The sequence below is a fragment of the Oryza glaberrima genome, chromosome 6 (genome assembly GCF_000147395.1).
Source record: "Oryza glaberrima chromosome 6, OglaRS2, whole genome shotgun sequence".
NCBI classification, from domain to species: Eukaryota; Viridiplantae; Streptophyta; class Magnoliopsida; order Poales; family Poaceae; genus Oryza; species Oryza glaberrima.
The window spans coordinates 2,406,935-2,469,653 of record NC_068331.1 but is presented as its reverse complement, the minus strand read 5'-3'; the positions used below and the strand labels follow the sequence as shown (position 1 = coordinate 2,469,653).

The window sequence follows — 62,719 nt, the reverse complement described above, 5'->3', positions numbered from 1 at the left end:
CATGAACGGGAGCAGATGCAATCTTTAATCCGCAGCCATTTGTTACGCGCTCAGACCAGAATGAAATCACAAGAGGACAAGTGTCGCTCTGAGCGCTCTTTTGCTGTTGGCGACTGGGTTTATCTGAAACTTCAACCGTTTGTCCAACAATCAGTGGTCACCCGCGCTAATCGCAAGTTATCTTTCAGGTTTTATGGTCCGTTTCAGGTGTTGGATCGTGTGGGCGAAGTGGCGTACAAACTGGCTCTTCCTGCTACCAGTTTGATCCATCCAGTTATACATGTCTCTCAACTCAAGAAGGCATTGGCCCCTGGTGAACAAGTTCATGCGCCTCTGCCTGTGCTTCGTCCGACGACAGCTGATCCGTCCCAACCTGTTCATGTGCTGGAGCGTCATTTCATCCGCAAAGGTGCCAAGATGGTGGAACAAGTCCTGGTGCAGTGGTCGGGTGATGATGCTGCCGTTCGTACCTGGGAGAATCCTCATGAGCTTCGCCGTCGTTTTCCATCTGCAGAAGCTTGGGGACAAGCTTCAACTCAAGGGGGGAAGAATGTCACGGCGTCGTCATCACCGTGCGATCCAGAAGCTCAAGACATCCAAATCAGGCGATCCACTCGGGCGAGGAGGCCCACAAGTAAATTCCCTCAGAGTGAGTGCACCGGTGATGTTTGCCGGGCCACGGGTCAGAGAGTGAGATCTAATAGCTCATTGCTATATAAGATCGGCAGGGTCGAGAGAAAAGGGACATGAAAGAAATTGTACAAACTATTCCCCAATATTTCAAACTCTCCCCTTCTTCCTTCTCCTTCTTCTTCCTCTAGCTCTGCTCTTCTTCTTCCTCACGAAACTTCTATCCGCTGATTTCTTCGCTACTTGAGTAAATCGAATTGGAGAGAAGTGAGTTCGTGACAGCCGAGCTAGCCTGCGCACGACTGCGCCGTTGGTGTGCCGACGGGGTCTGCTGCGCCCATCCCGCAAAATTCCAGCGTTTTCATTGGGAGAGGCGAAAACCGGAATAACCCTAGAGTGTGTTTAATCCCTTTCAAACTTCTAATTTTTCTGTCACATAGTTCAAATTACAATTTTAGACTTACGGCATCGTCGGTTACTCATATATTCCCTAATAAACCAAAACAACTTATTAGAGAATAAAAAAATAATTTATAAGTAAAACTTTTATATATGTGTTTTTAGTGATTTAAAAGTTAATATAAAAAAACTACGTTGAATATATCTTAAGATTAACTTCAAATTTTAGTTTGAAAATTTATTTTTTTTGTTTTGGCTTTAATTTGTAATTCCATATATACTACAAATGCATGCAGGATGACACCCAGTTGGTGTGGTGGGTGGCGGTGATGGATCAGGAGATTGGCTACTACACGGACGACGCGTTCGACACGGGGTTCCCAGAGGGGTCGTACGTGGAGATGGGGGGGGGGGGGGAGGGGGGTGGACACGAGGGCCGGGGGGAACCACACGACGACGCACGCCGATGGGCAGCGGCATTGCCGGCGTGCGGCGGCGCTCGCTTCGCCGCCACCATCATGAAGTACCTCGGGATCAGCGCCGTCGGGCAGCTCTTCCAGGACTCGGTGGATCGGACCGTCGTCACCACGCCTGGCTGCTACGGCGCCCAGCCGCTGGGCTTCGGCGCCGACAAGCCAGGGTACAACGTCGCCTATGGAGGTCCTGGAGGGCTCTACTGCGACATACCTTAATTACTACTCTACAAACCCAAATTACCAAATTACCTACTATTGTAGGGGCGAACCAAAAGAAGATTTGTCCCATGAAGAGTTGGATCGATCTTGTATGAATCTATGAAAGTATAAAGTTATATCCCACTCTAAAGCTTAACATGCAACCATGCCATATTATCACCCACTAGGAATAATTACACATTTAACCTCATGCAAGCATGCAATATCATCTACAATTTATTTAATTCTGCAAATCAACATGCAAACATATCCAATCATCATCCTTCACATCATTTACACAATATTTTAACAAATTTATCTATCATTTTTATAATATTTAACATATACTTATCAATATCTTTCACATCAAAAAACGGATATCATTTGTTTGTTTCATGGTAAATACTGATGAAACCATGATGTTTCATATTTTTTTTCCTTTTTACTCCTTACTTGATTGTTGAAAAAAAATATATTGAGAATTGCTCAGTATTTCCCACGGCAAATCGCTGTGTAGACTAATGTTCATCCTAATGGATCTCAAATCCTATCTTCCTATATAATTGGTACCCACTAAGAGGCATTTACTCCTATAAAACAAGGCATGTAAGAAGCCACATCATCAATAATTTTAAGTCATCGGATCGCATTAGTAAAGAGTTATCAGTCATTGGATCAAGAAGCTACTCATCCATCTAATATAATCATTGATTACTCATTCAGTCACCTCCTTTTAACTCATGATCATGCATGACATTGTTATCCATTCTGCACATAATACTATGTTTTTTTTCCTCCAAGTCCTAAAAGATAATGCAAACTTAACTCATTTTTTCAAATACAAATTAAATTATTTCATAAGGTGTAAGTTTTGTTTTTTATAAACAATTGGATAACATACAGTAACCCAAACCTATTTTCGAAACAAGCTTGAGATAAAGCAAAGAGGTGCAGACTACCTAATTGTGACGATATTCAAATTGTGCATGATAATAACTCTCATATATCACAAGAATACACAATGACGTTTAAAAAAAATAAAACATGAATTATATTATAATAGCAGAGGCTATATATGAAGTCACATTAATATATATATATATATAGAGAGAGAGAGAGTTATATGTAATTATTTAAAACATTTATTTTATATTTTATTTGACGATAAAACTAGCAAATCCCGCGGTAAGGCGCGGGGTGCCAACTAGTTAATTCAGATATCGGGCCATACATGGCCCCTAGTACCTACTATTGGTTGGACTTTTTCTTTTTCAAAAATAAATATAAGCTATTCTTGCATTATTAAGTCGAAAAGTTATGTTGGAGTACTTTCTTTTCGCACGTGTAGACTAGAGCTAGGACTCTAAGCCATCGGTTTACAAGCTACAAACACCGAAAATTCACCTTAACAGCCTAAACCTAAACAAATGATGCCATAAAATTTGGTAGTAAACATTGTGCTAGATCTTTTTGAACCATTGGATCGAAGGCAACATATCCTATGCACACAGGCCCTCACATGTACACACGTGCACACCAACTAAAAAATGTCACCAAAAAATCTAGAAAAAATCATACACATACTTTCAATTGTATTACACCTAGGGTTAAAATCTTAACGTCAAATTCATTATATTTTAGCCGTAACAAAAAAAAACAAAAAATCTGACAGTTTTAATGTTGCAATTTTGTCAGAATTTTATCTTTTTTGTTATTCTCTATGTAGAATGAATTTGAAGATGCGACTTTGCACGTAGATGTAATACTATTGAAAGTATATGTATGAATTTTCCTAGAATTTTTTGTGATAATTTTTAGTTGGTGTACACGGTGTGTACATGTGAGGGCCTGTGTGCATAGGATACGCTCCCCGGATCGAAAGGTCCATATATATTGCATCCACATCATGTATCCACTGGCCTCTCCCACTGACCTAGACGTCATCTGCCATTATTCCCCACCCCACGTGCCGCCGCACACTTTTGCTCAGGGCAGTAGCAGTGCAACTGTGCAAGCCATGTACTATTTGTTAGATTTAGGCTGTGTTTAGTTGTTAAAATTGGAGAGGAATTTAGGGAAATTTGGTAGTTTAAAAAAAGTTGGGAGTTTATGTGTGTAGGAAATTTTTGGATGTGCTACCCAACCATATATTGCAGACCAAGAACAACAACTCAATCTTGGAGGTACGATGCAGAGTAAGTAAAAAGAGAAAAAAATAAATAAGATGTTGGGATAAATTCCCAACTTCCACTAATAAAAGATTAACTGAAATAAACCCTTCTAATAAAATCACATAGGTTTTAGCACAAAATTCAGGAGGTAGTACTATGTTACCCAAACTATAATAAAAGACAATCCAGGGGTAAGGATTAGTGTTTATGGATCAGTACAGTTTAGAAAAAAAACACATTATTATTGGTTGCCGTATGTAGAAAAGTTCCTTAATTTTCCAATATATACACACGTAGGGAGAGTATCCAAATCTCTCCTCAGTTCACTGCTAGTGATATTGTGATACTCCTACATCACTGCTCTGCTCTTCCTCCCTCAAAAGCTCAAAGGCAGCTAGGATGCGTGGTGTTAATCTTGCAGCTCTTCTTGTCATCTTCCTTGGGGTGCTTTCCGCGGCGGCCACGACGGCGGCGGGTCGTCTCCCCGGCGTCGCGACGACCCCAACGCCGGCTGCTTCGCTCCCCATCAACAGGGAGCCGCGCGGCTTGCACCACGCGCCTTCGCTTCGCTGCCCATCAACAGAGAGCCGCGTGACTTCCACGTCGCCGCCGCGACGGCCGGCAGCGGCAGCATCAGCAAAGCGGCGTTGCTTCTTCTGCCGGTGATGGTAGCTCTGTGATGTAAGCTAGGCACATGCATGTTGTATTTCCTCCTCCTCCCCTATAATCTCTTCGATCGGTAGAATCCGGCCGGCGAGCGGGAGAAGAAGGGTCCTACTCACCTCGTACTCGTAGTTGCTATCTAGCTTAGCTTCAGTTGTTGGATCACTGGATGATGTTGTATTTCATCGATAGTACGTTGGATCGATCTGTTGTTTAATCATTGCCTGTATTCTTTATCTCGATCCTTCTTTCTTCTTAACTGATCAGAATATGACTAGCTGTTGTGTGAAGAATGTATTCTTGATCTTGGTCTTAATTTCTTTTTTCTTGACTATCAGACAATCTATAATTCTTTATCTAAAAAATCAGACAATGGCTAGCTCTTGTGTGAAGAATGTGTGTTACTATTCCGTCAAGTGCTGATCGATTTGGTTTCTACCTGAGAGTTTAGTGTGAATGTGTTTCGATCGGGTCAGTTTAATATGGCCTTGTGCTTAATTTCTCTGAGCACCCAGTAGATAAAAGCCAGGCCTTAATTTCAAGGTCTTAATTAATTTGGTCTTTAAAAAATAATCAAGGATTCATGTTGATCAAATAATCCTAGTTAATTCAACCCTGCTAGTAGCTTTTGATCTAACATAGTAATTAATGTAATGTTTCCTGTTAAATAAAGCTAAGCTGTAGTCTTGTTAATTTTGATCTATCGCACATATATGTTGTTGGTTAATTGCAAGCATTGCCTAAGCTACAAGGATTATTTATATCAGTGCATAGTCATCATCTCACTTTATTTAATGCACGCGAGAAGCTGAGAGTAGGACATCAATGTGCACACCTAGTAATCACTAGAGTATACAGTATATCATCAACTCTTGCAGAAGGAACATGCAGGAAATCTGGGGAGCAAATCGGTTGGAGGATTGATGAGTTCAATCAACTTCAATGGAGCAACAGGCAGGTAGTAGTATCAATTCTTGCAGAAGAAACGGGAGATTCTGGGAAGCAAATCCATCGTATTGATGGGTGTGGAGAGAAGATATACACGCAACTACGTATAGTATGCATTGTACAATTAATAGTGATGAGGTAGAGAAGTTAAGGTAGTAGACCTTGTTGAAAGCAAACAAAGGCAAATGCTGACAAGAAGGCCATATTTTTGCCTGCAGAATGTACTGTACAATTTTTCACAGAGTACAATGATGTGTTCTGAGAAGGGAAAAAAAAAGAGTGCATTTGCGTATTCTTAATTCTTGATCTTCTCTGTCTTCTCTTTTTCTCACCGACAATCTTCTCTTCGTCCCTTTCCAGTGGTCCCATAGAAGTATAGAAGTAGAAATAATAAGTAGTACTACTGCTCCGCTACAGTATAAGAGCAGGGATAATAACACAGCCAGCTGCTTATTTATATACTATCTATCAGCTCACTCATATAGTGGTTAACTCTTCACTATAAATATATGGTCCACATGTCTGTCTCACAATTTTCTTGGTTCCTATGCCTAAGCAGGCTATGAACTTACAGCCCGCTTCTCATCTCCCTCCTCTCTTCTTCCATCCACCTCAGCATTTAACTCTAAGCAAACAAGACGCTACTCCCAGTCCATAGCATTGAATTCAAAGCTGTCCCTGTGAAGTGCAAAGCTGCAGAACTTCCAACTTCAGTGAAGTGATGCAGAACAGAAAAGATGTGATGGAGTACAACGGAGTCCCTGTGATCATTACAGTATCTTACATCGAATTCAAAGGAAGATCTACCTACATAAATTTACTCGACAGTTACTCTCTCCAGGCTTTTAAAGGAGTAGTTAAAAAGATGCAGAAATTAAAAAACATAGGAATAAAATAAAATTGCATGTGAAAAAAATATAATATTAAAAAGCACATAAGAAAATAGGACACACATCTTTTGAAATATAGGAATAGGATGAAACACAAGATCATTACTATTTGTGTATAAAATATTTTTTTTTGCTTGATGAGTGTTAAATTTATAATAATTTGAAATCACATGCCTCGATTTGTCTTAGACTTCTCAAGATAAAATGAAAATAAAAAAATACAAATAATTTTCAAATTCTCCTATGTACTTTTCTTCCAATCCAAATGAGTGATTAGTAATCGAATCCATTATTTTTTCTCTCTCTAAAATTCCTGCAATAAAGAAGCCCTCAATCGTTCATTGATACTCCTAATACAATCTCAAATTAAAACTTTCACCCATATACTTTTTTATATTATGTTTTCTTTATTTCGTTAGTTAAAAGTTGTACAATATACTCCTAGAGTCACTTATATTATGCTTTTGCAATAATCCAGAGTACGAACAATTTATTATTTAGAAAATAGTAATCGTTCGCTGATACTAATACCATCTTGTGTTAAAACTTAATTTCACCCATATATTAATTCAAATGATATATGTACAGTGGTTGACAGGTTTGTTAGATGCTTTCTTGTTCATCGATACGACACAAAGATGGCCAAGCTTGGTGGATCATTATACTTCGTTCGTTAGCTTCTGGGCTGCTTCTCCTCTTCTCCGTGTGTGCAGGGGTGTTCAAAGATTCCTGGCTGAGGGTTTAATTGGCTGTACTTATGTGTTTTGCAAATTGGTTATGGTCTTTATGAATACGACAATGGCCGTGTTTAGTTCGTGTGCTAAAATCTTTTTAAGTATATACGGGCACACATTTAAAGTATTAAATATAGACTAATAATAAAATAAATTACAGATTCATCTGTAAACTGCGAGACGAATTTATTAAGCCTAATTAATCCGTCATAATTAGCAAATGTTTACTGTAGCATCACATTGTCAAAATCATGATGTAATTAGGCTCAAAAGATTTGTCTCGCAATTTACATGTAAACTGTACAATTAATTTTTTCTCCACATTTAATGCTCCATGCATGTGTCTAAATATTTGATGTGACTGAATTTTTTGAAGTTTGAAGGGAACTAAACACTGCCTAGGTTCGATCCTTCCAGGTTGCACAATCAGCCTAAATGCATGCTTATGGGGAAAATTATTTTTCCTATCCATGAACAGTTATACATTAACATTATCCCTCAAATATTGAACAAATGTTTGTGGTTGTAGATAACGGAATTTTTTTTTGAAAAGATACAATTCTTTAATCGGTTTATAGGAAATTAGGAATACATACGCTTGAAACGAATTGATAAAAATATACCCGTCTCAGATCAAAGAAGCGGTCTCGTGGTGACGCGCGCTTTCGTGCGGGGAGCTCGCCTGGCTGAGCAGCGAAACTGCTGACTAATAATGATTTAATGATAAATTAATCGCTAACGATGCTAATTAAAAAATATAAACTAATTAATTAAGCGCTAATAACGCTAATTAGTTACTTCCTACTTCCCATTTTAAATGCAGTTGTGGACATCCGTGTCTAACATTTGACCGTCCATATTATTTAAAAAATTTATAAAAAATAAAAAAATCATATATAAAATATTATTTATATATTATTATAATCTGGTAACAATTATAATACTAATTAAAAAAATTTAAATAAGACGAACAAAACAAACGTTGGATATGAAGTGAGTAATTAATTGATTGAAGCCACTGCTGCAGCACGCAATTTGGTTCGTTAGGGCTGCGAACTCGCCGCGCGTGATGAACTCGCTACGAATTCGCTTCCCTATGTGATAACGGATACTCACGCTAATCCTTCGTAACCGTATATATTTCTCTAAAACTGGTGAAGAAAAGATATGTTTTTCAATTTTTTTCGAGATAACGTGTTCTGTGTACACATCAACTAGCTAATAAATGTCATATAAAATATCTAGAACAAATTACGCATATCTTCTAATGGTAATTTATTAGAGTTTAGCCGTAAAAACTTTATTTGTATCACATATCTAAAAAATATGTACGCATTTTTTCATGTGCTCTCCCTGGATATTACGTATGCTTTTTTTTGCTTGTCGTTTTACTCAATTACACATGTAAACAATTTTAAATGTAAATGTGTTCAGAATTGTTTAGGTTGATGTCATTTTAAATCATACTTTTTTTAAGTAAAGCTACTAAATATGTGCATCAATTTAGTTTTTACCGAACTGTGGTAAATACATAATAAATCCAACCAAAACTTGTCAATCGACAAATTGCCAAAATTTTAGCATGTCCAAAATTTGGTAAGATTTATTTTAGATACAATCTGAACAACTTCTTCGTAACTGCATTTTTCCAGCTTGATCATTGTTTTTATTTGTCGTTTTGCACATCTACACAGTTTCAGGTGAGCTTCGTACTCCGTATTTGGGTCTGTTTAGATCCCACCCCTAAAATTTTACACATTGTTACATCGAACGCTTGAACACCTGCATGAAGTTTTAAATATAGGCTAAAAAATAACTAATTGCATAGATTATGACTAATTTACGAGACAAATCTTTAAGCCTAATTGCTCCATGATTTGACAATGTGGTGCTACAGTAAACGTTTGCTAACGATGGATTAATTAGGTTTAATAAATTCGTCTCACGGTTTACCGATAGATTTTGGAATTAGTTTTTTTTATTAGTGTCCGAATACCCCATGCAATATCCTATATAATATCTGATGTGACACGCTAAAACTTAACACCCCTGAATGTAGACACCCCATTTATCACAATCGCCACCCTAGCAAGTATCCTGGACACAAATTAACTGGTTGAGCTAGTAGCTGTTACCCGGCCACCTCTTTCCATGCTACTATCTCCTCTCACTACTCGGTACTCATGCCTGCTCTGCCATTGTGGCTATTTAAACACAACTGGTCCATCAGTGAGAGCGTCTCATCTCTCAAGCACAAGTCACAAGAGCTCAAGCAAGCAGAGGGAGAGTGAACACAGCACAGAGAGCAGGTGGTTTGGTTAATTAGTTAGCTCTCGTTCTTCAGCTCCGTTCTCTTCCCTGTCTGCATTGTCGTTGCTCACCTGATCGAGTTCCTTTTTTATCTTGTCTGTCTTCCAAAAGGTAGCAATCCTTCAGCACTTCATGGTGGTCGCGATGTTTATCTCTGCGATATTCATCTGCCTCGTCCGCTACCGACTCAAAGCCGCCGGAGAGCTGTCGACCCTCAACCTGCGCTTGAGGTTGAAGCTTCGTATCCTCATGTTTGCTGCCGTCGCTATGTCTCTAGTTTCGGTTGTTCTCGCTGCCTTCACTTATTATTATCTGATTGAGGTGAAGGTATCCGTTTTCGCTTGTCTCAACGTGGCGACCAAGATTTTTGTGTATGCTGCATACGTGATATCTGGAGTATGTTGTGCCTTTGTATACCATGATTTATTCACTACTGTAGTTTACTCAGATTAGAGGGTATTAGAGGGTTGTGTCTGTGTGTTTAGAGATCAAGGTAGAGTGTGTGTGCACGGGCATGCTGTGTCTGTACTGTGTACTCCAATGTATGAACGACTGGTTGTGTGTACGTGTCTGAACTTTCTACTATGGCTTATGAATGGAGTATGAATGAAACTGATTCTGGGGCACACCTCCTGATAAATACTAGAGACAGACCATTTGTATTATTGTATATAATCAGCTTAGGAGAACAAACACGACACAGTAGCAGTCAACTTATGTGGTACCGCTTATCAATGAATTTTCAGAAAGTTGAGTTTTCATATTTTTAAGTTTCCTATGAATTTTCAACAAGTCGAGTTTTCATATTTTTCAAGCTTTGTGCGTTGCATGTTGACTATGTTCAGTTCACACACACGCAGACAAGATCCAGTAAACAAACTGAGTTTTCATTAGTGCTATGTTATATACAATTTATATTCTCAAAAAAGGTTTGATTTTTTTTTGGGGGTGTTGGTTGCTATCCACTTGATAATTATAAGTTTTGCATTGATTCATGTCATAGATTTGTAAGCCATCTGACAAATGTGTGGTTGTGGGTAATGCTGCTTGGGCGTGGAGTACATCGTGAGTGTTCCACTGTACTACCTCCATCCCAAAATCTCCATCCCAAAATGTTTGACGCCGTTGACTTTTTTAAAAATGTTTGACCGTTCGTCTTATTCAAAAAATTTAAGTAATTGTTAATTCTTTTTCTATCATTTGATTTATTGTTAAATATACTTTTATGTATACATATAGTTTTACACATATCACAAAAGTTTTTAAATAAAACGAACGGTCAAATATGTTTAAAAAAGTCAACGGTGTCAAACATTTAGGGAACGAGGGAGTATTAATTAAGCTCAAAATGTTGTAGCAGTACAAACTGAAGTTACATTGGACTGAAGAAATTACATCACTATTGGGTCAGCTACAGATTTGTATCGACTCGCAAAATTTTCTAAATCTTATACAGCAATTGGCCGTTTCGGTGAATGTCTGTGAATCGTGAATTTCGATGTTGTTTTTCTCTTGAAGAGAACATACAGTGCGATGATAATGAACAAAACAAATAGATACAGCTCGAGGCGAGCTCCCTGCACATGAAACAACTTGTCGTCGTCACATGGGCAACCTAAGTCATTACGGATCAATCCATTAGCTCCATCTCGATCTAAGACGAAGTCCAAGCTCACAGCCTTCTCCTCCACCACAATACGTGTAGCTTTTGTTCGGAAGCCCTCCATAGATGCCATGACTGACAAGATCATCAAAAAAAAAAAATTAACACCATAGATCATTCATTGATCCAGTTTTAGAAACACCCATCAAAACATGCTATGATATCAATACAGTTAACTATGCGGGTAGCAAATGGTTCACTTCATAGCCAAAGCTCCAACTGGAGGATAAATTTTGCCTTCACTAGCTAATGGTCAGTGGTAAATATGATTGGTTGGTGATGATCAGAAATTTCAGCTGTGTACCCACTTGCCAGGCATTTTCAATAATGTTTTTGAGGAAAAGGCTGTATAATCGTATACATAAGTATTGATGTTGTCCATAGAAGAAACCCTACCTTCATAGTTCTCACCAGGTGCAAGCATTCGATGGTAATCGCCATAAGTCCTGCTAGCCCTTATCTAAAAGCAAGAAAACGGTAAGTATTAGGTCTATCAAATGATAAGCCTGAACGTTATGCAATAAATTTCGTTGTACTCGTTACTTAGGATATTAGGATATTACCAGTTTATCCGTTCTAAAAATATTTTGACCAACAATCAATTTACAGTGCAGATCCAAAGGCCACCAATACTGTTCACATCATTATTGGTTAACGCTGCCAAAATAAACTAACCTCAGAACCGATACCCTTTATCGTCAGGGAGCCTGGTATAGGATGACCTGTATCTGCCGCAAATATCCTTCCATGAACTCCCGTCTGAAACAATAGCCAGATATGATGGACAAGGTAGCAATTTCAGTTATTTCTTATAGACAACGACACAAAGGAGCAAACTTCAAATGATATCTCCCGTTAGTACAGGATAGTGCTGGTTACTCAAAGGTCTTGTTTCATAAGTCTGACAATGACATGGTTACACACTAACACCCCTCTTGGTTTAACTTTTACTCCTTGATAACACATACCAATGGAGCATCTCAATCATATACCTGTATAAAGTTATAAACCTTAGCAGGGTCATAACTCTGACAATCTAAGAATTCTCTGCTCCTCCAACTCAAATTCCCCTTTTGTAAAACCAAATAAAAAATAGAAAAAGATAGGGTACCCTGTACTGTGTTACAGACAAAAGATGGGAACTGCACTGACTGCATGTAATCCTAATTGACTTAACTCTTAATTCTCAACTTTAACAAGTACTAGGAGAAAACCTATCCCAATAACTCCCATCAAATAGACTTGGCAAGCATTAATCTCTTCAAATCTTTGAACCAAGAAATATGTTGACTGAAGCTAGAGATGGCATACATTACTAACAATGTTGTGTCTAACAGCAACAGAAAGGGCCAGCTTGCTAGTGCAGAGTTCAAGTCGTGGTGTGAGGTCACCAAAGTGTGAAAAGATGAAACACCAAGACAACCTGGTTGAACTTGATCATGTGCCAGAATGGCACCAACAAAAACTACACTGAACCACTTTGTTTCAGGAGAAATCCAACATGAAAAAATTTTCAACTTTGGCCATTACCAGTACCCTCCTACGAGAACCTCAAGCCCTCAATCCGAAAACCAACTGGCACCATTTCATTTCGAGAAGTACAGTAATTAACCTTTCCAGTGAAAAAAATGAATCCTGTGGAAATGTCTTACCTTCACAAGGCTTGCAGCAAGATTAAGCATACTCATCCTATTGTGTTCCCATATGACAGGAAGCTATAGAAGAATTTGGAAGAAATAACACAACAAAGTGATTATCAAGTTATCTGGAAATTGATAGGCAGATAACTAGATGCAAAAAAAAAAAAGAAAAATACCTCAGCTGCCTTTGGCCATTTTACGTCACTAATTTCCAGGGTTAACTCAAAGCAACCTCCATGTATATAGTTCCAGTCTTGCATCCCACCATAGATTGGATACCTCAACACAAAAAAGCATAGATTGCTAGTTAGCATGAAAAGTAGCAGCAACAAAATGTTTGATATGAAATAAAAAAAATGATAAGGAGCAATAATACAAAACTAGTTTTATACCAGAATGCTCCATTTGTAATCCCTCCTTTAAATTCTTTGCTCAAAGACATGTTATAGTGCGATTGACTATAAACTGATGCCATGTACCGGAATGTCTTATCATCAGGACATCCATAATACTGTTTGCTGTAAGAATGACAATCCTTGTGAGAACGACAAAGTTTCAAAGTAAGCATGTATCACGGATGTCTTTCTCAACTACCATGATGCTAAGATATCTGAATGATCTTGTAAAGAAGAAAAACCAGTCAACAGCATAAAGAGTCAAGACAATGTCGCATTAGAACAAGCAAAGGTACCCACATGCACTCCAAACTCTATGAAACTATTTGCAAACATCAAATTTGTAATACTAGCATTAGCAATAAGTCGAGAAAAATACATAACCATACAACCTTTGAATCATACACTAATAAATGCGTGGGAAGTCCTTGATCAAAAGATTGTTTCTAGATATTTTTATGATGTACAAAATTTACACAAAACTAATAATTGGAATACTTGAACTGAATGTAAATAATAGAAACAAGGTAACACCTTTGATCTCTAGACCCATCCCATGGATAATTTGCAACAAGAGCACCCTGCAAAATTCAAATCAAAGGGCAATGGATGAATCCCAGGCACTAGTTTGAACTTTGAAATGAACTGCCACCAAATATAATCAATGCAATTAATAAGGGTCATTTGAACATGTGAACAAATCTGTAAACTCCATGCATTGCACCATTAACAATTAGTAGAGTAGTAGATGGGCTGGTAGGATAAATAACTCATGATTTCAAATAAACTAATCTTACAAGCTGTACACGAGATTTCCTTCTTGCAAGTTGCAACCATCATGCTTGCAATTCAGTAGATTTTTTTTTTTAAAAAAAAGAACCTTCTCTCCCCCTGGTCTGTTATTATTTTTATTCTGGTTAAAATTAAAACAAATTATGTTAATATTCGAAGATTATATGAATGCAGCCCAGATAAACTAATAAATCAATAAAATATTTCCTGAACTACAAAGATTTTCTATTATTATTAAACAAGATAATTTTCCCTCCCATATGTTACTGTTTTTTATTTTATGTGTTAAAACTTAAAACAATGATGTTTAATGCTTGAAGACTAAGTGAAGAATGCCTCAGTGAAACTAATAGTTATACCAAAGTAGTTTGTGGACTACAAGGTCTAATTCAAACCCATTTGCTTGCTTTTAGAAAGCAATATTATCCAACAAAGTAAGAATTGTCAAATATATGACATTACCAATATCAATAACTAAAGATAATAACATCCAAACCATAAACAGCAGAGAGAGCATAAACACCCTAGCATTTTCGGTAAGAATACTGGTAAAGATAGCACCTAAAATTAAAAGCAACATAGGTAACTCAATATAGCAGCAAAATAGTTCCCTTGCTTGTAATAACTAACAAAAAGACCAAAAAAAAAAAAGGGAGGGACATTCCCATGAGATGAGCAAGATTATAAACCAGAAAAGGAACCTGATGAGGTGCCTCATCATTTACTGAAATTTGCTTTGATCACAGAAAGATAACTGGGAAGATAATTACATGACTAATTTAATATTTTTGCATAGAAGTGCTAGGGAAAGAATAATTACCCCATGCAAACTAGCGGAGGCAGTGAAGTGTTCTTGTTTTACCCAGTTCATAATAGCTCTAGTTTCAGGTTGTCTGTAGTTAATTTCATCGTTGTTGGGGAAAAACTGCCAGCATTAACAATATAATTAAAAGGCTCAAGTAGGTAAAGAACAAAAGGAATCCAAATATTCCATAAGAAGAAAATAATGCATCACTGACTTGGTCAGGAAAATCTCTGTTGAGGTCAACATTGTTTGCATTACCACGTCTTCTAAGAGCAAATCCATCAGGGTTCATCGTTGGAAGTATATGAAGATGCATGTTTTTCACAATAAGAGTTGCCTACAGATATTAGTTTAACTGGTAAGTTTTTGAGCTTACCATATATTTCTATCAATTTCAGTAAAACAGATGGAAATATATTGCGTAAAACCATAGTTGAGCCAGACAAACATCGAATTTAAGAGCAGATAACAATGTGAGAATCTTGCTTACCAAGGGATCCTTCAAATAGTTATCACACAGCCAATTTGCAAGCTTTATAAGAACCTCCCTTCCAACAGGTTCATCACCATGGACATTACCAACATACTGCAAGTTTGTACAAAAAATACATCAAAATTCACAGATATATAATCAGAACCACTGACGAAATAGATAACCTAGATATTTATTTACAGATTTATAGTGTAGTAAGAATAAATGCTAAAGGTTATTATTTAAAGAAAGTTATATGAATAATTGTTATTACGCATTATACTGTCACACCTCTGCTCTGGTACTCGTACCATCCTACACTTGACCAATGTAGCTCCGAGTGCGTGATTGGGCTGCATTGATTTCCTAGTGCCAACTGTGGGGGAAGATGTCAGGTGAACCTCGTGGTTGAAGGCAAGGAAAGAGGTTGCAGGCAGTTTCAAAAAGTTTTCAGTGTTCTGGTAATTCTGGTGTTCTGGATCTCTGGTTACTATGGAAAGAACGCAACAGATGTATCTTCCTTACTGAATCTTCCTCTCCACCAGAATTGGTCTAGACATGGAGAGTGGCAAGTATCTTGAGGCACAACTAATGGCTCCAATTAGTATGTGTTTTTTTTTTTTCATAGCATGTCACACTGCTGGTACCAGGACACTGATTTCTCCTTTAAAGAACTTTTGTGGTGGTGGTTGTGGGGAACCACTTGTACAGTTCTGCTATAGCTTATCTTTCAGTTGCAATATGGGGATAAGTCCTAAAGAATTAAGAAAGAAATGGCTATAGCCCCACGGGAGTCAAATAAATTAAATGGAGTAAAGACATTACATTGACATTGAAGATATTCCACATGTGTGAATATAATTTTCTGTCAAAGGTGCCTACAAAACACTAGATAAGCCGATGAGGATAATTGTTATCAGAGTGGAGTGGCATAGAATTTCATCCTCAAAGTTCATTGCATATACAAATTGAAAAGGGAACCAATGTAGGAAACTCTTCATGAAACAGAACCACAAACCTTGAATGCTGGTTCAGCTTCCTTTTGCCCAGGCTTGTCTGATATTTCAATCACCCACTATAAGAACCATAAAAGTTCTCTTATACAAATTTAACATTAACTAAAGCATAACGAAAATAAAAAATACTCGAGTTACATACCAATGCGACACCATTCACACTCTTTCCAATGCTGATAACATGATCGTGCAATCCCTCAAAGAGAGAATAAATAATAGGTAAGCAAAGTTTGAATGTATGAGCATACAGAAGGACATAAAAGTGAGAGATAACACTTTTAAGAAAAACTTGAGATGAATTCAATATAAATTTGAAGTTCCATAACAAGCTACAGTCCATCAGTGTAACTGACAGAGTGACAGTATCCAACTAGAAGATTCAGTTCTTTATTATATACTACTCAATTATCTACTCACAGATCTCTCGCATGCCACAAATAGAACACCATAGAATTTTATGAGTGGGCTGATGGTTTTGAACTTAGCACTTTTATGATTGCTTTTCTCTAAAAGATATATTATCTTTACCCTAACTACCTATCAGTGCAGATTGTATGGACCATTGACAGCAAAGAATTGATTATGTAGGAATAAGTCTTGGCTGGTTGGTCTTGGTCTTGTGGTGCCTTTCCCTGCTTTTTAGCTTTCTAGGACAGCATCTCTACTTTCAGTTTGGATGCTCTAGGACAGCAGTTAGGACAGCAGTTTGTTGAGATGCTCTAGGACAGTTTGTTGAGATGCTCTAGGACAGTTTGTTGGGATGCTCTAGGACAGCACCCTCTTAGACTAGCATGGCTGCTACAAGCAGCTATAAATATGTATCCAATCCTCTTTGGGAGGATATGGCTGGACATGGCTTTTTAGGTTTTGTGAATGAAGAAAACCAGAAAATTGTCCCATCTCGAGTGCCATCCTCTTCTCAATGAGAGTAACCATTGAAATTCTAACATCTGGTATCAGAGCCACACTTTCCTGTAGGCTAAACATCTCCTGTTCCACCCCTTCCCAAGCTCGGTTGAGCTCTCAGCCAACAGCAGCAGCAGCAGCACCGGCTGCTCCTTCCCCTCTCCCTTCCCCCTCTCCACGCAGCAGCCTCCCGGAGGCACGCCATGTCCGACGTTCGGTCTCGGCGTTCGGTCGCCTCGAGCACTCGGCGTCAGCAGGACGCCGAGCTCGCCGCAGCAGAAGAGCGCAGGCGAGCAACGGCTCAGACCGCTGCAGCAGCAGCGAGGGCGGCCAGACTGGCGGCAGCGGAGTTGGCAGCAGCCAGGGCGGAGGCGGAAGCAGAGGCGGCGGAAGATGCGGCACGTGCGGCGGAGGTAGAGGTTGAGACCTTGCGCAGCAGCATCAACGGCTCCATCGCCGGCGACATCACCGCCGACAGGGAGCTTGAGGAGCTGGCAAGAGGAAGGGCGCGGGAGCGGGCAGAGCGGTGGGCAGCAGCCCACCCCCACGGCGGCGGCGGCAGTCCAAGGGACCGCACACCCGCCGACGGGAACCTAGACGGGCGCTGGCGTGCCGGCGGCAGCCCGGAGCCCGCGCGCGGCCCTCGTAGGCAGCGCGGTTCTCCCTCCCCTGACCGGCGGCATGGTCACCACGGTGTCCAGACGGTGGTCAGGGACTTTGGTCCCGGTGGTGGGTGGCCTACCCTCACCAAAACCAACTACATCGAGTGGGCCGCGGTGATGAGGGTGAGGCTCCAGGTGCGGCACATGTGGGAGGCAGTCCGGTACGGCGACGTCGACTACGATGAAGATCAGCGGGCACTGGATGCCCTCATCGCTGCAGTCCCACCCGAGATGCAGTTCTCGCTTTCCCAGAAGCGGACTGCCAAGGAGGCCTGGGACGCCATCGCTGCGGCACGCATCGGCAGCGACCGCGCCCGCAAGTCCACACTGCAGGCACTCCGCAAGGAGTGGGAGAACCTGGCCTTCAAGCCGAGTGAGGATGTTGATGACTTTGCCCTCCGTCTCAACACTCTTTTGCAGAAGATGGTGCAGTACGGCGACGACACCTACGACGAGGAGAGAGCTGTCGAGAAGCTCTTTCGCTGCGTCCCAGAGAAGTACAGGCAGATCGCTCGCTCGATCGAGTCTCTGCTGGACCTCTCCACGATGTCGATAGAGGAGGCGTTAGGTCGCCTCAAGGTCGTCGATGGTGATGAGCCACAGCCTCTCTCGGGGCCTATCACCATCGGCGGGAAGCTCCATCTCACTCGAGAACAGTGGGAGGCCTCTCAGAGCGACGGGAGGAAGGGGGAGTCTTCTCCCTCGACAGGCGGCCGCAAGCCGCGCAAGGGGCGCGGAGGTGTCCAGTTGCGGTGGGCGCGAAGACGCGCCGAGGGTGGTGCTCGCAGAGGCGCCCAAGGCAGCGCCGCCGGCAACCACAAGCCGGCACGAGACGACGCCTGCTGCAACTGTGGCAAGCTTGGCCATTGGGCCAAAGACTGTCGCCAGCCACGACGCGGCCAGGCCCACGTTGCACGGGTGGAGGAGGAAGAACCGGCTCTGCTCCTGGCTCACGCAAGCATCGAGCTACCTCCAGCGGCACCGGCCGCAACGGCCTTTCTCCACCTTGATGAGCCGAAGGTACTCGTCTCCCTCTGCGACGGCTCCAGCAACGACAAGGCTGATGGGTGGTACCTCGACACCGGCGCCACCCATCACATGACCGGCCGACGGGAGTTCTTCACCGAGTTCGACTCCAGCGTCCGAGGCTCCGTCAAGTTTGGGGACGCCTCCGGCGTGGAGATCAAGGGCGTTGGCTCCGTCACCTTCACCGCCAAGTCCGGTGAGCACAGGCTGCTCACCGGAGTCTACTACATCCCCGCGTTGAGGAATTCTATCATCAGCGTGGGACAGCTGGATGAGAACGGCTCACGCGTGTTGGTCGAGGACGGACTCATGAGGATTTGGGATCGCCGTCGTCGCCTTCTTGCCAAGGTAACCAGAGGCACTAATCGACTCTACATCCTCAGCGCGCAGGTCGCACAACCAGTTTGCCTCGCTGCTCGTCGGGACGACGAGGCATGGCAGTGGCACGAGCGCTTCGGGCACCTCCACTTCGAGGCCCTGAAGCAGCTCAGTGCCAAGGAGATGGTGCGAGGCATACCGTGCCTTGACCACGTGGAGCAGCTCTGCGACGTCTGCGTGGTGACGAAGCAGCGGCGGCTCCCCTTTCCCCAGCAGACGAGCTTCCGAGCCAAGGAGCGGCTCGAGCTCGTGCACGGGGACTTGTGTGGCCCAGTGACACCGGCCACACCAGGAGGACGACGTTACTTCCTACTGCTCGTCGACGACCTCTCCTGCTACATGTGGGTGATGGTCCTCGGCAGCAAGGGAGAGGCTGCGGACGCCATCAGGCACGCGCAGGCTGCTGCAGAGGCGGAGTGTGGCCGCAAGCTGCGCGTGCTGCGCACCGACAACGGCGGCGAATTCACGGCGGCTGAATTCGCGTCGTACTGCGCTGATGAGGGCATTCAGCGCCACTACACCGCGCCGTACAGCCCGCAGCAGAACGGCGTCGTCGAGCGGCGCAACCAGACAGTTGTGGGGATGGCTCGGGCTCTCCTCAAGCAGAGGGGGATGCCGGCCATCTTCTGGGGAGAGGCGGTGGTGACGGCCGTCTACATCCTTAACCGCTCGCCTACCAAGGCTCTCAATGGCAGGACACCGTACGAGGCTTGGCATGAGCGCAAGCCGGCGGTCTCCCACCTGCGGGCCTTCGGCTGCCTCGCGTTCGCCAAGGAGCTTGGACACATCGGCAAGCTCGATGACAGGAGCACCCCAGGGGTGTTCATCGGCTACGCGGAGGGCTCGAAGGCCTACCGCATTCTCGACCCGGAGACACAGCGTGTGCGCACGGCGCGCGACGTAGTGTTCGACGAAGGGCGAGGGTGGGTATGGGACGAGGCGGTGGACGATGGTTCGACTCCGACGTACGACGACTTCACCATCGAGTACGTCCACTTCGAGGGAGCTAGGGGAGTAGGCAGCTCTTCTTCACCGAGCGTGTCTACCCCAGTCCCCGAGCCTCCACCGACTCCGACACCAACACATTCTCGGACCACGACTTCGACTACGACGAGCTCTTCGCCGACACTGCCCCGGCCGGTGACCCCACGCGCTCCAGCACCAACAGCCACTCCTCCGGGCACGTCTACTCCGACGCCAGCTCGTGTTGAGCGCAGCCCGGTGGAGTTCGCTACTCCGCTCTCCCACGACGGGGAGCGCATCGACGCGTACCACGACGGCGAGCAGCTACGGTACCGTACGATGGAGGATCTTCTCGGCGACCAGCCGGTGCCGGGACAGGTGCCTCGCGACCTGGAGGCGCAGTTGCACCTTGCGTGCGACGACGGTGAGCCTCGGTCTTTCGCAGAGGCCGAGAAACACGCGGCATGGCGTGCCGCGATGCAGTCGGAGATGGACACGGTTCAGGAGAACCGCACCTGGGAGCTGGCTGACCTCCCTCGTGGTCACCGCGCGATTACCCTTAAGTGGGTGTTCAAGCTGAAGAGGGATGAAGCCGGAGCCATCGTCAAGTACAAGGCTCGCTTGGTGGCACGCGGTTTCGTGCAGCAGGAGGGGATCGACTACGACGATGCCTTCGCTCCCGTGGCACGGATGGAGTCTGTGCGACTCCTCCTTGCGCTGGCTGCTCAGGAAGGCTGGGGTGTCCATCACATGGATGTCAAGTCGGCGTTTCTGAACGGCGACTTGAAGGAGGAGGTCTACGTGCACCAGCCTCCGGGATTCGTGCTCCCCGGCAAGGAGGGCAAGGTGCTACGCCTGCACAAGGCCCTCTACGGCTTGCGGCAGGCACCGAGGGCGTGGAATGCCAAGTTGGATTCCACGCTCAAGGGGATGGGCTTCGAGCAAAGCCCGCACGAGGCGGCCATCTATCGGCGGGGCAATGGAGGAAATGCCTTGCTGGTGGGTGTCTACGTCGACGACTTGGTGATCACCGGCACCAAGGATGCGGAGGTGGCGGCGTTCAAGGAGGAGATGAAGGCCACCTTCCAGATGAGTGATCTGGGGCCTCTCTCCTTCTACCTGGGGATCAAAGTGCACCAGGACGACTCCGGGATCACGCTTCGACAGACCGCCTACGCCAAGCGCGTCGTTGAGCTAGCTGGGCTCACCGATTGCAACCCAGCTCTCACTCCGATGGAGGAGAGACTGAAGCTGAGCCACGACAGCACGACGGAGGAGGTGGATGCTACACAGTACCGACGTCTTGTGGGGAGTCTTCGCTACCTCACCCACACACGGCCGGACTTGGCCTTCTCCGTCGGCTACGTCAGTCGGTTCATGCAGCGACCGACGACGGAGCACCAGCAGGCTGTGAAGAGGATCATCCGCTACGTTGCGGGGACTCTCGACCACGGTCTCTACTACCCGAGGTGTCCTGGCAAAACACACTTCGTCGGGTACAGCGACAGCGACCACGCCGGCGACATCGACACCAGCAAGAGCACGAGCGGGATTCTCTTCTTCCTCGGCGAGTGCCTCGTTAGCTGGCAGTCGATCAAGCAACAGGTGGTGGCCCTGTCCAGCTGCGAGGCCGAGTACATGGCGGCATCCACCGCTTCGACCCAGGCGCTCTGGCTTGCTCGATTGCTTAGTGATCTCCTCGGCAGAGATACTGGAGCGGTGGAGCTCAGGGTGGATAGCAAGTCCGCTCTGGCCCTGGCAAAGAACCCCGTTTTTCACGAACGGAGCAAGCACATCCGGGTGAGGTACCATTTCATCCGAAGCTACTTGGAGAAAGGGAGCATCAAGGCGAGCTACATCAACACCAAGGACCAGCTTGCGGATTTGCTCACCAAGCCCCTTGGGAGGATCAAGTTCCTTGAGCTTTGCTCCCGGATCGGGATGGCTCAACTTTCCCACAAGACAGCGCACAAGACTTAGGGGGAGAATGTAGGAATAAGTCTTGGCTGGTTGGTCTTGGTCTTGTGGTGCCTTTCCCTGCTTTTTAGCTTTCTAGGACAGCATCTCTACTTTCAGTTTGGATGCTCTAGGACAGCAGTTAGGACAGCAGTTTGTTGAGATGCTCTAGGACAGTTTGTTGAGATGCTCTAGGACAGTTTGTTGGGATGCTCTAGGACAGCACCCTCTTAGACTAGCATGGCTGCTACAAGCAGCTATAAATATGTATCCAATCCTCTTTGGGAGGATATGGCTGGACATGGCTTTTTAGGTTTTGTGAATGAAGAAAACCAGAAAATTGTCCCATCTCGAGTGCCATCCTCTTCTCAATGAGAGTAACCATTGAAATTCTAACAGATTACACCATAATACCATACTTTGATGGTGAAATGTCAGGTTAAAATCCTAATCTGGTTAAACTTTGCAATTTTAACATAACTTTGAAGTTCCTTGTATCTCATAATTCTCAGAGTTTTGGAAATTTATAGGTTTTCTTTTCATGTGATTTTAATCGATGTTCAGTTTCACCAGTGATGTGATTTGGCATGGTTAAAAATATTGAGGGTCTTGAATGCTGTTGAGAAACTCCATGATATACTCGCATCGCCAAGAAGCAAAGTATCACAACATAATGTACCTGTATATCCTGGAGATATTAGGACAGCGGCTTCCAAAGGCATGCACAGCAATCTCAAGTTCCGAGTTGCTCATATATCCACGGACCAATTCCTCCCTAAGTTTGTTATAAAAGCATAGCCAATATGCTTAATCCCATGTTGGCGTGCAAAATATGCAATGACGAAATAAACGAAACATAAAAGGCTATAATTAATACATACATTATCATGGGATTATCCTGAAGCAGGTTGCGCAAAAATGACCCATAATTTCCGCTGGTACCTGGTTAAGAAACATATAGATTGAGTCACTAACTGCATACCTATGAACAGATCTGCTACCTCTATTGACAATGATTCTATAAGATGAGACGATGATGCAGGCCTAAAGTCACAACTCCCAGTCTAGCTTAAATTCTTCGCAGAAAAGGACAGAGGTGTGCGAGTTCATCACAGTAATTATCCAAGCTAAGTACATGACACAATCTTCCACACAACTACACCCTCATATTGCACTCGAAGAGTTTGTGCTCTTCATCACTGTCCACGCACTGACATCATCATCCCCAATCCGGAAGTCACTTGTACCAAAATTGTCCAGGCACAGACATCGCCCCCACAAATCCGGAAGTGAAGCAGTGGATTCGTGTCCTCCCGAGCTCCCCAGCTGAGAAAACGAACATACAGATTCCAGGCGGACGAATCGAGCTCTAGAACATCCAATCGGCACCACACGCAGTGGTTCATGAGCGGGGAAAAAAACCGCAGACAAGGTAAGAGAGAGAGAGAGGGAGACCTGAGGGATGGGAGGCGCCTCTCGCTGCGGCCTGAGCGGGAAGCGAGGAGAATGCGCGGAGGAGGAAGAGGGAGAGGAGGAGGCGGCGCGAGATCGCCATGGCCGCGTGCTTGAGCCCACCCTAGGCTAGAGTCTAGAGTACGGCGGGGTGGGCCGGTGGGGGTGGCGTTTGTTTCGGTTTGACTCTGACAGTGTCACATATCTTATATATTTTTACGAAATTTTCATTTGCACGAGGCACCAGTGGTCTAGTGGTAGAATAGTACCCTGCCACGGTACAGACCCGGGTTCGATTCCCGGCTGGTGCAGTTCCTGTTTTATCTTTTTGTGTACCTTTTTTTTCTGAAGCTCTCATAGCAACTGTATTCCTACCATTTTTTTAAAAAAAAATCTGAAGCTTTCCTTGCTGCTCATAGCAACTGTCTTTTATTGTACCATTTTTTTTTCTGAAGCTCTCATAGCAACTGTATTGATTTTGCTCTTGTACGACAGCCATTGCAACTTGGCGAAAGCAATTGTTCATTATGGGTTTAATGGTATGTATATATATATATATATATATATATATATATATATATATATATATATATATATATATATTATAATTATATTTTGGGGGTTCTATGTGATGTTTACAGAAAGCCGAATGAAAGCGCCAGAACAAGTTTACACCATGCAGCAGAAGAGTTACAAAATTACAAAATTGCATTAAACAGAGCTAGAGAAGCTCAAAGGGAAATACCCAATTATTTAACATTGCCCAAAAAAAAGGACTTACTATCTCTGGAATATTTTCCTCCCAAAAAGTTCTTAACATAATTTGAACAAAGAAATGAGATTCAGCTAAATGGCTGTGCAAATTAAGGAATCAGAAGGGTAAGCCGACGCTACTGCTGATTCAGCAGGCATCACCGAATTCTGTACAGTGAAAATCAATGAAAAACAAAAGGTAATGCTAGCTTCTCAACATGAAAATATGTTGCCACAGCAAAAGATGGCAAAATGGTGCTTTGTCTCCTCTTATCATTAAGAAACATCATTATGTACTCATTAGACCAAAAGGCACCTGTAATAGAGCAAAATGGCATGAAATTAGGCCTTTCTGGACACTGGGACATGGGGGCATAACGTGTAAAACTGTGTAATAAACACACCTTTCAGAAGATGACTAGAAGTCCAGAACATGCTATTTGTGTTTCACCACAACACACCCTCATGCTGTTAGACAGCTACAGCACTAAGCACAGCATCTATTTTGAATTGGAGACCTTTAATAGCTCATGAAATGCTTCTTGAGGAATATCAACGGACCCTACACGCTTCATGCGCTTCTTCCCTTCTTTTTGCTTCTCTAGCAACTTCTTTTTGCGAGTAATATCACCACCATAGCACTTGGCCAGAACGTTCTTTCTCATTGCTGACAGACTGGAAGCAATGCAAGATAGCATATTTAAGTATTTACACAAATGCACAGAATTTTACATGAACGGAATGAACCTTATAGTTACCATAACATTTACCATGAAACTGAATGACATTACAGACACAATTAAGACCGGGAAACTAAGTGCATGGTAAATAATCTGAGTCTCTGAGAGTCATGCATGGAATATTATGTCCAGGTCTTTCACAGATGACCAAGTAAGATCAGATCATGGAACAGATTTACCAAGGCTGAATGGTTGTAGTTTGCAGCCAGTTCTGCTTAGACCAATAGAGGTTCACAATAGTTCTATTCAAAATTATCGGCTCTAAGAAAGGTTAGCTTTCTAAACGCTTTTTTCCAGGAAACATCTCCAGTGATTATCTTTACACCAAATACTACCAAGTACCTAGGATGTTCCAAGCTCCAAAGAGCATATCTAATTGTTCTACTTAGAAGGTAAATGTGAATGGGCAAACACAATTTTACTTGGGAGTTGGAAGTGCATCCCAACTAGAAAAAAATATCAGTTCTCATGGACAGATAAGTGATTTTCTATGAATTCCCTTGCTGTAGAGTGATGTGCATGCAAATAATAACTTCAACAAGCTAGGGAATAAACACAATCCATTAAAAATAATCGTGCTGTTAACTTGTAAGGGAAAAAAAAACAGCAGCAGGTTTTAACTATCTTACGTTTCCCTTGCGATAACCTTTGAACCAACTGCAGCTTGTATAGTGATCTCAAACATTTGCCTGCATAATCAGAGACAAAAGCATAATGAAAAAGGATGGCGGTAATGGATGGGTGAAAATTTTTGACATTCTGTACAACGATAAAAGAATGTAGGCAGTAATCACGACTATGTTTGTCGTTCCCTAATAATATATGGAAATATTATAAAAGCGCATAATCTGTGCATCAGGATTTCCACAATAAGGAGCATGATGAATACCGTTCTATGAATTTCTTGAGTTTATCCACTAATTCTCGTCCAACTCTCTGAGCTTTCTGGTTGTGGACTATTGTTGCCATAGCATCAACAGGCTGACCATTAAGTAAAATATCCATCTTAACAAGATCAGACTGTTGGTACCTGTTGAAGTAAATTAAAGGGAGTTAAACAAGAAAATAAACAGCCATCCATAGTGGCATTTTTTCCTGCTTTGTCACCCATTTAATTTTAACCATAGAAATATACCTACATGCAATTTGATAATATAAGTCGCATGAAATGCAAATTATCTCCAGAATGTGATTATAGTTCACATTATTTGGTAATAATTATCCATCAGGAAACACTCTCAAAAGGCCAAAACACTAGATGCCTAAACTCCCAAGAGAGCTTTCTATTTGTGCTTACAACTTTGCTTTTTTTTAAAGAAAGTGAGGTGACTACTAGTACTTAGTATGCTGGAGTAGAGACAAGAACTGTAAATACTTCCTCCGTTTCACAATGTAAGTCATTCTAGCATTTCCCACATTCATATTGATGTTAATGAATCAGATTCATTAACATCAATATGAATGTGGGAAATGCTAGAATGACTTACATTGTGAAACGGAGGGAGTAGAAAATTGTGAGCAAGGTGTAGTACGAATTTCAGGAATGGGGCATAAAACAGGCCTCCACAATAATCATCACAAAAAGGAGCAAAAAAACAGAAAAGAATAATAAGGCCACCTGATGAAAGAAAACAGATACATGCCTTTCCATCTCAGAATGTTTAAAAAAAAAATCAAAAGATTAGACAAGACCATGTATGGTTACCGAGTTGAAAAGGAAACTTACTCAGAATCTTCATAATCAAAAGTAGCATATCCAGATGTTATGCTTTTCAGTTCATTGTAGAAATCCACAATGATTTCCCTCAATGGTAATCGGTACTTCAACAAAGCCCTTTGGCTGCATCAAACAAACAAACAAACAATAGCCCTGTAAGGCAAGAACAAAATTTATTTTAAGAAAATGATTTCTGGAGTAAACTATTACGCATCAATGAATGTATATTCTTGCTGCTCGCCCCTCCTCTCTGAACAAAGCATAATTACTGGCCCAACATACCTGAAAAAGCGGTTGGGTAGTCTCAAGAACTTCTGGTTTATAAATATAAATATGTATAAATTCATGAACTAAAAGAGTGTATGAGAAAGGAAGCAGATCTTACTCACTAGGAATAATAATAGTTGCAATGACTGTTGGTTCCCAACAAGCTGCTATACGCTTTCCAGGATTTGAAGCCAAAGCTGCAGGGTTCTCGACTTGCACTTTGCTGGATAAAGCACTCCATGATTAGAAAACTAATAGAGAACAAGTATATATAATATAATAATTGCAATTTTGCACCTTCCATCACCATACTCAAAGATATATGGCACTGTCGGTATTGTCGATATGACTTGAGCTCCATGTTCCTTAACAGGGCACAACAATAAATTAAAACCTCAAGAAATATAATAGGGAATAGAAATCAGTTCATCACATGATGCAAGCACATCTTCCTTGTTTTCCAAATCATTTACTGAGAAGAGAAGCATGCATCAATGATTCAACTGACCGACATGTAGTTCTTTGGATGCAAACTACTCTGGTTCAGTATTAAATCAACATGAAAAACATGTTGGGTAAAAAAAAAAAGATATGCCAAACCAAAGTACATGCAAAGATCACAGTCAGTTGCTGTCAGCAAAAATAGATTGACAATTATTTGAAAAACAAACAGTAAGATGTATACTTGTTCTAGCCGCTGATGAAATACATCCATGTGTAGTAATCCTAGAAAGCCACATCTGTAGAAGAATTACAGTATGTTTCTCCACATGATAGCATAAAACAATGGAATTTTTTTTAATATTTATACTTCACATGCAAAAAAGTTGATACCTGAAGCCCATGCCAAGTGCAGTGCTTGTCTCTTTTGTAACAGACACACTCGCATCGTTACATGTTAGTTTTTCAATTGCATGGCTAAGAGCGTCAAAGTCAGAGCCATCAGCTGGGTATAGACCAGAGAAGACCATGTGTCTAGCAGGCTTGAAACCTGAAAGGATATTCTCTATATAGTGACAACATAAAAAAAAAACTAAAGCAACAAAGCATTAGACTTTTTTTATGTACCAACTGCAGTGTTTTATCAGGCTGAATCAGACTAGTTAAAACTAATAGAATGACAAAACTATTTCAGGAGGGTAGGAGATGCCATACCAGGAAGTGGTTCGACAATACTCTTTGCTTGATGAAGAGTATCACCAATTCGTGCTTCTTTAGTTGAACGCATTCCGCTTATGACATATCCAACTTGTCCAGTGTAAAGCACACCGGTAGGAGTAAGCTCTGGATGCATAATGCCCACATCAAGGACTTCATATGTGCGACCAGTTGCGGCAGATGCAATCTTATCTCCTTTGTGGAGAGCACCATCCACAACAGCAACATGGCATATCACCCCTTTATACTCATCATAGTATGAATCTAAGAGAAGCATGCGTACAGGTGAATCACATTTTCCAGGTGGGGAAGGAATCCGCTCAATAACAGCAGGCAAGACCTGGCTAAGGCCCTGACCAGTTTTAGCTGAAGTTAGCAGAGCTTCACTTGGATCAATGTCAAATAACCTCTTCAGTTGAGCCTTTACATTATCTGGATCAGCAGTAGGCTGATCAATCTTATTAATAACAGGAATGATGTTTAGATTCGACTCAAATGCAAGGTAGAAGTTTGCAATTGTTTGTGCTTGGACACCTTGGGCTGCATCAACTACTAAAAGAGCACCCTGACAAGCTGCAAGCGACCTGGATACTTCGTAGCTGAAATCCACATGCCCAGGAGTATCAATCAAGTTAAGCAAATAGCTTGGAGCATCTGGCTGATCAGATGCAGGAAGTTGGTTGTTAGCATGTCTGTAGAACATAGTTGCTGTTTGTGCTTTGACTGTGATTCCCCTCTCTCTCTCTACCTGTAGAGAACAGATATAATCATACAAATGTTATGACAAATGCACACAGTATAAATATTTCTTTTCAATTTCAGTAAGAAAATATCCACTGAAAATGAACACTATCTGTTATGCTAGTGCTGTCATCATCTCAAATGAAATGAGATGCCAATTAAGGAAATAGTCACTTAAGATCCAGTATGCTCAAAAGTCAACACAGTGAGTACAAGGATTATCTTTGCTATTACTACCGGTCACCAAACATAACGAAGTTCAACTCAACTAAATTCTGGAGTAACTTCCAATTGATTAATTCCGGTGTGTGCATTTATCCAATAAGCTTATGGAATACGAACCACAAATCAAAGCTACCAATTTCTCACTCAACGCGTCCCCATTTTTTTCAAAACGGCAAGTTTGTTCTTACACCTGTAACTTGTCGAGGTACTGAGGTTGGCCATGGCCCTTCTTGATGGTGCCGGTGAGCTCCAGCAACCGGTCGGCGAGCGTGGACTTGCCGTGGTCGACGTGCGCGATGATGGAGAAGTTCCTGACCCTCTCCGGGGGATACAGCCCAAGCTCCGAACCCAGCACCCCGCCGCGGTCCGGCGAAGCCTGGGAGGAGAGGAGGCGCTCAGGGTGCTGTAGCGCCCGGGACAAGGCGTAGGCGCCTGGCCGGACGACACGGCGCGCGGATCGCCGGAGCGCGGCGGCGCCGGCCATCCCGGAACAGCGCGGCGGCGGCGGCGGCGGGAGCTAGGGTTCTGGTTGGGGTTTGGCGCAAAAGGTCCACATAGACTAGAGAGGAACACGCTGTGCAACTGTAAGATGGGCCCCAGTGATACGATGACCTCTGGGCTTAATGGGCCTGGAGAAAATGAAGGGGCACCTATCAGCCCAAACAAAAATGGTTTCGTATGAAACATTTCGGCCCATAATACTACTACGCTGAGAAATACTAGGAATTCCGAAATACTACTACCTCCGTCCAGGATTGTCATGAAATTGCTAATTAACGACTAGTTGTGTACCGCGTGCGATTGTCTATTATTTTAAAATATACATACAAACTGTATAAATATAAATATAAAGTCTGTGTGCATATTTTTTACGTCCTAAATGCATACAAATATGTATAAAATATACGAAGATTTTTATACATTTTATGTTAATGCATGTAGTATAATTAGATTTTTATTTTAAAATATTTTTATATAATGTTAAATTCGTAGTTGATAATAATGTATTAATTAATGGTCAAAGTAAAGTATTGGAGACCGCGTAAAATGCTACTGTTTTTAACCGAGAATAACAAACATTTTCACAATGAACAATTTTCATAGTTAAAGTTTGTAATTTGAGATAAAAAAAAGTTTCTTATATCGACTGTGTTTGCCACATAGGAATGAATACTAACAAGATATGCTCGATTAATACCCTTCCATATATAATTCTTATCCCTCCATCAATGGCAAAGATCAATGCTGGCTGCAAATAATCACATCATTTCCTTACCAACAGCCGACGCACGTTGATCATGTGTTGGTGTTGGCATGCAATGCAACAGACGAACGGAACGCTCACCACCACCAAGCCGACGAGCGGTCATCACGCCGCGACACGCGACGGCGACACGCTATATAGAAACCCCCGCCGCACGCACGCGCGCCTCGGCGGCCGGCTCACCTCTCTCCGCCGCCCGGCCCGCTCGCTGATGCTGCCGCCGCCGGCTTCACGCGGGAAGAGGTCTCAGAAACCCTAGGCGAAAGCCGCCACACATTTCCTGAGTCCTCTTTCCCGCGGTGCGGCGGCCGGCCGGGGCGGCGCTCCATACACCCATCGATCGTTCTGAACCAGCAGGCATGGCGGGCTCCGTCGTGACGAGGAGCCAACTGTGCTCCATCCTCTTCTACGTCCTCGCCACGGCCGCTGCGGCGACGGCGACGGCGACGGCGACGCTTGTGGGCAACATCACCGTCGACGAGGAGTACTGGGCCAAGCGCTCCGAGGTGGCGCGCTCGTTCAACCGCGCCGCCTACGTCAGCGACCCCGTCGCCGTGCTGAACAGGTTCAACGAGGACGTGCTGAATACCACGACGGCGACGGCGGCGGCGGCGCGGCGGTCGCTGATGAGGAGGTACCGGCGTCGTGGCCCGTGCACGGTGACGAACCCGATCGACCGGTGCTGGCGCTGCCGCAAGAACTGGGCGAGCCGTCGCAAGCGGCTGGCCAAGTGCGCCATGGGGTTCGGCCACAAGGCCACCGGCGGGCTCGCCGGCAAGATCTACATCGTGACGGACGCCGGCGACGAGCACCTCGTCATCCCTCGGCGGGGCACGCTCCGGCACGCCGTGATCCAGGAGCGGCCGCTGTGGATCGTCTTCGCGCGGAGCATGGTGATCAGGCTCGCCAAGGAGCTCATCGTCACCAGCGACAAGACCATCGACGGCCGCGGCGCGCAGGTGCACGTCACCGGCGCGCAGATCACGGTGCAGGCGGTGAGCAACGTCATCATCCACAACCTCCACATCCACAACTCCGTGCCGCGCTCCGGCGGCCTCATCCGCGACTCCAAGCACCACTTCGGCATCCGCGGCGAGAGCGACGGCGACGGCATCTCCGTCATGGGCTCCAGCAACATCTGGATCGACCACGTCTCCATGTCCAACTGCTCCGACGGCCTCATCGACATCACCGACGGCTCCACCGCCATCACCATCTCCAACTCCCACTTCACCAAGCACGATCACGTACACACCCCTTCTCCATCCATCTTCTTCCACCACCTTTCACCAATCTCTCGTTAATGGACTCGATCGATTGATATGTCTCGTGTTGCAGGTGATGCTGTTCGGTGCACACGACGACTCGCCGAAGGACAAGATCATGCAGGTAACGCTGGCATTCAACCACTTTGGCAAGGGGCTCGTGCAGAGGATGCCGAGGTGCAGGTTTGGATTCTTCCACATGGTGAACAACGACTACACGCACTGGCTCATGTACGCCATCGGCGGCAACATGAACCCGACGATCATCAGCCAGGGGAACAGGTTCAGGGCAAGCGACGACATGAAGCTCAAGGAGGTGACCAAGAGAGAGTACACGAGCTACGACGAGTACAAGGAGTGGGTGTGGAAGTCGCAGGACGACCTCTTCCTCAACGGCGCCTTCTTCAACGAGTCCGGCGGCCGGAACGAGCGCCGGTACAACCGGCTCGACCTCATCCAGGCCAGGAACGGCCGCTACGTCGGCCGGATGACCAGGTTCGCCGGCACGCTGCCATGCCGTGTCGGCAAGAAATGCTAGGCATGCATATGCTTGCTACTCACCGTGTGCGTGCCAAGGACATCATCATGATGATGCAGATGCAGAGAGGAGAGGAATTTTCCATGACGATCGCATGGATATTTATATGTATGAATTATATTTCATATATATAATCATATGGTTCGGCAGTAATGCAATCATTTGCAAAATTGCATAAGCCTTAGAGAACAGGGTTCGAAATTTTGGACCGAAATTTCGGTCATTTCGGTCCTCTCCGATACGATATTACTTCGCCGAAATTTTTCATTTTTTCAATTTTTTCATGAATTTTGGTAATATTTGTTCAAATTGAACTAAATTTTGTGATATCAGATCAATTTCTTCACAACAACAACGGTAAATATATGGTGACCCCCCCCCCTACTTGTTATGTGTAAACTCCATCAAAAAGTCATCTAAATCCATACAAAAAACCACGCATATAAATAAGATGTTGTGCAAAAAATCTTATCCAATCTCGACTTCATGAGATTTTTTTTCTTGAAATTCGTTATTTTACATCTTAGAAATGACGCTAAGTTTGGACAAAATGAGAAAAATATGGGGACAAAAATTTAATTTTATGTTGCATTATAAGTAACACAAAAATTGATGGTAGCCGAAGAAGAAGCAAAGAATATCGGCTTTACTAACGAACTATTATTACAATTTGTGGGACTTCAATGATATTAGAAAAATATGTGATAGATCAGAAGGTCATAGAGTACACAATGATAATAACACAAAAGGTATACGAGTTTATATAAAGTTAAAAAAAATAGGTTGAATGTATTTTTGTTGTATTTATAAAAGGTATACTACTAGAACTTAGCCACATATTCGGCGGGGTTGTAATCATGGTGATAGGGACCGTCGTGTATAGAACAGATTAAGAGGTTTACACCGTAGTAAGCCACAAGCTACAACATTACATAACTAGATATCTAGTAGGGCCTTGGTCCCTAGTCAATTCTAAACGGGGGAAATGCCCTTATCTTTTTTAACTTCCGTGCTCTGCTTGGCCCCCACTCATTTTACTTTGCTAAAATTCATCCATCCTTACCATCTAGTTTATCCCATCCTCTCTAGTTCGTGAATTTCGATCTAGCTTATCCCTTTTAAATAAAAATTATACTCTTTAATTCGTGAATTTATTTTGATCTAGCTTATCCTTTTAAATAAAAATTAGGAGAGATTCAGTCTGGTTCAACCCTTTTCTTAATTGTGGGTAGTTACAATCTAGTTTATTCTCTATTCTTTACTTCCTACTGCCCATCTTTTTACTCCTTCTACTGCTAATCAAGTTTTTTACTTCAGTTCTTCTACTGCTCAGCAAGTAATTAAGTAGTAAAATTTAAAGCTTTAAACTAAAACATGCAAGAACAGTATAACTTTCGAAAAACCTAATCCAAGCTAATAAACTTTATCAACACGAAATAAATGAGATTAAGTATGCTAAACTTTAGCAGTTTGAACCTAATTTACATGATCTCAATAATTTAGCCTATGCATAATCACCTCCTCTTTAAAGCAGAATTCTTAATCTTTTGAGTTTTGTTATTTTTTGTTTTTGTTTCGTGGTTTTTCTCTGCTTGAGATCTTCTCTTTCTGACTTACCTGCTTGAGAAGCCATCATAAGCAAGCCAGCAGTTTGTTACACATCACATCTCTTTCTCCTCCTCAATACCTGCCACAGCAGCTATTTAGCAATTTAAACGCTGCCTCACAAGTCAAGCCAGCAGTCTAGCACACAAGTCACAAAGCAATTTAAACGCTGCCTCACAAGCCAAGCCAGCAGTCTAACACACAAGTCGCAAGCCAGTCTAGTAAGTCACAAGCCAATCTCTCTATTTCACTCTTGCATTGCAGATTTCTATTTATCTTAGCGTGTTTCTTGCCATCCACCGGAGTTCCAATGATCCTATGGCCACCTTCGAACATGTAGTTGGCGAGCTATTACAGATTGTTCTGATACAGTTCGGTCATTTTCTTCTTGGCACGAGGGTCGTGCCGCTGCAGCAAACCTCGGTAGGAGGGCAGCAGAGCCAATGTGTGGCTCAACTTTCTGTTTTTCAAAAGGTAGCGTATCTTGAACACTTTTTGGTGCTGCTTCTAAGGTTGACTCGTCGTGTGCTAATGTTCGTAGCAGTTGCTATGTCATTAGCTTCAACTGTTATTTCTGCTTTTATCTACTATTACTTGATTGAAATCAAAGTATCTGTTTTCATTTATTTGGGTGTAGGAATTAAGGTTTCTGTGTATATTTCATATGTCGTCCGTGGAGCATGCTGTATTTTTGTATATTATTATTTATTTAACAGTGTAGTCTATTTAGATTAAAGGATTAGAGGAGTTGTGTCTGTATTTGGTACTTCGGTGTAAGAATGACCTGTGGCGTATGAATGAAGTTTATACAATAACTTGGTGTATGAATGAAGTATATAGAACGAATGAATTAAACTTCTCATTTTGTATTATTGTCGTGTTTCGACCACTCCACTACCTGTCGGCTCTCCGTACCAAAAAGAATAATAACAAAAATAACTTGCACGCGCGTCACCACTAGCCACTGTGCGTGCAGGCGCCAGGACGCTCTCCCCTTGGAATAGCCACTGTGCATGCAGGCGCTAGGACGCTCTCCCCTTGGAATATTAGAGCAAACATGGTGAATAGATCAATTCCACACCGCGCGGGGGCAAATGCCCCCTATCATTTTTTCTACTTAGTCATTTTTTTATACAAAAACACAGCATGCTCCATAGATCGTATATGAAACATACACAGAAACCTTAATTCCCACACCCAAACAAGCAAAAACATATAATTTGATTTCAATCAAATAATAGTAAATAAAAGCAGCAAAAATAGTTGAAATTAATGATATAGCAACGGCTACGAACATTAATGAACGAATAATTAACCTCTGAATCAAAGGGAGGGCCGACTGCTCTCCAGCTTTAACCCGGAAACGGACAAAGCAAATGAAAATTCCAGAGGTGAACATTGCAAGAACAAAAAATGTTCAAGATAAGCTACTTTTTGAAAAAACAGAAAGCTGAGCCACACACTGGCTCTGCTGGCCTCCTACCTAGCTCTGCTACAGCGGCACGACCCCCGTGCCAAGAAGAAAAATACCTAGCTGTACCAAAAGGATCTGGAACAGCTCGGTAACTACATGCTCAAAGGAGACCATGGGATCGATGGAACTGAATGGACAAGGAGTGAAAGAGAGACTGCAATGCAAGAGTGGAAGAGAGACTGCAATCCAAGAGTGAAAGAGGCAAGAGTGAAAGAGAGACTGCAATGCAAGAGCGAAAGAGAGGCCGCCTCCGTCACGGGGACCCGCCGCCTCTGCATTCTCTTCTACCTCCTCACCGTCGTCGCCGTGGTCACCGCGGCTTCGGCGAGGAGGCGTACTGGGAGAGGAGGCGCACAACGCCACCGCCGACGAGGCGTACTGGGAGAGGCGCGCCGAGGAGGCCCGCTCGTTCAACCGCGCCGCCTACGTGAGCGACCCCGTCGCCGCCCTGAACCGCTTCAACGCCGACGTGCTCCGCGCCACCACGCGCCGCTCGCTGGCCAGGTACACCGGCCCGTGCATGGCGACCAACCCCATCGACCGCTGCTGGCGCTGCCGCGACGACTGGGCCACCGACCGGAAGCGGCTGGCGCGGTGCGTCCGTGGGTTCGGCCACAGGACCGTCGGCGGCGCCGCCGGCAAGATCTACGTGGTGACCGACGCCAGCGACGACGAGATGGTCATCCCGAGGAAAGGGACTCTCCGGTACGGCGTGATCCAGGACCGGCCGATGTGGATCGTGTTCGCGCGCGACATGATCATCCAGCTCCGGCAGGAGCTGATCGTGAACCACAACAAGACCATCGACGGCCGCGGCGCGCAGGTGCACATCACCGGCGCCCAGATCACGCTCCAGGGCGTCCAGCACGTGATCATCCACAACGTCCACATCCACCACTCGGTGCCGCACGGCGGCGGCATGATCCGCGACTCCAAGCGCCACTACGGCCTCCGCACGCGCAGCGACGGCGACGGCATCTCCATCATGTCCTCCTCCAACATCTGGATCGACCACGTCTCCATGTCCAACTGCTCCGACGGCCTCATCGACGCCGTCAGCGGCTCCACCGCCATCACCATCTCCAACGGCCACTTCACCAAGCACGACCACGTCATGCTCTTCGGCGCCAGCAACAGCGACGCCCAGGACGAGGTGATGCAGATCACCGTGGCGTTCAACCACTTCGGCAAGGGCCTCGTGCAGCGCATGCCGCGCTGCAGGTTCGGATTCTTCTTTTTATTTTAAAGAATTACACAGTACAATGCACGCATACTCACTCCTATAAATGCACGTACGCAAACCCTACCTTTGTGAATAGGTTCGGATTCTTCCACGTCGTCAACAACGACTACACGCACTGGCTCATGTACGCCATCGGTGGCAACATGAACCCGACGATCATCAGCCAGGGGAACAGGTTCATCGCGCCCGACGACGTGAACGCCAAGGAGGTGACCAAGAGGGAGTACACGCCGTACGACGAGTACAAGGAGTGGGTGTGGAAGTCGCAGGGGGACGTGATGATGAACGGCGCCTTCTTCAACGAGTCCGGCGGCCAGAACGAGCGCAGCTACGACCAGCTCGACTTCATCCCTGCCAAGCACGGCAAGTACGTCGGCCAGCTCACCAAGTTCGCCGGCACGCTCAACTGCCACGTCGGCATGCCATGCTAATTAACTAGACATATCAGCAACGATATGGAAGAGGACGAGAGAAAGCTAATTAACCATGCCTTAATTTGTATATATATGAAAATCTGACAAAGTTGTACATGTGTAAAACTTTATAATTCTCAAAAGAGAAAAAAAACGTACATTATATACGTATATCCGTGCTCCGAATCCGACTCAAATGGCTACTTAATTACGCGTCCTGCACGGACACGGACTGCACACCTTGTCGATAAATAGGGAGGCGTACGTGGAGCAGAGTGCGTACGTGCTCATCATTTGATCGATCATGGCGTCGTCGTTTGCCATGGACGACGGAGAAGCTTACCTCCGCGACATGACGGCGATCACCGAGTTGCTCGACGGCGACATGACGGCGATCGCCGAGTTGCTAGACCAGGCCCGTTCCTACAGCTTCGCGGACCTTCAGTCACATGATCCGCCGCCGCCGGCGGCGGCGGCCGTCAACGACGACGATGACAATGTATCCGGGCTGATGATGGCGATGATGAAGACGGTGGATGCGCCGGCCGGCTGCGGCGACGGCGGCGACTGCCCGATATGCCTGAACAACGGCGGCGGCGAGGCGTGGAAGGAGACGGCGTGCGGGCACCGGTTCCACGCGCGGTGCGTGGCGAGGTGGGCGCGGGTGGGGAGGAAGGGGATGAGCTGCCCGATGTGCCGGCGAGACATGATGTCGCCGGCGGTGGACTTGCTGGTGAGGGATATCCGGGCCTTGTACGGCGACGAGGAGCTTAGTGATGTGCGCGAGCTGCTTGAGGACGGTCTCCGGCAGCTCGAGATTAGCAGTTCGATCGCCGGCGGCGCGGAAGAAGCAGCATATAGAGCTTCCCAGGCTTAATTAGGTCTCCATTTTGTGGACATCATATGTGCATGTACATGATGTACTCCCCCCGTTTCATCGTATTATGAGTTGTCTTGAATTTCTTCTTATTTAACCTTCTTTTAAGTTTGGCTAAATTTATAATAAAAATATAATACAATTACGAAATAAATATATTATTAAAATAGATTCAAGGTTTGATTTGATCAAATTAATTTGATGTTTTAAATGTTATTATTTTTTCTATAAATTTAATCAAACCTAAAATAATTGTTTAATACAATTTATAGTATAAAATAGAGGGAGCATTATTTCATGTTAGTCCCTATTATTTAGTTCTTTTTCTAGCCTACTAATAAACTTTGACTTACAATAATGAATAAAAGGTCTCCTGCTTGTTCTTTTTTTTTTAAACGGAAAACAGCATAAGAGTGCCTTTTCATTAAATAGAGTAGAAGAAAATACAATCCCTAGGGGTAAAAAGAAAAAGAGTTCCACGTATTCTATACACTATATAGAGCAGAAGAAAATACAACCCCTAGGGGTAAAAAGAAAAGGAGTTCCACATATTCTATACACTATACAGAGTGCGGGACGAACTCACGTAACCGCTTTGCCCCTGCCAAAGCCTAGAGGCTGGCCTCTTCTTTGATTTTCGTTAGAGGGAAGCTCGTTGCCATCTCTTTATGGTCAAAGATCCTCCGATTTTTTTCTTTCCAGATCTCCCAGACAATTAACAGAACGAGGGATCTAAGTCCCTTCTTCGGAAGGCCGGACGTGTTTGCCGTGTTCCACCACTGTTGGACGAAGTGTGCTTCCTCCCATTGGACTGCTTGTTCTTAGAAGTCTCTACGGAGAAGATGTTTTCGGTTCGACATGCTAGTTTTAAGAACTTTTGATAAGTTTTGATGATAATGATCACGATCATGATGCATTAACACACTAGATCCACTGATTGATTCATTTTAGTCCGGGTAACCTCCAGTAACCAGTCTAGACCGTGAACCTTATGTTTGAGCCTTGTGGACTTGACTTATTCAACCTTACCCAATTCAGCCTACTACCTTATTTAGCCCAAACTGAGTCCACAACAGTTCACCTTCTCTACTATAGCAGGCCTAAATGGAACATAAATTTTTGGACAGAAGGGAGCAGTATCTGGCAATTTGATCTTGTAAACTCCTGCTCAATTTCAGATTAAGATCCCACTCTAAGAAAGCAAATTATTCAAGAAGGTATAGGTGCAAACTGTTTTGAAGAATGGATATCAAGACATAAGTTTCAAAGGAAATGGTGCAATTTTGATCTAGATTAACCATATTTTGTTCAGTTTACACATGCAGCTATCCAGATCCCAGACACATACACCATTGGGAAAGATGGATATTCAGTATTCTTACTGCATCTTCTGAAGAACGGACCTAAAACTACTGCCTCCCGCATACCCCAGGGAGTTGCCTGCATGCGAGATCAATCTCTTCTTCCGTCATTTCGATGGTGTCATCACTGTCATACTGAGCATCATCTGATCTAGGCTTGCTCTGATGCTTCTTGTCATTATCATGCATGTGGGCAAACTCAGCCTGATAAATCTTTTTGCATTTGATTGCTAGCTGGGAGAGTTGTTCTTTCGATAACGATCCCTCTTTTCTTCTTCCATCAAGTTCCGCCAGTTCATTGACGACATGGGGGACAAAGCTCCACTGCTCCGCCACTCCCTTGACATCCTAAATACAAGGTTGACCATGGTCAACTGATAGTAACAACAAGTGTGAAAGGAACATTATGTTTGGTACATTGGTGTTGATTATCTGAATTGAGTTCTCTTAAGGATCACAATGGAAGAATAACTAGATTATAATGACAATTTGACTCAGATTAAGATTTTGGCATCTCCTAACAAGGAATTTCAATCATTTTAGATTATTGAAAGTTAGCGGCTCAGTCCACAGATCACTTGGATATATCAGAGTTTTTGTTTATTAGTAATAGATAAAGCAAACAGTTCCCTTTAAATAAGGAAGGATATTGCATTCTTACATTGCCTTGCTTGAGAGATTCTATGGCATCTTGCAAACAAGTGATAACCCCTTCAGCAGCTATTGCCTTCAACTCATTTGGTTCTGGCTTCAGAAAAGAAGAAAGAAAGTCAGATAGAAAATCAAGAATAACTCTGGCTGTAAAGAGGGCTAAGAAAGGCAGAGAAACTACTAAAAAAAACTACCAGATATGCTCTACAAACTAGCATTTGTCAACTGATAGCAAGATTATTTGCTGTCGTTTTGTCATCACACACAATACACATTTGATTTTTATGAGTCCACCTTAACAGTCTTAATCTGGAGTAATTTCCATTCACACCACCTAAAACAACAAAGAAATGCCAAACAGATACATGTTTTCTCTCTCTCTAGAAAATCATTGGACATTGATTAGAAGTGCAGATGATCTCATGACGGCCTGAGGGCATATGTCAGTGCTTGTTGAATTACTTCAGGGAACATATAACCTGAACTTAGCAGTAAAAATGTAACTCAACTTTCACCAAACTTTTTAACCCTATAAAATGCTCACCTTCTCTTCTTGGCTCTCTAACCATGATATTGTCTGTGCTAAATCATTCTTTGCCCATTGTTTTATTTTTGTTGGAGAAAATTGCTTACTAGTAACATCTGAATGTTTTGCCTGTAAATAAAGAAATTATTATTAGCTGTTGGAGAAAGAATACATGAAAAAGAAGAAGAAGAAGAAGGTATTCATTGTTACAAAAGAAGAGCATGTTGATATGCTCCCAGGAACACATGCTGCATTTATCTTATTCTATCTAGAACCATTTCTCTGATTTAGGCCACCTTAACAAGGTAAAAAAACAGAGCAAAAACATGGACGTTTGGTGAGAGAAGAGTCTGTAGGCAAAAATATTGGACATGACTTCCTGTCGAAACGAAGTGTTGACAGATTTTTTTTTTCAGAAATATGTTTTTTTAACAGAAGTTGATAGTTCTAAAAAATTAACAAACGACTTCCCTAGCATTAAGCACATCTAAAGACATCACATAATTGAAGTATTCAGGTTTTGGCTGGAAATATGTTTGATTTACCAGCTAGTCAATATCTAATTATACAGTTTACTGTGAATAAGTCCAACTGTTCAAGCAGCCAGCTAATAGTTACCAAGCATAAATTCAAATCATATGCGCTCCTTGTGGCTATATCACTAGTTTATTTTCAACATACCTCTATGCCTGCAGAGGGAGATGTCTTGATATGAGATCGATCAACTTGCTTCTGATGCTCTTTATGTGGCTTCTTCTGATCTACAACAGAAGATCAAAACATAGTTAGAAAACTATAGCTTATACATTTGTTAATTACTTCAAATTCAAGTTGCGTGACAAATAGAATATTCAAGTACTCCAAAGCTTCCACTATTACTCAACTTTCACAAGTTAGTTTATAGGCATCAGTCAGTGCTTCATTGAGGGAAAGAAGCTGGCCCGCTCATCTCGGTATAAAGCTATGTCTAATAAATGAGTATCCCTGAATTACTATGAGTCTCCAATGTCATCATGTAGGATATTAGAGATGAGGCCAAGTTATGTTGTATGACAGGAGCCAAAGGCCTTAGTAGTATTTGGCCATAGAATGTCGTAGTACTTTTCTATTTCTTTGGCAAGCCCTTTTTTGTACTAAAATTTGTCCTTTTCCACTCTTTCCCTTCTTCTTAACATAATGATGCGCAGCTCTGCTGCACGTTCGAGAAAAAAATGTTGCAGCTACAACATGTACTAAACCTAGATTCTTTCAACTTGGAGAGGAAATATGATGGATGCTTAGCTTTATTTTAGAATATATTTGTCATGGAAATGGCCAAAACATTAGTAACATGAAGGATAGTAGTTTTTTTCTTATTGAATTATTATCATAAACAACACAATATAGGCATGCAGTTAGCACATATCACTGAATTTCAAAAGGACCCATAAGCATAAGAACTTAGAAATAAGACATATATTAAGGACACCACAGCCTAATAATAATAAGTGATAAATTAATAAAATGATCATTAACTCCATAGACCAAAGAAAAATTCCAAAGATTTAAAGTTTTCATGTTACTCCAAAGATTTTCGTGAAGCAAAACGGACCACCTAAATGAAATAAACATCAAACATAAGGGACACTCAGTTATCACCTTCGTCAGATTCAACTAGCTCTTTATTTTTTCTCCACGGTTTTCCAACATGCATAAGGTAAGGCTCAATATCAACAAGTTTTCTTTGGCTGTGAGATTCTAAGATCCAGTCCTGAAACAAGGAAAGAGAGCAATTGTGATTCTCTAAGCAATCCTAAATTCAACTTAATTGATGGCTGCCAGCGCATGGTATTACAAGGTAAATTACGATTTCTGTCGATATGCTAGGTCAATCTTTTAAGTTTACCAAATTGCCAATGTATAAAATAGCATGATTTCCTGATATGTATTTAATGTTGCCAACTTGCCGAGAGATTTACATTTAACATTTTTAGGCATAACATGGACAAGGTGATACAAATTACTTGCTCAGAGACAAGGAAGAACATCTGCAATCTTTATACGTGGCATTGCTGAACAGACTGGCTTTTAATGGCACATGGCTTCTCTTGAACAGAAACAAAATAGTACAAGCTTGTACCCAAGGCGCCACAGTGTACAAAAAAGAATATACTATATTCCTATTTGCAATCCTATGTTTCAGACTGAAAGACCAGGTGGAGGCAATGGAACTATTGCGATGGAAGATGCAAGTTAACATGATCTGTATGTGACTTTGTGTTCTTTCTTGGCATTCTAATTTCTAAATGGAATTTTGGTCAGTTGGTCATATTGCAGAGCAGTGGTTAACTATTCAGAAGTTAAAAGTGCATCAATCTAGAACTCATGGCATCAAGTAGGAAGAACTTTTTGCTGCAGTAAAGAATCAATGAAAATAAAGGTAATATTCTGTCAACTCTGTCGTGCACTGTATTAGTATATATGGTAGCATGCATAGTAATTCTAGTTTTTAGGATAAGTGAAATATCAGTGTCCTTCTGATATAAATTATATAACTATATTAAAGAAAGCTAACAAGAACGGCTAAAATAAGGATCCACCTTCGAGACAATGGTTCCATTGTCCGATTCGACTTGTCGAAACTTGGGGGTATTGGCAAATGCACAAACGAGAAGTGTGCAATCTGATGTCCAATCGGGTCGATACTCGGCTCCCATATCCAATGCTTGGGAGCGCAATGTGCCTCTTTCAGGGTTCACAAACCCTGAAAGTACAAAGACCACCCCATCCTGCCCAAAACAAACACATGGAATCGCCTCAGCCATACATACATACATCAAGAACAACATATATTCGGTTCAGTTGTGATTAGACCGCCAGAGGGTTTAGATAATAAGTACCAAAAGTTTGGAGAAATCCGATCCTTTCTGCACCTTCTCGTGGGTGGCCGTGTGCTTCTTCTTGCCTGGATTTTCCTCCCCGTCTTTCGAACCCATCCAAGAAGGGAGATTCCTCTTGGATGACTTTCCTCTCCCGTTGTTAGGATCTGAGCTCGATTCAGGCATACTGACTACGAACCTGACCAAGAACTCACTGTTCAGAACAATTCAACACGGAAGAAACTCTGGTTAAAATCCACTCCGAACACGCAAGAACCAAATCAAGGACACCAAGATTCTTACAGAAAAGAGAGGGGCGATTCACCTCTTCACCCCTTCTTTGCCGCTCCAATCTCGTCCACCATTGAATCGCGTCTTGCGAAGTTGGGAAGAACAAGGAGAGGGTTTTAAGTCGCAAAAACAATAAAAGAAAAGAGGAAAAAGAATATAATATGGGCCAGGCCTTAGTTCACGTGGGCCCACATCGCGGCCCAACAGCTGGGGCCCAAAAGTTGGTAATCGTACCCGTACGTTAACCTTTTTGCAAAAAGGGACTTAATTAATAATTCTCAGGGGCTAATTTGAAATGGAGTAATAACAAAAATAAATAAAATTACGCACAAAACCCCCTCCTCATCTTGGTGTTTAGTTTAGTCCTTTCCTTCCTCCCACCCTCCTCGTCGCTCCCCCGCCGAGCTCGCGATCCGATTCGCTTCGCCTCCGCCTCCGCCTCCGCCTCCGCGTCGCCGCGCCGCCGTTGCCGCGGCGGATCTCTAGGGTTTAGCCCCCCCCGCGCGGCCCGGCTCCCCCGCTCTGCCCACGCCGTTGCCGCCACCATGGTACGTACGCGGATCTGAGCTCTGGCCAGCGCGCTCTCGCTGTTCCGATCAATCCGCTCGCCCGTTTTTTTTTTGTGTGTGTTGGGAAGTAATTGGGTGTGGTTTGGGGAGAGATCTGATCAAATGTTGTTTTCTGCTTGTGCTTCCTGCAGCCGCTCAGGTTGGAGATCAAGGTGCGCCACTGGCTCGGGCTCGGCGAGCCCGATTCCGCTAGATCTCGGTTTGTTGCTGTTTCAGTTGGTGGTTAGTTTTGTGCTGATTTTGTGGTTGCTTTGTCTTTGGGATGGTGTGATTAGAGGAAGTTTGCGCAACGGTCGGAGAGGGTCAAGTCGGTGGATCTGCACCCCACGGAGCCATGGCAAGTGACCTGCATTTCTGAGGGTTTTAGCACATTTTAGCCTGATTTGAGCCGTTCGTACTACCATTTTGATGTGCTTTTGCTTCATTATTTGATTATTAAGCTGTTTTTGCATTGGTGTAGGATCCTGTCGAGTCTTTACTCCGGGAGCGTGTGCATCTGGGACTATCAGTCGCAGGTAAGAGTTCTAGTTGCATTTTAGGTTCATTGTTTCCCCATTAAGCAAGACTAAGACTCAACTACTTTTGAAGTAAATATGAATATTCAAAACTGTACTCATGCTAATTGACCGAAGCATGATTGTGCATAAAATTAGGGCTTCTGTTTCTATAATCTATATGGTTTCTTATTAGTTTTGCATGTCTTGAGCTCAAATTTTGCTTTACAACTTAATCACATGACGGATGAAGGGGTATATGCTAAGTAGTTTTGTCATTCATCCTTAAATCATGCTTTCCAGTTAGTACAAATCACTATGGGAGGAACATAGAAGCATTTCTCACCACATTATTACATCTTCACACTTATGTTATACTCCCACTGAAGTTTAATGCCATCTGTGGCTAACTGATCCATTATATGTAATATATATTATTTTTGGTGGCTGCAAAGCCTCAGTGCCTTATTCCAATGTAATATGTTATTTTTGGTGGCCGTCAAAGCTTTGGTGCCTTACTCCAATGTAACATGTAAGCCTTTTACAATTTTGCATTGACCTATAGGATGATCGGTTGAAGCCTAGTCTTATATCATGACCATCATTGTTTGGATTTGAACCACATAGAATTGACTCTGCATTTCAAATCAGCGTATTCCATCACATGCTCCTGCAATCCTGCATAATCTATACTTAGCGTTCCATTTGATTATTAACATGTTTTCCTTGGTGTATGTTTGCAGACAATGGTGAAGTCATTTGAAGTTTCAGAATTGCCAGGTACTCATCTGCTTATGTTCACATGAAATGAAAATCTGTCATAGAGGTTGAATTGATGCTAACTTGTATCTGATCTTAATTTCAGTGCGGTCAGCAAAATTTATTTCACGGAAACAATGGGTTGTAGCTGGTGCAGACGATATGTTCATTCGTGTCTACAACTACAACACGATGGACAAAGTTAAGGTTTTTGAGGCTCATACTGATTATATTAGATGTGTTGCAGTCCATCCAACACTTCCATATGTGCTTTCATCATCTGATGACATGTTGATAAAATTGTGGGACTGGGATAAAGGGTGGATGTGCACTCAAATCTTTGAGGGACATTCACACTACGTGATGCAAGTTACTTTCAATCCAAAGGATGCTAACACTTTTGCAAGTGCATCTCTTGACCGAACTACAAAGGTCTGTTTCACAATCTCTTATGCAGTGGATGTTATTCACAATATATGGCTTTTTATGAGGTGATTTGTGCACTAATGGTTCTAAAACTGAAACAACAGATATGGAGTTTGGGTTCTCCGGATCCAAATTTCACACTCGATGGACATCAAAAGGGTGTGAACTGTGTTGACTACTTCACTGGTGGTGACAGGCCCTATTTGATCACTGGTTCTGATGACTCCACTGCAAAGGTTTTTTTTTTTCTATCCACTTTTGAGTGTTCCAAGTATTCACGATTCTGTGCAGTCCTAAGATGGTGTGGTCATGGTGAACCAGGTCTGGGATTACCAAACGAAGAGCTGTGTTCAGACACTTGAAGGACATACACACAACATTTCTGCTGTTTGTTTCCATCCTGAGCTTCCTATAATCATTACTGGATCTGAAGATGGCACAGTTCGCATATGGCATTCGACAACTTACAGGTCGCTTTCACAGTTTCACTTGTGTTTTTGCTTGTTGATGTGGACTGTTTCCTAGTTCTCATTGTTTGCTATTCAAGTGCTCTCTACGAAAGAAACAACTTGTAATTTCCTGGTTCTCATTTCTGGATTCTGGATATTTTGCTTTTTCTCTTGGCAACCTCTCAAGTCCTGGGTTCAAAATTTGATCCAAAAGTTTTTACATATTTTCTTAGAGGAAATTTTCCCCAATATAGCTTTTTGGTATAATTATCTCATAACTCATAAACATATTATGCATGGGCTATTCTTACATAGTAAAGCTCCAAATCTATGTTAGACATTGGAAAAGAGGGTAGCTGACAGTGTAATCTATGTACCAATCAGTCTGTTTTTGTCATTAATTTATCTGTTCCTTTTTCTTATGGTCTGGAATATTTGTTAGTTGTTGGCAGCTCACTACTTAATACTTATGTCAGTTATGATTGCCACAATGTTGAGGTGTTCTTATTTTTTAATTTATTTTGTAGACTTGAGAACACGCTAAACTATGGTCTTGAACGAGTCTGGGCTGTTGGATACATGAAGGGTTCAAGAAGGTAAACAGAAGATCCTTTGCATTCTGCTTTTGTGTTGCATTGTAATCAATTGCTTTTACTACTGTTCTGCGTCACTCCTCCTTTCAATTTTTTAACACCATTCGACATTTTATGATATGTAGGATGGTAATTGGTTATGATGAGGGAACTATAATGATAAAAATGGGACGTGAAGTACCTGTGGCAAGCATGGATACCAGTGGAAAAATCATTTGGGCAAAACATAACGAGATACAGACTGTGAACATCAAGACTGTTGGTGCAGGCTTTGAGGTCAGTTGGCCTGTTTGCAAACAGAATCGATCAATCAAACAGAGAAGCTGATCTCATGCCCTACTATGTTTTCTTATTCAGGTTACAGATGGGGAAAGATTGCCATTGGCTGTTAAAGAATTAGGAAGTTGTGATCTTTACCCACAGGTATTTTTGAATGTCACAACTCACAACGCTCTTTATATTTTACTCCTGATACTGTTAGCAGTGCTGCAGTAACCTATGTGTTTGAACTTCTGCATAAATAGCATCCATTAATCTCACATCAGCATATATAGTGGTTATCATCCATGCCTGCAGCTTGTGAATTATGATGACTTGTAAATGGCTATGCTAATAAGCTTAGTGAAAGAACATATGGAACTTGTAGTTCAATAGGTGACATTGTCCAATTAGTGTTAATTGCTTTGATTGATAGTTTTCACACAACCACTACCTCTATTTTGTGTTCCTTGTGATTCCTTGATGTGATATTAGACTGAGATGGCTACAACATTTCTTTTCTTTCTACTAGGTAATGTTAGTTGTTTGTCATATCTTGAATAGTATTCAATCTTACTATGTGTCATCTTTTTGTTTGGTCAGAGCTTAAAGCATAACCCAAATGGAAGATTTGTCGTAGTTTGTGGAGATGGTGAATTCATAATTTATACTGCATTGGCTTGGAGGAATAGGTCATTTGGATCTGCATTGGAGTTTGTTTGGTCATCAGAAGGAGAGTATGCTATCAGGGAAAGTACATCAAGAATAAAGATTTTCAGTAAATCATTTCAGGTTTGGCCCACATTGATTGTAGCCTTTCCTTTTATGAATTTGATCAGTAAAACTGTAGTGTTTCATTTCTTCAATCACCACTGTGGAGAATGCACCATCTTCACCTGTTTATCACTTTGCCTTTAACCGTGAATTTACACCTTGCAATATTCAATTGAGATGTCTAATGTACTATTGTTTGGCTAACTATTGATTTAACTTTTATTTAATCAATAAAGGTTTCTGGTTAACACGAGCGTTCATTCAATCAAAAGTTTTATGTTGTGCATTTTAATGTCTGTTCATGATTCATCAATCATCATGTTTGGTGAAAGGAAATTACATACCGATTTAGGTTTGCATCTCATTGGACCTAGTCACCTAGATGACAGTTTCTTTTTCTTACACTATATATCTTACTTCCTGACAATCTGTTGTCATTCAGCCAATCAGCCTACATGAATACTCCATTTATGTTTAGCTATAACATTGATCTAGAAACAATTTAAGCGTAGGTTGATTTAATTAGTTACTATGTTCTAAGGACCTTTTATTAATGAATTTGGCAAAGAATTGCACATCATATCCTGTTGGCATTTATCAATATTGTATCTTCTGGTTTGAATGATCCAATATGCAGGAGAAGAAAACTATTCGCCCTACATTTTCAGCTGAACGTATTTTTGGTGGAATATTATTGGCGATGTGTTCCAGTGATTTCATTTGCTTTTATGACTGGGCTGACTGTAGACTAATACGCCGCATTGATGAGAATGTCAAAGTGAGTCAAATATTATCTATTGATATTTATAGATTGATACTTTTAACGAATTTCATACTGAAATAACTAGTTTTGTCACTGTATTTTTAGAACCTTTATTGGGCTGATAGCGGTGACCTAGTTGCAATAGCAAGTGATACATCATTCTACATACTGAAGTACAACGTAAGTTATTGTATTATCTAAATGTTCATTATGTTATTTCTTTTCTCCTCTTGAATGTGTTATTGCGTGAAAGTTCTTTTTTTACCATGGCATGAAGTTATGTTTGTAATTTGTGTTCCTACAGAGAGATGTCGTTGCGTCTTATCTAGAATCTGGAAAACCTGTGGATGAGGAAGGCGTTGAAGATGCTTTTGAGCTGCTTCATGAGGTTAATGAGCGAGTGCGGACAGGGATCTGGGTTGGAGACTGCTTTATTTATAACAATTCATCATGGCGCCTGAACTATTGTGTTGGTGGCGAGGTATATATTGTGTGCTCCATGCAAGAATTTTTATTTTGTTAATTTATTTTCTATTGTAGTATTTTGTGCACTACAAATTTATCCCGTTGTACATTTACAGGTCACCACGATGTATCACTTGGATCGCCCTATGTACTTGTTGGGATATCTAGCGAATCAAAGCCGAGTTTATCTTATTGACAAGGAATTCAAGTGTGTTTTCTTGATAATACTGCCTGCTTATTGTCTGGTGTTGAATTCTTGAACTAACATATTTTTCTTGTTGCAGTGTCATGGGGTACACATTACTTCTTAGTTTGATTGAGTACAAGACACTTGTGATGCGTGGGGATATTGAACGTGCAAATGATATTTTACCATCCATACCAAAGGCGCAATATAATAAGTTAGTTGCTGACTTTTGATCCAAAACAATGAGTTTCTTTTATTTTGGTACCTGTTTCTCTTTGAACCTGTTGATTTGGTTTCTTAATAATTTTGTTCCTTTTTAAAAGTAACAAAACAATGATAGATGGAAGCGTGAAAATACATTTATATGCTAAATTACGATTACATTTCAATAGCTATCATGATGTGCCTTATTGAATGACTGTTATGTAGCACATCACACCTAAAATAGATTCAACTGTTAGGAGTATTGGCATCTAGTTTTTTGAAACAAAAATACATATATTGTTTCTACTCTATCTTCATTGTAGTCGTGTAAAGGAGTACTGATTAATGGAAGTGCCAAATAACAAAATCATAAAAAATTTCCTAGCAGTGCATTTTGTCCTGTTGTGTTTTGATGGTTTCTTACTCCTCCCATTACTTTTCATATGGCAGTGTTGCTCATTTCTTGGAGTCAAGAGGTATGCTGGAGGAAGCACTTGAGATAGCTACTGATGCTGATTACAGGTTTGACCTAGCTGTGCAACTTGGAAAATTAGAAGTTGCAAAGGTACAGAACATGTTGTATTGTGTTTTTGTTCCACATTATTGAAATAATGTTCTGAAAGGTCTTCCATGCTGTGAAGTTCATTGCTAATAAACAGAATGGATTCTGGACATTTTCTGTGCAGGCTATCGCGATGGAAGCGCAAAGTGAATCTAAGTGGAAGCAGTTGGGTGAACTGGCTATGTCCACAGGCAAGGTTAGTTCATAAATCTTGTGAAAGACTTTTGGTATATGCTTTCAAAAGTAATGACAGTGCCATAGTATCTAGGTGCTTGTTGTCAAGGTGCTAGATTACCTGGAGTGCATTATTGAGTTCGAGGTTTTGTCCTCTTTAGACTTAGAGGAAAAACCAAACTAGACATGCTTTTGGAAATCAGCTGAGACTTGTCCTTTATCCTTTCACGATCTAGTTTCTGTGCATAGAAATATGGAAATGGCAATAGTTGACACTACTACACTAGTTCATATTGACATCATTTGATGACAATTAATGCAAATCATTTATATTCTGTTTGTTACCTTGTTTTCTGACTTTAAATCATTTCACAACTTCAACAGCTAGATATGGCGGAAGAGTGCCTTGTGCAAGCGAAGGACTTAAGTGGCCTGTTGCTACTATATTCATCTCTTGGAGATGCTGAGGGAATCGAGAAGCTTGCTTCTCAAGCAAAGGAGCATGGCAAAAACAATGTTGCTTTCCTCTGTCTCTTTATGCTTGGTAAATTGGAAGATTGCATACAATTGCTGATAGACAGGTACATGTACATCCTGTTTGCTGTTATGAACTCCCCATTGTAGTAAATCATTTTTCAAAGCTAAACCTCATCTATGTATTATACAGCAATCGTATACCTGAAGCTGCGTTAATGGCACGTTCTTATCTTCCCAGCAAAGTTTCTGAGATAGTAGCAATATGGAGAAATGACCTCAGTAAAGTAATTTCTTAATCTTCTGCTCTTATCTTTGCATTGAAAAGTGTGCTTCCATCCAGAAAACATTTTCTGTTATTGTTCTGGTTTTATCTATTCATATGTTCCTTCTGTACAGGTTAATCCAAAAGCTGCAGAGTCTCTGGCAGATCCTTCTGAGTATCCAAATTTATTTGAAGACTGGCAGGTTGCACTTACTGTAGAAAAGAATGTTGCTTCTCGGAGGTAAAAATTACCAGAGAAGCTGCTTTTTTTATTATTACCATGTAACACTACCAATTCTTTTGGAAGAAACTATTGTATAAACAAACCTGGTACAATGATAAGGTCTCTTTGTTCAGGGTCCATTATCCTCCTGCTGATGAGTACTTGAACCATGCTGAAAAGTCAGACATGACTCTTGTGGAAGCTTTCAAAAGGATGCAGGTCATTGAAGATGAGGAAACAGAAGATGCACTAGATGAAAATGGAGAGCCCGATGAAGAGGTATTGCGTGTGGAGTGTGCATTTTGCTATCCATGTTCAACTTATTATGAAATTTTTCAACTTTCCTTTCTAGTGTTGATGACCGTGTCACTCAACCATTGTTCCGTTTATCCTTTCTCCTTGATTAAATGTCTGTAGTGCTATATTCATCATCATGTTCTGAAAATAATAACATAGGATTCCTCATAGGTTTTGGAAGAGAACAAAGTGGAGGAGAGCACAGATGAAGCTGTCGAAGTTGATGCTGATGAGCCTGAAGAGACCGTTCTTGTAAATGGGAAAGAGGGTGAGGAACAGTGGGGTACGAACAATGAAGGAACTTCGTCAGCCTAAAAGAATTGTTTGGCAAGTGTAAAAACCCAAATTTTGTCTGCGGTGATTCACTAGCTTTGCCCCCAAATTACAGGACTGTTGAACCTTTCTAGTACTTCAGTTTTTGAAAAAGTAAATCTGACCCCTTTGGAATGATAGACCATTACCAACAGTTAGCAAATTGAAATATAGATATGCATTATGAGATGAGTTCTATTATTATATTTTATTTTAAAAAAATATTCTGTATGTTCTTCTGTTTTATTTGCTCCTATATAGCGTATATTGGCTGCTAAGACGCTAAGACAAGGATATTCATCCATCCACCATTTGGGCCTGATATGTAGGGTCAAGCTTATAGCTAGCTTATTTTTTTGTTCTTAAACCAGTTTTTTATTCTAATTATTGAACTGAATTTATTCTTTTCTTTTCTCCTTGCAGTGCTAACTGAACATGAGTAAGGACCAAGGATGCTGTGCCGTTTGAGCTTTGATCGTATCATATCCTTCAACTGAACTCCAAACTCAAGACATGGAAGCATGCTTGTCCAATGGTATCAATCCAGACCGGCTTCTTTTTTGCTGCAATATAGGTGATTCTTTCGTCCTGCAACATTTTCATACCCACTCTTCACGTCCTGAAATCAGTGGGTTTGGGTGCAGAGCTGGTTGTAACGAAGGGTTTTCTTAATAATTTCTATAGAGATGTGTAGTATATGCCACATTACCATAGCCATCGCATATCTTCTAGGAGATCAAAGTTTTCGTTGGCCATCCACTGTAATTTCATGTTATTGGACAAAGTTTACATGTAGCATATGATTGTGGTGTTAAAAGCTTTCCGTGTATAATTCTCTGTTGGTGCTTTGCCGTTGAACACTGCTGTTGAAAATGCTGATTCCTTGGAAGAGTTAATCTATCATTTCCATCAAGTGTATAGAGAAGAGAATACTGTTTCACTCGTTTTGTTTTACTCTTTTTTTTTTTGTTGGCTCACACCATCATGCTAGGATGAAGAGTGCTTTGTGTCTACAAAGCTAGGTTTTAGCTTGTAAAATTTTCAATGGAGCTAAACAAGTTGATTTCCGCATCCTATGGTGCAATCTGACGAAATTAATCCGAAAAGCAAATGAGCCTGGAGCCACCCTTGATTAATTTGGTCAATAATTGGGCACCATCCACCACCTTGGGTATTGCGTTTCACCACTCTAGTCTCTAGCAACGGAAAAGAAAATGAGCACCAAAGCCTAATCAAACTGAAGATTCTTCCCTACCATGAGAGTTTCCATAACGACGACGGCACTGGTAAAGAAATGCCATGGCCACATGGGATGAATCTTTAGGCTGTTAGTATACATTCCTAGTTTTATTTGATTATTTGTTGTATTGAAGATCGAAGGGACCTCAATTGACTCTGGAACTGATCATAGGAAGTGATGGGCTCTCTTGTGGAGTTTGTCAACCATGGAAAGTAGTTACATCATTTTCACCATTATGTATGGTTCATTCCTTCCCTGTATGATTGCTATAGCTATGTAGCCAATATCTTATCTTTCTTCTTTTGAAAAGAGGAAATTTAATTAGGAGTTGTTTTCTACGACAAGTATGATTTTACTCACAAAGGACGTACTAGTAGGTGTGTACTTGTGGTGTACTGAGTGATGGTGTGCATGTGCATTTCTTTTTTAAAAAAGAAGTCTTATTGCACCCAAATCCCAACCAAGTACAATTATATATGGCAGGTAGTTCCTCTTTTGATATGTGAGCAACAGTATGTGCTCATCTGTATGATTTTTAAGATGATTTTAATGGTGGTGGTAACGAATATGTCACCCACCTACTATCATTCTATTTTTTTCATATTACCCTTTCAATTTCTTAGTATTACATAACAACTAGTAAATTTAAATGGATAGTCACATATAAAATAAATTAAGGTTAGTCTTCCCTATAGAAAAATGTAGACAACAAATTTCATGGAAACTATGCTTTTATTTATTTTAGAAAAATGTTATGACATTTTTTCTTTTATCCATAGCCAAGTACGTCTATTTACGTAGTTATGAAGAAGAAAAAGGCATGCAACCAGTGTTTACAAAACCAACAAAAATCAGTCGGTTTTCATGAAAATAAGACTTCTCGGGCTTGTTCGAGAACACAAACTGCCCAGTTTCCTGGTCAAACTATTTTTTACAAATTTTGACTGGATTTTTAACGGTAGTCAATACTCCAACCCGGCATGCAACTTCCCACTTGCACCTGTAGGAACTAGCTAGGAAGTCAACCTGCTTGTGCAATGTGCATATAGCGTGTCCCCTATAGTGCAGGAAGTTGCCGTGTTATTTGGGTGTAAAGGTTTGAGTAGTCTGACTTCAAGCAGCACTCATCTCATGCTAAAATGAGCTGTGGCCCAGAAACATGATCTCCTCTATTAAAGGATGCATGATATAACTAAATTAACATGTAACTTTAAGCCCCCATTTGGAGCTGAGTTTTTTTTTTTACAGAATTATACATAGAGAAATCTCACCAACTTTTTTTTTTTGGTTAAAGCTCATGCAGTTAGTTAGAAGTTATTAAATTATTCTAAAATTCACGTTTTATCAACAAGATGACTGTATTTTAAGAGTATGTAACTGAAGAGCACACGATGTTGTAAGTAAGGTAGTGTGCGCGCACAATTTTTATAGATACATGCGTTGTCAGTTAACTCGAGCAAAATTCAGTTTATTTAGCTGAGTTCGAGTGAACCAAAACCTACTAATAATTAAGGACATGACTGTACAGCTAGTGATAGCTAGTGATAACTGGTTTGTCTCACTTTATTTATGAGAGACCCTATTCTATAGAGCTAAATCGAGAGCACTCTTGAAATAGATTTTCTGCACAATTAAGTCGGCACTTCATCTATGTGTATAGAGTTCTACTCTTTAATAGCAACAACTAGGAAACGCTCACTGATTTATGATTGTGCATGCATTGATGGTATCGATCTTAGACGATTATGCGACCCCCTCTCTTCTCCCTATCATTCGCCCTTTTCTCTCATATATTCTCCAGCTGCTAGCCCATACATGATAAGCCCCCCCGGCAACAGAAAAGATGCATGAACTGGTCACACACACACGCCACCCCCACATGATGAGAATTGTATTCTCTGTTCATAAGGACGGCAACGGGCCGGATTAAAGCTGGCAACATTCAGCTTAGCTAGCTCATCATCTTATCATCAGCCACGTCGAAAATTTAAATTTAAGTAAATTTCACTTCGGGCCACCTTTTGTTACCGATGTTTCACTTTGGACCACCCTTTAAGCAATATTTTCATTTTGGACTGGGTAAACCTGCTTTTGTTTCACTTTGGACCACCCGACTCTCTTCTCAAGCATATGAACGATCTCGATTACATCGTCTCTTACTCGTCAATGAACTGCCACAGCTATATGTAAGACTATTTCTTCGACATATTACAAGTTGTATGTAGATGGATAAATGAGTAAGGGTGGTCCAAAGTGAAATAAAGGTAAAAATACCCGGTCCAAAGTGAAAACATTAGTCCTAAGGTGGTTCAAAGCGAAACATCAGTAATAAAAGGTGGCCCAAAGTAAAATTAACTCTTTAAATTTTAAATCTCAATTTTAAAATTGATTTTGATATCATATTTTTTATATTAGCTTTTAAATCGATAATAACAGATATATAACAGTCTTATCCATAAATTATCTGTCACTAATAAACATTATGATTATAATCAGCTATAGACGAAATTAATAATGATGCAACTGATCAATGGCATCACATATGCATCCACACAACAAAAATATCTGCAGTTTTAGCTGATAAAAACACGCAACAAACAATATATATGGCAGTCGTTGGCCATTTAGAGATAGGGCCTAGTAGTAGATCTAGCTGGAGATATATACATGCCTGTGAAATGTCGCAGCCATGCAACAGTAGGTACGTGGACAGTGCACCAGCAACCAGTGTGTAATATGCATTAGCAACAGTCTTTGCCTCCAAAAAACGACCTGCATTACGTGCTAAGTGTATGTCTCTAGAAAGCAATATTGTGATGGGCTGTGCAAGTGCATGCTTTACACATGCTTAGCTAGATGGCAAATTATCTATCTTTATAATTGTTCAAAGAAAGAATAAAAGGGCCCACTACAATTTACTCTGAGAGTATATAAATTCTTGTGTTAATTTTGGGGAAAAAGAGAAAAAAAAAGGGCCCATTTGAATTAACATGGTGGGTCTGGATTTTAGCAAAATATATCGATTGATACAATTAAATATAAAATCCAACTATATTTACAAATAGAAAATCACATACTATCTCTCTATTTAAATAAATGATATTGTTGACTTTATTTGGTTTTGGTTAGTAAATTTGACCACTACTTTTATATTACTCAAATAAACGATAACACCAACTCATAAAAATCAACCCATATGATTTTTAATGTTTTCAACATAAATATTTTGAAAACCAGCGGTGATTAAAATTTCAAAGGTTTAATTAACCGAAAAAAGTCTAACGCGTTCATACATACATACATACATACATACATACATACATATATACATATACATATACATATACATATACATATACATATATATATATATATATATATATATATATATATATATATATATATAGTAAATTTGTTTGGTGCTCCATGGTGCCCGGGCACCATTGTTGAAATTGAGTATATACCCAATTCAAATGAGTATGAATCTTTTTCAATTACTTAGATATTAACATTAACCACTTTACTAACTAGTTCAAAGCAAGTTTGAATTGAATTTGAATTTGTTTTTGTTAGATTTTGATTCTAGGTATATAGCATCCATACATATAATTAGTTAGGTATGTAATCATGGATTGTGAAATAAAGTTAAATTTGAGTTGTTTTGTTGATAGGTATAGGTATGAATCGAATTATTATAACTAGGTATATACTCACAATTTGAAAATTTGAAAATTTTGAGTGATTTTGTGCATTAGATACCATGGTGCCCGAGCACCATGGTGCCCCATATGAGTGTCATATATATATATATATATATATATATATACACACACACACACACACACACACACACACACACACACACACACACATATATAATATATATATATATATGCGAAGGGATATATAGATACAACTTTAATCTCATATAAACCACAATCTAGCTCTGCTTAATTTGTGAAGGAAAAAAAAATGTCTAGCTAGCCTCAAAAGCAGAGCTGATCATCAGAAACAAACGGCCATTATATATTAACCCATCACTAGCCAGTAGTCACTCCAAAACTCAAGCATTCATTTACCACGGGAATTAACGTGCAAACGAAATTAGGCGAGACAAAGATGGACGTAAATTGAAAAGAAAAAAAAAAGCCTAGCCTTTTGGAAGAAAGGAAGCGGAGGCGAAGCGAGGCTATATAGCTAGCTAGCTTAGACTTGGCCATCTCTCTGATCTGTTACTACTCCTACAATTCTCTCGGCCATTGGCTTGAGTGGATGGCTCGTGGAATGTAGGGGAAAAAGTGCGGCAATGGAGGAAAGGAAGGAGAAAAATTAAAGAAGAGGTGGTCAGTCAGAGGACGAGGACGACGACGATGATGATGATGCATTGGTTGTCGGAAAAGTGGGGGATAATACCCTGGAATATCCGCTTGCACGGCTAATACCATGCAACGCAGTAATCAACCCACCAATTAGTAAACCGTAAGCAAAAGCACATGTGTTTTTGATTAATTGTGTTCTTGGACAAAAAGCCCTGAGGTGACTGGAATGGGATCACTGAGCCAGAGAGAGAGAGAGAGCCAGTTGACCCAGCACTTGGCCGAGTATGTATTTTTACTCGGGAAGTGCATTTGTTCATCAGGAAATATTCCCTCGTTTTTATATGTTACTTAAAATTTTTTTGGAAACCTTTAATTTCTTCAATCGTTATGTGAGATATCACTGTGTAAACTTATATATCAAATTCAACTTACAAATACATATAAACAAGAAAAAAGGATAAAAATAACAAATTTGGTTGTAAATAGTTTTGAATAACATACACAAAACAGTAGGATGGTTACTCGAGAGAGAAAAAAAAAACTCTATTAGCTAGCTAGCACCTTCAGCTAGCATTAATTGGACATTATCTAATGAGATATATACTTATTTTTCGCACTGCTACTACACCTACATGCATCCTCTAACATACACATGAATAGAGATCGGCCTATAGTAAATCCCTAAAATACTAAAGTCCTAGTAAAAACATACTCATGTGTGCACCTAATATTCATAGGTGGCAGAGTTATATCCCTAATAAATAAAAGCATATATATCAACGACTCCACCTATTCATTTTTCCATCTTACGTACCACTGGTCCTTTTGCAAGTATATTATGTGCTCTCTCTATTCTAAAATATAAGCATTTTAAAATAATATCAAGTCAAACATTTATAACTTTGACTATGAATAAAAATAAAAAAAATCAATCATGTAAAATTGATGCTACTAGATTTATCATTAAATAAACTATTATAATATATAATTCTTTTTATTTAAAATATCTTACTCATATAATTCTTTCAATCGACACTCGACAATGACGAAATACCTTGTCGCTCAATTTGTCTGGCCAGTTTTAGTTAGCGAGACCAGAGACGTACGGAGACAAAAAAAAAAAACAAACAAGCTAAGGGCTAAACTTGCTTATATATCTTGTGTTTTCAAAATTTTCACTAAGTGTTGATAAATTTTAGTAGATGTTTAGGATACAAGCCTAGGCTTTCTCCGTCACTGTTTGAGACCACGCACAAAGCGGCCGCTTAATAATATGTATATTCACTGTGCGTGCGATCTTTAATTAATTACCATAATAAGCATCAAAGCTCGGAGTACTCCCTCCATAATTATAAAGGAAGTCGTTTAGGATAATGTTTAAGTCAAACCTTGAGAATATAAATTATAAATAACTCTCAAGTTGTTGAGTCTAAAAATGTAAAAATTATATGTACTCTCTCCATACTCGTAAAGAAAGTCGTTTAGGACAGCGACACGGTCTCCAAAACACAACTGTCCTAAAACACGGTCTCATAAAAGTATAGAAACAAGAAGTCAAAGTTATGTTTTGAAGACCATGTCGCTGTTCTAAACAACTTTCTTTACGAGTATGGAGGGAGTACATAGCTATATGGCCTCTTTTTCTAATTAAGATATACTATATTTTATCTTAATTTTCGTTGTTACGTTTTTCAATCAAAGTTTTCTTCCAATTATCAGATAGATCAATTTTTTAGTTTGCAATAATTAAAATTTAATTTATCATGCCCTAATTAATACCTTGCTTATTAACGTCATCTTCAATTTTTATTAGGAAAAGCACCATCTTAATTATTTTAATAGATTAAAAATTAATTATTACCCCGTGACGATGCAATCGTGCCGTGAAATCGCTAGTACGTACGTACGTGCCGGTAGGTAGGTAGGTCACGCCGCGGTTTGACGAGCGTTGGACCGTCGACTGACTCCGCGTGCGCGCACGTATGTACGTCGCACTCGATCGGCTACCGGTGGATTTTGCAGCAGCTAGATTTCACGCTAGGTTCGTTTACTTTGAAATGAATATACTATCACATTGGATTTAATTTATTTAGGATAGATAGAGAACTCCTAGATACTATGATGTACCATATCCAATTATTCGTTTTTCAAGAAAGAAGAAGTGGCTAGCTTGTAAAAGTATTCCCTCCATCCTAAAAAAAGAATCTGAACTAGATGGATTTATAGTACTAGGATTAGGGGTGAAAACGGTACAGAAACTTTCTAGATTCTGGACCTATTTTCGAAAACGGAATCTGTCGGTCGGAATTTTTCGGAAACGGAAACGAATTCGGAAATATTTTCTCGGAAATGATAAGGGCAGTTTCCGTCGGAACTCGGAATCGGTCGGAAACTTTCCGGAAATTTTCTTGGAATTTCCGGAAATTTTCTCGGAATTACCAGAAATTTTGTGACTGAAATACCATGGATTCTTTTTTGAAGCACTAAATAGTAAATACCATGGTGTTTGGCTGTTATTTTTTAAAAAAGTATTTATTATGCAAATCTAAAATTATAAGAATATTTTTTCTCCTACATTGGGATTTATCAACAACATTACTCTTTTAAACATAGATAATTTATTCAATTGGATTTATCAGTTTGAGGGGTTTTTTATTCCGATAAATTTTCGTTACCGTATTCGCGTCGGTTCGTTTTCGCTCTGTTTTCGGTTTAGATAATATTCGATTCCGTTTTCGTATCCGGGGTTTCCGATTCCGAAAAAAATATGAAAACGAAAACGATAAAGATGGTTTCCGTCCGTTTCCATACCGTTTTCACCCCTAACCAGGATGTGTCATATTCAGTACTAATTTAGTTTTTTATGAAACGGAAGGAGTAGATACTGACACTGACAGTGACGGTGACAGATGCCGACAACGTGTTTGTATATAGTGGATACGTAGTATTTACGCGGTGATCGATCGATCAGTGCGTGAGCTAGTGCACTCGATCGTCACAGCGACAGGCCAGGTGGGATCGCCAGCTCGATCCTCATCATCTCACCTCACCGGCCGGCGGCGGCGCATGCATGGCGTGGCCTGACGTCCGGCCGGAGTTGGGTCGACGACGACGAAGGAGGATCTCATCTCAAAATCTGACACGATCTAGCTTGTCGATCGACTAAACATGCATGCATATGCATTCACCGATCGATCGATGCTCAATGGCTGAGGCGTACGGCTAGCTTAATATCCATCTGACTAGCTAGGCTCCTATTGGATGGCCTAATCAGCCAAAGAAAAACCAAAATTTAAAATTTTTAAACTTAATTTTGAGATTGATTTAAAGATATTTTTAACATAGTATCTTTTTCAATATTGGGCTTTTAAGTTGCTAAGAACATATTTATAAAAGTTTTATCTATAAATTTAGCCGTTTAGCCAAACGATGGGACCCTACTCTGTTTATGCATGTTGCTGGCCCGACCTGTACACGCACCCACGAACGACGCATATATTTGGGTGGATTGAATAAATTGGATCGATGCTACAGACCTGCCACAAACACACCTACGTACTACTTCAACAGCTCACTAACTTTAAGATCTATTTGAGAAAACTTCTGACAGCTGCAATTTTTTTAAGAATCAGAAACTCTTTTAAACTAATACTTTAGCCTTTTCGTTCATATTTAAAAAGTTATTGTTATATATAATTTAAAAATAAATTAAAAAGTCAAAAGCTAGAAAACTTAGCTTTTTCAAATTTTTAGAAACTATTAATCAACCAATATGCTTCTCAGAATCTTTAAGCTATTAAAAAAAACTTAGGACTTGTTCAGATTGTAGCCAAAATAAACCTTACCAAGTTTTGGCACTACCAAAATTTTGGTAAGATGGTAATATTATCAAAATTTTAACATGATTTCCTATATATTAACCAAATTTGGCAACAAACTAAACATAGACATTTTTTGTATAACTTTGCCGAAAAAAATGGTATGGTTGAAAATAACATCAAAGTGAACAGACCCTTAACCTCAGGCTATCTCCAATAATGAAACCCAAAATACAAGACCCATTTCACGTTTGCATAACGCTACAGTCAAAGAGTTCAATACCTATTTTTGGTCTTCTCCAACAATAAGACCTAAAAGAGAACCCTTACTGTAAATAGGTCTTCAGGAGAGAGGATACTCAGATTTAGGTTATGCCTCTTATAGCACGCAAAATGGGTCTTCCGTATAGGTACTCTGTTGGAGGCTGAAATAGTACTCCCTCCGTCCCATAATAGGTGATGTTTTTGACTTTTAATTTGCAACGTTTGACCATTCGTTTTATTTGAAAAATTAGTGCAAATATAAAAAAAGATAAGTCATATGTAAAGTACTTTTGATAATAAAGCAAATGACAAACAAAATAAATAATAATTCCAAAATTTTTTTGAATAAAACGAATGATCAAACATTGACAAACAAAAACTCGAAAAGACAAATAATATGGGATGGTGGTAGTACTATCGGAGACCCATTTTGAGTTTAGGTGCCCTTATGGGTCACTTGTTGGAGACAGTCTCACTCACTACATACTGCAACTAGCCAACTACTGTACACTGCACTGCACCGGCCATACATAACGTTAGTACGTTGTGCGCCTTCTGATTGATTTGCCTAGCTTTTCTCTGTAACCGATCTTCGGAAAAGATAGTACTCATGTACTAGTTCAGTCACCTATGGCCGCAAGCTCCCGATCTCGCCAATCGCCCTCCAGATTCTGGTGTATCCTCCTGCCGCATCTCTGCTGCTACAACCACGATATATGTATCGTGATTGCCAGACAGCTAGCCATGCTGCTGACTGGTACAAATCAACTGTGCACGCGCACTATTACACGAGTTCCGCTACTGTGCTCTCTACTAATAGCAGAAATCAATCTATATTGTAAATTTAGTTTTATTTAAGGGTTTAGACCTTTATATACTACCACTCCATTTAGCTATACTATTGGTCAGGGGGCGGAGGTAAAGTATGGGAGGGGTGCTCAGAAACCAGGTCAAGAAAATTTTTAGTAATAACTTACCGATTTTTACCATGTGTGCACCTCCCTCAATACTAACTTAGGCATATACATCAACTTAAACTTGATATAAAGTAGAGTAAATTAAGCCAGAGATACCCTCCTTCATTTTGTTCTAGCTCCGCCTAAATTTCAGTTGTTCATTTCTGGATCTTACAGCAGGTTTAGTACACTATATATATTTTTAAGATATATAGTTAGATTTTGTATTGATGTACATTAAGATAGCCAATATATAATACCCAAGCATGGTCATGGATGCCATCTTGTTTGTAACAAAGATTTTAGCGTTGTTTGGTTGTCAATTGCAGTTTTCCATGCATGTATATTAAGACTGACCAATT

At 41.3% G+C, this 62,719-nt stretch overlaps 6 protein-coding genes, 1 non-coding gene and 1 pseudogene across 17 annotated transcripts; 5 read left to right on the top strand and 3 right to left on the bottom strand.

Moving 5' to 3' along the window:
- Nucleotides 1-10,318: 10,318 nt before the first annotated feature.
- On the bottom strand, nucleotides 10,319-23,687 carry LOC127776499 (carboxypeptidase SOL1). Of its 2 annotated transcripts, XM_052302892.1 has the most exons (16): nucleotides 23,549-23,687; nucleotides 22,975-23,035; nucleotides 22,773-22,868; nucleotides 16,345-16,375; nucleotides 16,205-16,261; nucleotides 16,012-16,074; nucleotides 15,205-15,300; nucleotides 14,929-15,051; nucleotides 14,730-14,834; nucleotides 13,652-13,698; nucleotides 13,115-13,240; nucleotides 12,899-13,001; nucleotides 12,735-12,797; nucleotides 11,758-11,841; nucleotides 11,479-11,542; nucleotides 10,319-11,157 (listed from the first exon to the last, which is right to left on the bottom strand). In XM_052302892.1, exons 1-16 carry the CDS (start codon nucleotides 23,646-23,648, stop codon nucleotides 10,868-10,870), a joined length of 1,509 nt encoding a protein of 502 aa, XP_052158852.1. In that variant the 5' UTR covers nucleotides 23,649-23,687; the 3' UTR covers nucleotides 10,319-10,867. The 2 variants fall into 2 exon arrangements, with proteins under 2 accessions (XP_052158852.1, XP_052158853.1); XM_052302893.1 differs by lacking the exon at nucleotides 16,012-16,074 and having other exon boundaries at nucleotides 10,323-11,157.
- Nucleotides 23,688-23,785: 98 nt separating this feature from the next.
- On the top strand, nucleotides 23,786-23,856 carry TRNAG-GCC (transfer RNA glycine (anticodon GCC)). The gene has a single exon. It is a non-coding gene; the product is annotated as a tRNA-Gly (tRNA).
- Nucleotides 23,857-24,235: 379 nt separating this feature from the next.
- Nucleotides 24,236-29,683, bottom strand: LOC127776632 (translation factor GUF1 homolog, mitochondrial). Of its 2 annotated transcripts, none has more exons than XM_052303116.1 (12): nucleotides 29,337-29,683; nucleotides 28,178-28,928; nucleotides 27,857-28,013; nucleotides 27,708-27,762; nucleotides 27,320-27,387; nucleotides 27,141-27,245; nucleotides 26,966-27,037; nucleotides 26,765-26,878; nucleotides 25,928-26,068; nucleotides 25,668-25,727; nucleotides 24,703-24,973; nucleotides 24,236-24,614 (listed from the first exon to the last, which is right to left on the bottom strand). In XM_052303116.1, exons 1-11 carry the CDS (start codon nucleotides 29,628-29,630, stop codon nucleotides 24,799-24,801), a joined length of 1,992 nt encoding a protein of 663 aa, XP_052159076.1. In that variant the 5' UTR covers nucleotides 29,631-29,683; the 3' UTR covers nucleotides 24,236-24,614; nucleotides 24,703-24,798. The 2 variants fall into 2 exon arrangements, with proteins under 2 accessions (XP_052159076.1, XP_052159077.1); XM_052303117.1 differs by having other exon boundaries at nucleotides 27,335-27,387.
- Nucleotides 29,684-30,577: 894 nt separating this feature from the next.
- LOC127776633 (pectate lyase-like) lies at nucleotides 30,578-32,587 on the top strand. Its single transcript, XM_052303118.1, has 2 exons — nucleotides 30,578-31,657; nucleotides 31,749-32,587. Exons 1-2 carry the CDS (start codon nucleotides 30,770-30,772, stop codon nucleotides 32,211-32,213), a joined length of 1,353 nt encoding a protein of 450 aa, XP_052159078.1. The 5' UTR covers nucleotides 30,578-30,769; the 3' UTR covers nucleotides 32,214-32,587.
- A 2,801-nt stretch (nucleotides 32,588-35,388) lies between these two features.
- Nucleotides 35,389-36,972, top strand: LOC127776267 (pectate lyase-like; annotated as a pseudogene).
- A 274-nt stretch (nucleotides 36,973-37,246) lies between these two features.
- Nucleotides 37,247-37,825, top strand: LOC127776164 (uncharacterized; the record flags this gene model as incomplete). Its single annotated transcript, XM_052302508.1, has 1 exon — nucleotides 37,247-37,825. A coding segment is annotated over one exon (579 nt), but the record flags the coding sequence as incomplete, so codon positions are not given.
- Nucleotides 37,826-38,935: 1,110 nt separating this feature from the next.
- Nucleotides 38,936-43,633, bottom strand: LOC127775638 (DNA-repair protein XRCC1). 5 transcript variants are annotated; one of them, XM_052301919.1, is made up of 8 exons: nucleotides 43,525-43,631; nucleotides 43,276-43,435; nucleotides 42,943-43,131; nucleotides 42,002-42,113; nucleotides 41,045-41,124; nucleotides 40,382-40,492; nucleotides 39,848-39,934; nucleotides 38,936-39,534 (listed from the first exon to the last, which is right to left on the bottom strand). In XM_052301919.1, exons 2-8 carry the CDS (start codon nucleotides 43,405-43,407, stop codon nucleotides 39,235-39,237), a joined length of 1,011 nt encoding a protein of 336 aa, XP_052157879.1. In that variant the 5' UTR covers nucleotides 43,408-43,435; nucleotides 43,525-43,631; the 3' UTR covers nucleotides 38,936-39,234. The 5 variants fall into 5 exon arrangements, with proteins under 5 accessions (XP_052157879.1, XP_052157877.1, XP_052157876.1 ...); XM_052301917.1 differs by having other exon boundaries at nucleotides 38,941-39,534; nucleotides 43,243-43,420; nucleotides 43,525-43,633; XM_052301916.1 differs by having other exon boundaries at nucleotides 38,941-39,534; nucleotides 43,243-43,435; nucleotides 43,547-43,631.
- A 235-nt stretch (nucleotides 43,634-43,868) lies between these two features.
- LOC127776441 (coatomer subunit beta'-1) lies at nucleotides 43,869-52,649 on the top strand. 5 transcript variants are annotated; one of them, XM_052302808.1, is made up of 25 exons: nucleotides 43,869-44,060; nucleotides 44,213-44,233; nucleotides 44,357-44,418; nucleotides 44,542-44,596; nucleotides 45,319-45,355; nucleotides 45,441-45,766; nucleotides 45,865-45,996; nucleotides 46,082-46,230; nucleotides 46,737-46,805; nucleotides 46,928-47,078; nucleotides 47,160-47,225; nucleotides 47,664-47,852; nucleotides 48,472-48,612; nucleotides 48,703-48,777; nucleotides 48,902-49,078; nucleotides 49,179-49,270; nucleotides 49,347-49,463; nucleotides 49,904-50,018; nucleotides 50,140-50,211; nucleotides 50,574-50,770; nucleotides 50,857-50,950; nucleotides 51,063-51,169; nucleotides 51,286-51,430; nucleotides 51,620-51,716; nucleotides 52,184-52,649. In XM_052302808.1, exons 1-25 carry the CDS (start codon nucleotides 44,058-44,060, stop codon nucleotides 52,201-52,203), a joined length of 2,709 nt encoding a protein of 902 aa, XP_052158768.1. In that variant the 5' UTR covers nucleotides 43,869-44,057; the 3' UTR covers nucleotides 52,204-52,649. The 5 variants fall into 5 exon arrangements, with proteins under 5 accessions (XP_052158768.1, XP_052158767.1, XP_052158766.1 ...); XM_052302807.1 differs by having other exon boundaries at nucleotides 51,620-51,731; XM_052302806.1 differs by having other exon boundaries at nucleotides 51,620-51,781.
- The last annotated feature ends 10,070 nt before the right edge of the window (nucleotides 52,650-62,719 follow it).

Excerpts from the sequence above, each read along its gene's own strand:
- LOC127776499 (XM_052302892.1), bottom strand. The coding sequence starts at position 23,648 with ATGGCGATCTCGCGCCGCCTCCTCCTCTCCCTCTTCCTCCTCCGCGCA. Across the intron at positions 22,869-22,974 it reads CAGGATAATCCCATGATAAT|GGAGGAATTGGTCCGTGGAT; the intron begins GTATGTATTAAT and ends TAACAAACTTAG. Across the intron at positions 11,543-11,757 it reads TAAAGGGTATCGGTTCTGAG|ATAAGGGCTAGCAGGACTTA; the intron begins GTTAGTTTATTT and ends TCTTGCTTTTAG.
- LOC127776632 (XM_052303116.1), bottom strand. The coding sequence starts at position 29,630 with ATGGCCGGCGCCGCCGCGCTCCGGCGATCCGCGCGCCGTGTCGTCCGG. Across the intron at positions 28,014-28,177 it reads TATTGTCGAACCACTTCCTG|GTTTCAAGCCTGCTAGACAC; the intron begins GTATGGCATCTC and ends ATATCCTTTCAG. Across the intron at positions 26,879-26,965 it reads GAATATACATTCATTGATGC|CCAAAGGGCTTTGTTGAAGT; the intron begins GTAATAGTTTAC and ends TGTTTGATGCAG.
- LOC127776633 (XM_052303118.1), top strand. The coding sequence starts at position 30,770 with ATGGCGGGCTCCGTCGTGACGAGGAGCCAACTGTGCTCCATCCTCTTC. Across the intron at positions 31,658-31,748 it reads ACTTCACCAAGCACGATCAC|GTGATGCTGTTCGGTGCACA; the intron begins GTACACACCCCT and ends CTCGTGTTGCAG.
- LOC127775638 (XM_052301917.1), bottom strand. The coding sequence starts at position 43,407 with ATGCCTGAATCGAGCTCAGATCCTAACAACGGGAGAGGAAAGTCATCC. Across the intron at positions 43,132-43,242 it reads CGGATTTCTCCAAACTTTTG|GATGGGGTGGTCTTTGTACT; the intron begins GTACTTATTATC and ends TGTTTTGGGCAG. Across the intron at positions 39,935-40,381 it reads TAGAGAGCCAAGAAGAGAAG|CCAGAACCAAATGAGTTGAA; the intron begins GTGAGCATTTTA and ends TCTTTTCTGAAG.
- LOC127776441 (XM_052302806.1), top strand. Across the intron at positions 44,234-44,356 it reads CGCTCAGGTTGGAGATCAAG|AGGAAGTTTGCGCAACGGTC; the intron begins GTGCGCCACTGG and ends TGGTGTGATTAG. Across the intron at positions 47,226-47,663 it reads GTTGTGATCTTTACCCACAG|AGCTTAAAGCATAACCCAAA; the intron begins GTATTTTTGAAT and ends TTGTTTGGTCAG.